The 69073-nt window shown below is 45.5% G+C and overlaps 8 protein-coding genes and 1 long non-coding RNA gene across 14 annotated transcripts; 4 read left to right on the forward strand and 5 right to left on the reverse strand.

The window, feature by feature from the left end:
• The first annotated feature begins 201 nt into the window (after positions 1-201).
• Positions 202-5283, forward strand: LOC120666902. Of its 5 annotated transcripts, XR_005671934.1 has the most exons (5): positions 202-1466; positions 2237-3281; positions 3362-4047; positions 4204-4289; positions 4964-5283. XR_005671934.1 is itself a non-coding variant. In XM_039946890.1 (4 exons), the coding sequence occupies exons 2-3, from the start codon at positions 2859-2861 to the stop codon at positions 4034-4036; spliced, it is 1098 nt and encodes a 365-aa protein (XP_039802824.1). In that variant the 5' UTR covers positions 202-1466; positions 2237-2858; the 3' UTR covers positions 4037-4047; positions 4204-5283. The 5 variants fall into 5 exon arrangements, 3 of the variants coding, with proteins under 3 accessions (XP_039802824.1, XP_039802823.1, XP_039802822.1); XM_039946890.1 differs by having other exon boundaries at positions 4204-5283; XM_039946889.1 differs by lacking the exon at positions 4204-4289.
• On the forward strand, positions 5260-8210 carry LOC120668044 (protein RRNAD1-like; the record flags this gene model as incomplete). The annotated part of the gene is made up of 8 exons (XM_039948001.1): positions 5260-5655; positions 5761-5856; positions 5939-6022; positions 6363-6437; positions 6569-6683; positions 7177-7304; positions 7391-7624; positions 7766-8210. Coding segments are annotated over 5 exons (729 nt in total), but the record flags the coding sequence as incomplete, so codon positions are not given.
• A 429-nt stretch (positions 8211-8639) lies between these two features.
• On the reverse strand, positions 8640-11205 carry LOC120666903. The gene is made up of 3 exons (XR_005671935.1): positions 10985-11205; positions 10428-10541; positions 8640-8820 (listed from the first exon to the last, which is right to left on the reverse strand). It is a non-coding gene; the product is annotated as an uncharacterized LOC120666903 (long non-coding RNA).
• Positions 11206-11367: 162 nt separating this feature from the next.
• Positions 11368-14397, forward strand: LOC120666901 (septin and tuftelin-interacting protein 1 homolog 1-like). Its single transcript, XM_039946887.1, has one exon. The coding sequence runs from the start codon at positions 11537-11539 to the stop codon at positions 14069-14071; it is 2535 nt and encodes an 844-aa protein (XP_039802821.1). The 5' UTR covers positions 11368-11536; the 3' UTR covers positions 14072-14397.
• A 1679-nt stretch (positions 14398-16076) lies between these two features.
• LOC120666904 (cold-responsive protein kinase 1-like) lies at positions 16077-19319 on the reverse strand. The gene is made up of 7 exons (XM_039946891.1): positions 19054-19319; positions 18530-18667; positions 18338-18453; positions 17835-18045; positions 17509-17746; positions 17260-17410; positions 16077-16629 (listed from the first exon to the last, which is right to left on the reverse strand). The coding sequence occupies exons 2-7, from the start codon at positions 18594-18596 to the stop codon at positions 16279-16281; spliced, it is 1134 nt and encodes a 377-aa protein (XP_039802825.1). The 5' UTR covers positions 18597-18667; positions 19054-19319; the 3' UTR covers positions 16077-16278.
• A 3278-nt stretch (positions 19320-22597) lies between these two features.
• On the reverse strand, positions 22598-24169 carry LOC120666906. Its single transcript, XM_039946894.1, has 2 exons — positions 23921-24169; positions 22598-23806 (listed from the first exon to the last, which is right to left on the reverse strand). Exons 1-2 carry the CDS (start codon positions 24156-24158, stop codon positions 22971-22973), a joined length of 1074 nt encoding a protein of 357 aa, XP_039802828.1. The 5' UTR covers positions 24159-24169; the 3' UTR covers positions 22598-22970.
• Positions 24170-29545: 5376 nt separating this feature from the next.
• LOC120666905 (DEAD-box ATP-dependent RNA helicase 9-like) lies at positions 29546-33939 on the reverse strand. Of its 2 annotated transcripts, XM_039946893.1 has the most exons (8): positions 33535-33939; positions 32904-33031; positions 32397-32805; positions 31403-31501; positions 30853-31077; positions 30612-30773; positions 30210-30522; positions 29546-30173 (listed from the first exon to the last, which is right to left on the reverse strand). In XM_039946893.1, the coding sequence occupies exons 1-8, from the start codon at positions 33907-33909 to the stop codon at positions 30016-30018; spliced, it is 1869 nt and encodes a 622-aa protein (XP_039802827.1). In that variant the 5' UTR covers positions 33910-33939; the 3' UTR covers positions 29546-30015. The 2 variants fall into 2 exon arrangements, with proteins under 2 accessions (XP_039802827.1, XP_039802826.1); XM_039946892.1 differs by having other exon boundaries at positions 29546-30522; positions 33535-33937.
• An 11313-nt stretch (positions 33940-45252) lies between these two features.
• Positions 45253-47436, reverse strand: LOC120666907 (patatin-like protein 3). The gene is made up of 3 exons (XM_039946895.1): positions 46262-47436; positions 46064-46126; positions 45253-45912 (listed from the first exon to the last, which is right to left on the reverse strand). The coding sequence occupies exons 1-3, from the start codon at positions 47237-47239 to the stop codon at positions 45562-45564; spliced, it is 1392 nt and encodes a 463-aa protein (XP_039802829.1). The 5' UTR covers positions 47240-47436; the 3' UTR covers positions 45253-45561.
• A 15194-nt stretch (positions 47437-62630) lies between these two features.
• On the forward strand, positions 62631-65368 carry LOC120666908. Its single transcript, XM_039946896.1, has 5 exons — positions 62631-63065; positions 63728-63851; positions 63961-64050; positions 64181-64477; positions 64657-65368. Exons 2-5 carry the CDS (start codon positions 63741-63743, stop codon positions 65137-65139), a joined length of 981 nt encoding a protein of 326 aa, XP_039802830.1. The 5' UTR covers positions 62631-63065; positions 63728-63740; the 3' UTR covers positions 65140-65368.
• Positions 65369-69073: the final 3705 nt, after the last annotated feature.

The raw sequence follows: 69073 nt of genomic DNA on the forward strand, positions 1-69073 counted from the left end.
TTGCTACTACTTATAACGTGGCTTTTGTCAGATAGTATAACAAAAATCTAACGTGCTCATTGTATGTACACACTATTATTGTGGGATGAATAGAAAAAAGAAAATGTCTGAAAGGCTTAGGCTTCAAAGATTCCGCTTGGAACGGCCCGGCCCATCTCAACCCAGACCAATATAGAAGAGTGTGCGCTAACGAGATCGGCCCAGCTCCATGTATACACACACACGCAGTTCAGAGTTCCACTTCGCTCACCACTCGATGGCTTCGGCGGCGCGCCAGATCGCCGCCCCTCCGGCGGCGCAGCCGCCCCTCCCCGACGAGCTCCTCGAGGACATCTTCCTCCGCCTCGACGCCGCGGCCGACGTCGCCCGCGCCTCCGCCGCCTGCGCGACTTTCCGCAGCGTCATCTCCGCGCACCGGTTCCGCCGCCGCTTCCGGTCCCTCCACCCGCCGCCCGTCCTAGGTTTCCTCGAGTCCGGCCGACCCGGGGCATTCCACCCCGCCGACCCGCCCCACCGCTCCGCCCCGGCCGCGCGCGCCCTCGCGCAAGCAGCCGACCTCAGCTTCTCCTTCCTCCCTGACGCCACGCCCATCTGCTGGAACGTCTGCGACGTCCGCGACGGCCGGGTCCTGCTCTACCGGCGCGCCAGCGACACGGACGCCTTCGCGGACCTCGTGGTCTGCGACCCTTTGCACCGCCGGTACACCCTACTCCCTCCCATCCCCGACGACCTAGCGGCCGCTACGGGGGGTCTGGGCTTTGAGAAATCCGATCCCTTCCTCGATCCAGCCACTGACAGGGAGGAGGAGCAGGATTTGTCGTTCCGGGTGATTTGCGCTGTGCAGTGCCGGGACAAGCTCGTGACCTTCCACTTCTCTTCAGTCACGGGGAAATGGCGTGGCATCACGTTTAATCGATCGACGCCTTTGAACCCTTCCATGGTTAGATATCGTGTATTGTTCGAGCGCAACTATGCGCACAGATGCTTCTACTGGACGTTCTGCGGTACGAGAAGTTTGTTCATGCTTGACACGCCTGAGATGAAATTCTCCGTCGATGACCAAGCGCATGGCAGATATGGTCCTCAGAAACAGGCCATTGTGGAGGTAGGGGAAGGCAGGCTTGGTATTGTCATTGTTGGTGATGGTATCTTAGACCTCTATTCTAAGATGTTGGGAAACAAAAACAATGGTGTTGGCACGGAGTGGCAGCATGACAGGATAATCCCCTTGCCTCAGATGGACTGTCGCTGGAGCATCCTGGGCGCAGCTGAGGGCCACTTACTCCTACAAGCGTCTCCACAGATATCTTCCCGCATCCAGTCTGCCACTCTAGAATCACATTATTTTACTCTGGATCTTAAGACATTGCTGGTTGAGAGGTTGTGCAGGTCTAATCAGTACATTGGGGGTGCTCACCTGTATGCAAGTTTCCCACCATCGTTGTCACTTCCAAGTATATGAATTGGTAAGAGCCTTTCTTGTCAGGCCAGGTGCATTTTAGTTATATCAGGCCAGGGTTGTCAACATGCTTATCTACTGATTAGCTATTTATTAGATGCATGGCTTCATCTCGTGCTGTTGTGCGCTGTTTGCAATACTGGTGAAAAATAGGGAGCAGAATAAAGGCTATTTGCATAATGTTTAACACTGTTAAGGCTTTCTAGTACATTTTTCACTGCTAATTTCATGTCTTAACTTTGAACAACATTAAGCTTTTTTTATGATTGCCATATCATCTATATATGTGGATTGTGTACTCCCTCAGTCTTCCTCTTAAATCTAACTAGAGTAAATGAGAGTATTTTAGTTTGTGACATTATCCTCACGTATCTGTAAGTAAACCTGGGGAGAGCTTAATATTAGTTTAATAAGATTTGTCACTTTTCTTTTGTTCTAGTTCCTACACAAGCTTTCCGGTGAACTCGACATAGGATATTTGGTAAACATGTCTAGCCATTACAGCTATCGTTTGTATCATGTTTTTTGTGTACTCTGTAGACTTGTAGTTGCATCTGGGAAGCTTTAGACTGGCACGCACGTTATTTCTGTCTCTGCTCGAAGGGCGGATCTACTCATCCGCTGGCCCTCTAAACTATGTCTATCTCTGTACATAAAGTTCAAATTTCCGTCTCCAATCAGGATAAAATAGTTTACTTGATATGCAGGTGCTATATCAAATTTATGTTAGTTTGCAGGAATTCTCTTGATGATTGTAACACTCTATTCTTTTGGTAGGTGCGTGCTTGGCTTGCTCGGCCGCTCGTCATTTTGGTCAAAACCTGCCAAGGTAATATTGCAATTTCAGTCGGCAACATCTGTACGCTGATGGCCCAAAGAACATGGTGCATGGCATCGGCTGCTAACTTCAGTGATGGCATCTAGCTGTAGTCTGATCGGCTGTTTAGTTTCTGCAGTCCTTTTCACCCCTTGTGCTTGTGCCCTTCTGTTGTAATCTGGAGCTATTTGGTAAGCTTTTGTGGTAGTCGGGACTCACAGGAGGCTTCTAACTGAGTTTGTGTGCTCTTAAATTTGCTGTCATGAATCGTGCTTCTTTTGTAATCTGGAGCTATTTGGTATGCATTTGTGGTAGTCGGGACTCAGCAGGCTTCTCACTGAATATGTGTGGTTGCCAACAATGGGGTTTCTGAGCGCGAAAGCTTCAGGCGGCTCAGCCCATGTTGCGTGGAATCCCTCTCTCATATTCTAGACCGTTGATAGCTGTGGCCCGGCCCGTTCAATGTCCAGCAGCCCATCCAGCCCAGCAGAATTCGCGAGAGAGTGTGGGGAGTGGTGTTTCTTCCGCTCCGCTCGCCTTCGCCGTCGGTGACTCGAACCCTAGCCTCCCCGTCGCCGCGTGATGCCCTCGCCGGCGGCGCCTCCGGACGCCGGCGTATCGGCGTCGCAGCCGGTCTTTCCCGACGAGATCCTGGGGGAGATATTCCTCCGCCTCGGCTCCGCGGCCGACCTGGCCCGCGCCTCCGCCGCCTGCACCGCCTTCCTCCGCGTCGCCCGCTTCCTCCGCCGCAACCGGCTCCTCTACCGCTCGCCCGTCGTTGGATTCCTCCCGTATGAAGGTCCCATCTCCATGCACCCTCGGTCGCTCCACCACGCCGAGCCGCCGCCTCGGCCGCCATCTCCCTCGCGCAGCTCGTCGACCTCACCTTCTCCTTCCTCCCCGACCCCAACTCCTGGCAGATCCGCGATGCTAGCGACGGGCGCCTTCTCCTGGCCTCGCGCAGCACCGCACCACCGCACCACCGCTGGCGTCGCGGACCTCATGGTCTGCGATCCCTTGCACCGCCGGTACGTCCGGATTCCCCCCATTCCCGATGACCTGACCCCCGGTTCTTTCTGGATCAGCACATTCGCCTTCCTCGCTCCAGCCGGCAAGGAGGAATCGTTATTTCGAGTGGCCTGGTGGTGAAGCAGGAGGCCAAGGTGGCCGCCGTTGTTTTCTCCTCAGCCACTGGGAAATGGTATCGAGTCACATTCGAAGGTTGGGGTGGATATGGTTCTGACATGCTCACATCCTGCCGCTACTACACGCACAGAAGCCTCTACCAGACATCTGGGTTGTTCAGCGACGTGCTCATGCTCGACACACGCCGGATGGAATTCTCTGTGGTACGCATCCCCTCTGTCAAAGTTTGCCGACAGCATGCCATTGTGGAGGCAGGGGAAGGGACGCTTCGTCTGTTAACTCTTGGTGATGGCGTGTTAGACCTCTACTGTAAGGCTTGGCAAGATGGCCATGCTGGTGCAGAAGAGTGGCGGCACGAAAAGAGAATCCCCTTGCCTGGTGGTGACGGGCTCAGGTATACCTTCAGTGGTGCAGGCAGCGGATACTTACTCCTGCAAGCTATTCCGCAAGACCTGTCCGAGCTTGCCAGCTCTTCTCAGGAGATGCCAAAAGTACAATATTTCACACTGGAGGTCAAAACATTGCTGATGGAGAGGTTGTGTCTGTCCAATAAACGCATTAATTTTGCTCACCTGTATGCAAACTTCCCGTTGCTGTCACTGCCAATTGTATGAAATGCAGAATGGTAAGAACCTTAATTGTTTTCTTCACTCATTGGGGGTTAGTTTATGCTGTTGGTGTGCTTTGCCTTTCCACTTGTTTCCATAGCACTTAGTATTTGTGTACCCAAATTATCTTGACTCCACCAGTATCACCAATTCACCATTTAACTCTTCTGCAGATTAACGATTCATTAGAGATATGGCTACATTTTATATTGTTATGTGCTGCGTGCTGTCTGGAAAGCTAGCAAAATAAAGGAGCGAGGTTACAATTATTGTTATATTGCGCTAAATTTAGTTTCCCTTATTCTAAAGAACAAATTTTCACTAGTAATTTCAGGGTTTAACAATGTAAGCATATCTCGATTGTTATCTGTGGAACAATTTTGTGTCCTCTCAGTTTCACTTTTGAACCAAATTAGAGTGGATGAGACATTACATTAGAGCATCTGACATACCTCTCATATCATATGTTATTCTGTTTACACAGACCCATGGAGAGTTTATTTGCATATAGAGTCATATTGCTTTGGTGTCTATATGTATATGTTCTTTTCTTGCTCTGGTGCCAGCACAACCTTATCGGTCAATTTGACGTCTGTTGCATACTTCTGAACCACTGGAAATATTTCCTGAACTATCATGTTTGATACATGCATGAGTCCTTTGCAACTACAACTCTTTGTTTGTATCACGTTTTTAGTGTATGCGTGTAGGATGTAGCTACGATTTGTGGAGTACAAAGAGTCTAGAGGGGACAAATTTGTCTCGTGTTTGTTGGAATGAATGCATTGAGTTAGTAGCAATCGGCAAGCCACATGACACAGGATGCGACTCCATCTGGGAACAATTTAATGCGATACTTTGATAAGAGTTTGCCTATTGATGATTCTAACTATGTGATCTTTTGTATGTCTTCTCTCTGGACACATTGACCAGAACTCTGAAGGGAACAGAGCACAACGGTTGGCTTTCTCTTGGATGGGCTTATCAGGCCGGAAATTGCTGCTACTGGCAATGATGCCACCTAATCCGTATTTTTATCAGCTCTTATGTGTATGTTTGGTTCCGCAGTTGTGTTCCCCTTCCTTCCTCCCCTTTGCCCACATGCTGTGATCCAGAGCTATCTGTTCCGGACTCTGGATCTGGGGCCATCAGATCCTCACCAATGTATGCTCTCTGTTTGTAGTTTGTACTGAGGCTAGCCCAACGGAATCCTGGAACACTAGCATTGAAAAGGATGTGAGGTTTTGCCTGTCAGATCCAAGAACCCAGTCTATAATCGTCTCTTGTCATTCAACTTTGTATTCGAAATCATCAGTTCACCACAATTCATTTTTCGAACGAAAGAGCGTGTAAATGTAAGAGATCTGTTTCGATTTCGACGAACGGGCGGGCTCTTGAAACGTACTACTCCTTTTCAGGTCATCCCTAAGCCCAATACGGCCCAACAAAGTTCGGGCTCAGTTCCTGCCTCCTCCCCGCCGCAATGGCGGCGACTCCGGCGAGACGGCGGCGGCGCGTACTCGTGCGAGACGGCGGCGCGGACCCGCGAGTGGATGGAGGCCCTCGCCGCCTTCCTCGGCCGCCACCGCCCGCTGCTCGAGGCCCACGTCGTCAACTTCTGCAAGGTCCTCCCCGTTTTCCCCCGTGGATTTCCCGAGGCCCGCCGACGGATTGGAGGGCTCTGTTCGCTGCGCTGAGTGTTTCCGTCCTCCGTGGTTGGGTTCGCGCAGGACAGGATGTGGGAGCTGCTGGACGCCGAGTGGATGGAGTGCCTCCGGCCGGAGCCCGTCGAGAGCTTGCTCAAGCTGCCATCCGGATGCGTCCAGGTATGCACTACTCTGCGAGCACGTCAGCGTTGCTTCTTCACGCCCCTCTCGAGTTGATGGACCCGTATCTGCTGCTTTGCAGGAGCACTGGCCCGCTACGCTGCGAGAGTTCGTGCTTACTGCTAGGTCGCTTGTTATTCCACGGGAGAGGAAGGCTCCGCAGTCGGTGGGTTTCCTTTCCTGAATTTATCCGATTAACTGGGTGCAGTTTGTTGGTAGTACCATGAATTTCTTTTTCTGAGGGATCAGGGAAGCACACATGTTTCGGCTGCATTTTAGTGCATACTTTATATCCAAGTTTTCTGCACACGCTCCACATGCAGTCGTGTTGCTTGGTTTCAATGAACAAACTAATTTACTGTGCATGAGATTACTTTTCTCTCAATAGCTGTTTCCATTACAATACTCAATTCACCTTGCTGTCATTTCTAGTCATTTAGTTAAGAGATTGTCTATTTTTTGTGATCTACTTTAATCTTGATATTTTTTTCCTTGGATATGTGCAGCTTGTACCTGATATTCATGTAGCTTCAATTGGCACCGTTCTCGCTCAAGGCATGAACTCAAAGAAGAAGCATGAAGTAGGTAATCTGGCTTTGTGCCGATTCTTGAAATTGCTATGCGTGCTTATTTATTTACATGTATGGAGTATAGTGTTATTTTCACTTGTTAGTATTTGCAATCTCATGTCTGGAGAAACTGCTTTATGCAGATTGAAAATCTAGCTGCGGTGGTACATGCGATTGCTAAGAGTTGTGGAGCCAAGAAAGTGATTGATGTAGGTTCTTGAAATTTCTGCATGCAAGCAGCTGCGCAATTGTAGCCAGGTTTCAAGTGGACACAACTATCTTTCTAATTCTTGGACAGTTGGCATCTTTCTTCATTGCTCTCAGTTGTGATTATGCCATCTTAAGTATTGGATTTACGTATTCATTGCTAAATATACTGCTCTCCAAGGGAAGGCCACATGCCGTGCTCACAGCCTTTTGGAAGTCAGATGCAATTGCTCACAGTCTTACATGAACAGCTTAAATTTCTATATTTGTTTCTTTTCCCAGTAGTCAAAACTGAAAGAACCAGTCCTACATGAACATCTTAAATTTAAGCTGTTCTTTAATTTGTTAGACTTATTTGCAAATTGGAAGTTAGTCGTTTTTTAGCACCTGAAATCAGATGGTTTTCTGTAGACTTCACATGGCCTTGGTTTTGTTACTATTTTCTGGGAGAGAGAAATGCTTGACTTTAAATTAATCCAACAGCAGCATGTTATATTGTTATGTCATGTATTTATTTTTTGTTCATCTTATTTTATAATTTCAGGGCTATCTTGCACAAGCTTTATCTTTTGAGTACCAACTCCCTGTTGTAGCAATAGATGCTTCGTCACATCATGCATCAGTTACAGTTGCTCGTGCAGAGAGAATAAAGAAGCATTATGCTGCTAAATGGTGCAACCTTCACCAAGATCACTTTCAGTTCTACTACCTTTGGGTTGGTACCTGCTGCTATAAATTGCTGCCTATTATTTTTGCAGTGTGGAGAAGCAATTTCTCAAAGTACCTAGGACTGTCACCTGTTATGTTCTTTCTAGTGACACATTGGCAGCTATCACATTGGATGCATGTAAGGATGGCAATGGTGAAAATTTAAGAGAAACTAAGGCCTGTACTCAGAAAAGCCCTCAAATCCAGTAACTAACTCAGAGTAGCCCACCATTAATCCTTGCTGGTCTTCATGCTTGTGGTGATCTTTCTGTTAACATGCTAAGGTTGGTGTTAACAAAGTATGAGAACTCCGTCATTGTGTGGTCCTTTCTCCAAACTTGCTAATGCTGCATGCCTGCATCTTGAATTAAAGTTTTCCCACCTTGATGGAAGTCTTTTAAAGTATGTCTATCTTTGTTGGACAGAGTTTTTGTGTCCTGCGAACAAGTAAAAGCATTGGTAAGCGTTGGCTGCTGTTACAACTTGCTTTCTGAGGATTCTTATGAGGACACAAACACCTGTCCTGGTTTTCCTATGAGCAAAGCTGCCAAACTATCTGAATTGGTGCTTGGGAAAAGCATTCGTGATCTTGCTTGTCAGGTATGATGTAATTCATGATCTTACTGTTGCCTGCTATTTTTTTGAAACATTTCTTGTTGCAAATTGCATTCGAAGGCACTCAGTGTAGACAATATATACTGACAAGAGTTATTTGGTCAGTGGACTAAGAAATTAAGATCAAATGCTCACAAGCTTATTGAAGCTTTGTATTTCCTCTGTGCACACTTGTGTGGTCTGCAATTTGGTCTAAAGCATTATTTGCCAAATTAAAAGGACACTTATCGTTGCCTCTGCAAGTTTTTAAGTTCATCTGTTCTATGTTAGTGGAATGTATTTACTGTTGCATTGTAGAGTTAACGGTTACTATAACGGTATTGGTTGTTTTTATTGACATTGTTGGAGTATATTGAGCCCGTGTGTTTAGAGGCCTATCTAGAGGCCCATGTGCATGGGCACAACCCACGTCCCCACCCCAATCAGAGGGATGAGAAAGAGCCTAACTAAGAAACATGGAGAGTACAATGCACTGATCTGCATTAGTGCTATAGTTGCTGACAGGTAGCAAGGAATTGTGATCCAATCTACTGACAGATCAGCCTATGTGATGTTCGAAACATAAGAAACTGGTCCTAATTTAACTACAGGGGAAGATAAGTTACTAACACGCTGTATCATCAATTAGGCTGTTAGAGAATTTAATGTAAAAACAAATCTTTCTTCGTTTATAGAACATGCATCCTACTATTAAATTTTAGCATTTAAAAGCTTAAGGATCTGCAAGATAATCCTACACATACATCAGTACCTGGTCTGACAAGATTAACTGTGTCACAACATGAGCATCTTACAGTTGTTGCATTGCGAGTATACATCAATAATGTTTGGCAGCCACCACAAATAAGTCGAGCCATCTCCATTCCTGCACAAGAAATTTGTTCATTATTTAATATAGCATGTCAATTTGATTGATGAAGCAATACAAACCAAATATAAAGCTCATGATGGTAAACAGCTTCAATGCTATAGATGATTAGAAGATAGCCAACAGTCTCATTAAAACTACTGAGCAATCCCATGCAATCAATGTCAATGAAAGGAAGAAGAAACACTAACATACACACAAGATGGTAAAAAATAATAGTGCAAAGCAGTCCATAACTCCATACTAATGAGAATTGCCAGACATGGCATAAGAGAATGTCATGCCGGTCCATATCAACTTGATCACATGGTGCTTCTTCTCAAGTTTTTGACTGCAGCACTTGCAGCTTCAAATATTTTATACAGGAATGTTTGCATCACTGCGATTCAAATCTGTGGACACTAGTGTATGTGCAGCTATAACTGACATTATCTATACTTTTCTAAGAAGCAAATGTTTCAATTGTATTTACTCCCTCAACAAGGATATGGAATGCCAATGAATAAGGGAACATAATTCAGCACTAGAGCATGGAAAGTGTGCCCTCAAAACAGACAAATGCACACAAGCAGAAAAGCTCAGTACTCTATATTGTTGAAGATTTCAAATAAACATGACAGTAGCCTGTGATGCAGAACTTGTTCACTGGGGAAAGGAACATTCCTCTTCATTACCTTTATGAAACATAAGGCAATTTGGCGATATATATCTGAAATAATAGCAAGATCGCTTAAACACGGCATCTAAAACACGAGGATTCTATCAGTACAATAAGACTACCATATTGTACTGTTACACTTAATGATGGACATGAACTTTTTATGATGCATCAACACTCGGTATGATTGAACATCAGATATTTTGTAAATGGGACCACAAGTAAGAAAGTTACAAACTGAAAGATATCAAATCCCTCTACAACTGGTTATCCTACTAAACTACTCCCTCCATTCTCTATTGATAGTCCTATTTCACCTTGACACAATGACCAAGGAAAAGCAACCTTACTTATCATCTAATTAATATAACACAAGGCTTTTGGCTAGTCCCCCAATGTCTTTGCTAGAAACTCCTCGTGACTGGTGCTATTTATTGTCATGGTCCTTATCAATAGCAAATAGGACTATCATTTCTGAAGATTTGAGTTTTGGAAATAGGACTATCAAAAGAGAATGGAGTATAAAGGATACTACTACCGATACACACCCTTGACAGTCAACGAAGAATATATATAGCTGATATAAAATGGATTTACTAAATGATCGACCACCTCCAGTCATCAAAACCATATGGATTTATCATACATCTCTAAGTTTAGCATTTCCCTTGGTAGTGAAACAATATAATACAATATCTATCCAATGCAAGAGAAGACTTCAATATTGATAACCTCTCCAACATGGCAACGCTCCAGACCCATTACACCCCTTCAATTGTCAGCTACATGTATTTGCATCACTTGTGTTCTGACGGCCCATGTATTTCACTTGCTGTTATGAAATCAAGGCTCAATGTGCCTTTCTGTTCATGCATAGGGTGTGCCAATGCATGTGCCTTTGATGTTCGATTATGAAACAAGAGAAACCAAAGCTCAGATGCACTACCTGGAGGTGGCACGGTGGTGACTGCGTGGCATACCGCGCAGCACACGCTGGGAGCACCTCTCGGGTAGAGTAAAAGGCTCCTGCACCCGTGGCAGACGATCTGGCTCCGCATGCCTGCAAAGTTTTCGGCCAAAGCCGCACAGGGTGAGCACATATAGATACTGAGATACAGACACAGATACACATCAAATCAATCCTATTCACAATCCTGCCCCAAGCCCACTCACTACACAATATTCTGCTATTCTTGTTCCATCGAATCAAATGAACCTGCACACGTCATCCAATTCCACATCAACAGACAGCAACGATTATCCATATGAGCTTAGATCGTCTAAGATTAGCTCTAGCGTCAACAGAAAGCTTGGAACCACCAAAAAAAGCTCCGATTTTTCTTTTCCAATCCCAAATCCCGCACGCGCCATCCAATCCCCACAGCGATTGCTCAAGTCTAGCCACGCGATTAGATCTCACTACCAAACGCCGCCGATGCCTCCAAACTTGCCACCCAGCCAACAAAACAGCAAGAAAATCGTGCCACCAGATTCGCGGCGTACCTCAGGAACCGCGTGGGGAGGAGACGGCGAGAAACCTCCGAGAACCGACGGGAGGAAAAAATAAGAAAAAAAAATCTGCGGCGTGGTGGGGGAGAGGCACCAGCAGCGGCGGCGAGAGGCAGGCGCCACCGATCAAGGACGTGCCCCCCGAGGACGCTTCTTGCGGTGCGGCAAGAAAATGGTAAGCGTGGGTGGTTAATAGGTCAGGTCAACACGGCCGGAAGCGACGAGAGGTTGGGGACGACCCGCAGGAAGCGGACCCCTACTGGACTGCGTGTCCCCGCGGAGAAAGCGTAAACCCAGCTGCCCGCTTCTGGCGGGTCGATCCAGCGGCCGAGGAGGCCTGGAGGGGGATTCGACGGCTCTGATCTTGACACGTCAGCCAGCGGCGTTCATCTCCCCACCGACCTGGGGCGAGAGCGAGACAAGACGAGAGGAGGAGGGCGGAGTCTTCTTCTTCCTCCCCAAATTTTCAAATCAAAAGAAATAAAATATCGGGGGGCGAAACCCTAACCCTAGCGGAGAGGAGAGAAGTGGAGAGGAGCCGCCGCGATGGCGGAGGAGGCGGAGGGGATGGACCGGTTCGACATGGAAGGGGACTTCGAGGGCGGGCGGTTCGGCCGCGACGGGGAGTTCTACTACCGGAGCCGGAGGGAGCGGGCGCCGCAGACCCGCGATGACGCGATATACGGGGTGTTCGCGGAGGGCGACTCCGACTACGACTCGGAGGACGACGAGGGGTCCCGCCGCCGCGGCCGCCGGAAGCGCCGCAGGGACGGCGGCGGGGAGCCGGACCTCACCAAGCCCGTCCAGTTCGTCTCCACCGGCAAGTTCATGCCCACCCAGGAGCCGGAGCCCGAGCCCGACCAGAGGCCGGGGCTCGGGCGCGCCCCCGCGGCTGCTGCTGCCAAGGAGGAGGAGGCGGAGGAGGAGCAGGATGACGAGGGGGACACCGAGATGCTGCCGACGATGTTCGGCAGGATCAGGGATGGCGCCCGCGCGAGGCGGGAGGAGAAGGAGCGGGAGCGCGAGAAGGCAGCGCGCCGCCGCCAGGCAGCCGGGGTGGGGGCGGTGGAGCCGGCAGCGGCCCTTGGGAGCCTGGAGGCTAATTCCAAGGTGGCCAAGATGATGGCCATGATGGGGTACAAGAAAGGAATGGGCCTTGGAAAGAATGAGCAGGGGAGGACAGCGCCGGTGGAGACCACTTTGCGACCCAAGAACGCTGGCCTGGGGAGTGTGGAGGGTTTCAAGGAACCCAAGCCCATGACTGCTAAGGAGAACTTGCCGGCCCCGGCTCCTCCGCCAACATCAGGGAAGAAGGAGAAGCGTTGGTCCAAGAAGGCTAGCACAAAGAAAGCTCCAGTCTTGACGAAGAATGAGCTCCTGGCCATGCATGCCGAGCAGCAACAGGAGGAGGAGCCTGCAGTTGTCCAGAAGGTGATTGACATGCGAGGGCCCCAGGCACGGGTGCTGACGGACTTGAAGGGTCTCAATGAAGAACAAGAGATGGAGGCGAATGATGTGCCAATGCCGGAGCTGCAGTATAATGTGCGCCTGCTTGTTGATGAGGCTAGGGCTGATGTTCTGAGGTTGGATGGGCAGCTGCAAAGGGAGCGGGAGAAGGTAGCTAGCTTGGTGCGGGAGAAGGAAAAGGTGGCCAAGCAGGAGGCATTGCAGAAACGCCAGCTGCAGGTGATGGAGAGAATTGCAGAGACACTGGAGCAGGTCCGGGTGGATGATACAGCTGGCATGCTCACTCTGGATGGGTTGCTTCAGACATTCCATGGCTTGAAGGTGCAGTTTGAGGAGGAGTTTAAGATGTGCAGCATTGCATGGATTGCTTGCAGATATGCTCATCCGCTGCTAATCCGGATCTTCCAGGGATGGCAGCCCCTGCAGGATCCGAAGTTTGGGTTAGATGTCATGAAAAAGTGGAAGGACCTGCTGCAGGGGGACCAACCATATGACTTATCAGATGGTTCTGCATCAATGACACCATATGTGCAGCTTGTTAGTGAAGTCATCCTGCCGGCTGTGAGGATATCAGGAACCAATTCATGGGAGGCTAGGGAACCGGAACCAATGCTCAACTTTCTTGAGTTATGGGATAATAAGAAGTTGCTTCCTCCTGTTTTGCTTCAATCAATACTAGAGCATGTGATAATGCCAAAGCTCTCAACTGCTGTGGATTCATGGGACCCTCGCAGGGAGAGTGTACCGATCCATGTCTGGGTACACCCATGGTTGCCAATGCTAAGGGAAAGGATAGAGACCTTGTGCCATTCTATTCGATACAAGCTGAGCACTGTCCTCCACGTGTGGCAAGCACATGATGCTTCGGCGTATGCTGTGTTGTCCCCGTGGAAGGATGTGTTTGATTCGGCAAGCTGGGAAGACCTGATTGTGCGGTATATCATTCCTAAACTGAGATTGGCACTGCAAGAGTTTCAGATCAACCCAGCAAACCAGAAACTTGATCAGTTCAACTGGGTGATGTTGTGGGCATCTGCAATCCCAGTACACATCATGGTCCATATGTTGGAGGTTGATTTCTTCAGTAAGTGGCAGCAGGTCCTATACCATTGGTTGTGCTCGCCAAATCCTGATTTCAATGAGATAATGAACTGGTATAAGGGCTGGAAGAGCCTTTTCCCACCAGAGTTACTTGCCAATGAGCGCATACGGATGCTTCTAACCGCTGGTCTTGACATGATGAACCAAGCTGCTGAAGGACTAGAGGTGGTGCAACCTGGGGCTAGGGAGAATGTGGGCTACTTGAGAGCAACTGAGAAGCGACAATTTGATGCAGCACAGCAGGCTTACCATGCTGCACCAGGGGCAGCCATGGCGGATTTGAGCTTTAAGGAATCTATCCAGGCCTATGCAATGGAGCAAGGGCTGCTGTTTATGCCTAGAGTTGGCAAGTTCTACAATGGCATGCCGGTGTATGAGTTTGGCACCGTTAGCATTTGCATAGACTCTGTGAAGCGACTATTGTATGCGCAACTTCAAGAGGGAATTGAGAGATGGAGTGCTGTAACTCTTACACAATTGATGGAAATGAACCGAATGGGAAGATCACGCTAATAGATCACCTAGGCTTGGAGTTCCAGTTCAATTTTTGTTACCTGTTGTATAAAACTCATAAATGATGTCAATGCATTAGCTTTTTTGAGCTTTCACTCTGTTAAAGAAGAAAGGGTTGATGGGCATGATAATTGCTGTATTCTCGGTGTGTTGCTGCTATTTATGCTGCTGCCATCAACATGAGTTCAGGTGCTTGTTACGACTTCTACGTGGTTGCTCTGTTGTAATTGTTGAAGAACCTATGAAGTCGCTGCTACATGTAATTACTTTGAACACTTTGTGTCGAGCACTGAAATGTATGTTATGATATTTTTATGACTCCTAAACTGTTTATTCTGTGTATTTTGTTCTCATTACCAAATTTCCTCCCACCAGGAATGCCAGGCTTTGTGGCACCAAGTGCTTAAATCCGATAAATGGCATGTTATAGATATTCGAGAAAATAAATTGTTGCTATAGTTCTGATTCTTGATGAATTTATTTATGTATACTCTTGTCAACTGTTGCTTTGACATACCTGAACTACCTTACTCCAGGAGAATTGCTGTTGGGTAGCTTTTAGCCTTTTACTGATTATGTTTAAAACTTAAATACTTATAAGGTATAAAAACTGGTAATAGCTTTTATTCAGGAGATCTATCGTTTTCGTGCAAAGGAAAAACAGTAAGACAGTTTTTGTTTAACTCATGCCCACCTGGAATCGTGGACATTCACATTATAACTGCTGGTCATTCAGTTAAGGTAACCAGGTGATCAAATATGTTACCAATTTGTTGTTAATGAAAACAGTCATGTTAATATGTCCTGTAGTCCTGGATATTCATTTTATTGGCTCTTGTTATTTCCAAGCTGTTCCTCATTAACCTGAGTTCCTGGTAGGGCTGCTCTACAGAGGGATATTGAATTATGGATGCAGTAGTTCGATGCCAATGTAAGTGAGCTATCTTCTGCTATTAACTGATTTTTGTTTTCTTTCTTTGGTTTGTAGACTGGTGCCATGTTTTCAAATCGTCTAGTCGGACCTAGTTGCCATGGGACCGATAAGGCGACTAGTCGCGATTAGTCGTCGATCAGGCCGATTAGTCAGGCCAATTAGTCGAGCCTAGTCGGTCCTAGTCGTCTGTTGTGTACCAGGACCGATATGATATATATGCTATATATTACTTAATATAAAGCAAGCATGAAGACCACAATGATGGTCAATTTTTCACTTACAATGATGGTCGTTGATCCACATCTGCACATACACATAACACTAAGCAGAGGAGAGAAAGAAGCTAGAACAATAGCAAAGGAAAGCAAAAGTAGAGCAAGACGGGAAGCAGAGAGAAAGAAGCTAGAACAATAGCTGCTCTGTCACAGGCTCTATACACCTAAAACCTAATGGGCCACCTCGCCAACCTACCACCGGCCGAAGGCCATAACTCAAACAACCCAGAAAACAATCCTGAGTCTGATCGTTTTCCTGCCTGATCGGTCCGACTAATCGCGATAAGGCGACGACTAGTCGGACGACTAGAAAACTAGTCGCTCAGACCTACTCAGTGTCCCTTATCGAGGTCACTGGACCGATAAGCTCGACTAATCGCGACTAATCACGATTAGTTGGACGACTAGATAACAGGGGACTGGTGGAACTAGTACATCATTTGAACTAGTAATTGATATGAACCTGCTGCTTATAATGTGTTGGACAAAATTTCAACTCACATTATTTTGATGCTTTGCCAAAAAAAGTGTCAAGACATCTTCAATCTTTTAAAACCCGTGAACTTTGTAGTAGAAAAGCAATAAATGGATCTAGCTCTGGGAATACAAAGTTCTGGAGTGACCTGTAATTTCTGGATTGGCTTGTTCACCAAGATGTGTAAAATTTGATTTCATGTTAGTATTTTTACAGTATGGCCAGCTGTTCACAGGTTGTTTTATACGCTTTATGCCTTAACATCATTATGATGCATATCTGAAGATTAGAAAATGGAGATTTGGCTCCTGTAGCCTGTGATGCCGTTATGAACTTCTTGAGCTTTGGCATTTGAATCAATATGTGATTTTAAGTGGCACTTGTATAATCAAACTAGGATGATATATATACAAATTGACACTCCTACAATGTGCTAAATCACCAGCAAAAATAAGCAATGCTCCTTCCAATTTACAGCCCATTTTTTCTCAGGCATCTGGTCCTTCAACTTGCTGATTTTTCATCAGGGGCTCTCTACAACAGTGCTACCAGCTACTGCAAGTGTGGACAACTGTGAGTTGCTCAATGCAGGAGACATTGATGGAGACAAACTAAACTGGACCGGCTCTACTGTCCTGACTTTCAGGTCCATGACGTCTGTGATCAGGCCGGGCCTCATGATCTTGTCACCAACGGCACACTCACCCTTTAACATTTTGGCGACCATTGACATGGAGGGCCTGATCTTGGGGCTGTCCTGGGTGCACAGAAGCCCAATTTTCAGTAACTGATGCGCTTCCTCGGTGCCAAAATCACGCTTCAGGGTCCTGTCAATGATGCTCTCAAGATCACCGGATTCGTAGAGCATCCAGACCTGACAGGATAGCAGAAATTTCTGATTTCAGATGCTTTAAATCGAAATCTAAGATATGATAGCACTAGCACCTCAGGTATTTTGAAGCTAGCAAGTTTCATTTTTTGAGACCACACTAGCAAGTTTCTTGAAGTATGTCCCTTTGCTATACTTCTATAAACTAAGTTAATTTCCCACAGATCACCAATTTTAAGAATTAGACCAATATCTAAAAACTTGGAACACAGCCAATGACTCAATGGCTGCTTTAAATAATTGTTAGCAGCACAGAAAGGGCACCTTCCTTGTACTTTCCTTAGAATTCTACCAACTCTAACAAGTAGATTGTGTGTGTCCTTGTCTAATATGTGATTATGTAAAGGCAAAATTGGCTATGGGACACTGAATCAATCATGCAAACAGTACAGGATATGCCTGGCCTGATTCCTCATGGTCTAATTGGATAATCAAAATAATAGCATGTCTGTACTATGGTGCTTTGACATAAAAGATGGTTCTTCGTGTTGTTGTTGTCTAAACTTGCTAGAGAATCAGACAGTAGTGATAGATAACCATATTCAAATAAATTTGCAAACCATATCAACCCCAAATAGCTAAACCTTTATTGACTATTGAGATGAATCTCTTAACCTTTTCTAGGAGGAACTGATCGTCAAGAGGTAAGCTGGGATCAGTGTGGCATCTGCCACTGACAATCTCCAGCAGCAGTACACCAAAGCTGTAGACATCAGCCTTTTTGGTTAGCTGCCCTCGGATTGCATACTCCGGCGCGAGATATCCTCTGACAAAAGAATACGTCAACTCTGTTTACCTGATCAAATGGTATATCTGCAAGATCAAAGGGGCATGGACATCAACAGGAAGTGGGGCACTACTTACAGAGTCCCTGCAACCCTTGTGCTGATATGTGTCATGTTGCCTGGGAAGAACTTTGCCAGCCCAAAGTCTGCTATCTTGGGGCTGAGGTTTCTGTCAAGGAGAATGTTGCTCGCTTTGATGTCACGGTGGACAATCGGTGGATGGATTTCTTCATGAAGGTATGTGAGTCCGTCGGCTACACCAATGCAGATCTTCACCCTTGTCCTCCAGTCAAAGATGATGCCACTGCGAGAACTACCTGAAGAACACCATGATGCATCAGAGATCCATTGACTGACCAAACGCATCATAGCTAGCACCACGGAATATCTAGGTTCAGGCATTACCAAAAAGGGTCTGTGCAAGGCTGTTATTCTCCACATAATTGTAGACCAGCATCTTCTGGCCTCCATCGACGCAGCAGCCATGCAGTTTGACAAGGTTGTGATGGGTTATGTTGGATATGACACTCAGCTCATTCAGGAACTCCTTTGTTCCTTGCCTTGACTCTGAGGAGAGCACCTTGATGGCAACTTTCTCGCCGTTATTCAGCTTTCCCTGCACAGTTTACGTTAGAACATGAGCTGATAACAAAGGCTGATCAAAATATTGCAGTGATGGAAGTTGTTCTAGTTTGAAGAACACTGTCATGTTCTAATAATTCAGTAACTGAGGTCCCATTTGGAACAAGAGAGTTTTCCCGATTCCTAAAACTTCTGCAAGTTCCTATGTGCCTGTATTCCAAACAGGAAGATAATTGGGCATTTGGGCTTACAACACCTATACAAGATCCAGAGTCCTTGTTGAAAGTATGCTACGTCAGAGATATTGGAGCAACTAGTATCTCTACCAGATAGACACGGCCGAAGGAACCCTGTCCAAGCTTGTTTCCTGGGCAGAAATTTCTTGTGGCTTTTCTTAGCTTCTTGAACGAGTAGATTTTCACGTTGCCAGTGATAAGGATGTCTGCAAACAGAATCGAATGGACTACAGTAAGGTTCTGAGATGCTTCAGAAGAACAGCAGTTGGTATAAAAGTTTACCTTGGTCATGCTGCACAATCTGGCTTCTGGAATTCTTCTTCCTCCGGAACACACAGAAGCAACCCATTGCTATTCTTTACAACCTCTCGTACTTGGAATTGAGATCTTCAGACATACAAAAGAGATGTTGGTAGCTACCTGAGAAAGAAATTAGTCAGTAGGTTTCAAGAGACCAAGCAGGTATTGCATGGTGATACTCAGAAGTCAGCAACATCACTGTTTCTATGAGAGCTACAAAAAAAAAGACTAGTAATTTGCAGCCAAGTTTGCAGATTCATACAAAGCCCAGACATCAGAATGACTGAAGAGTGTATGGTAAAAAGAAAACTGATTGAAGAATTTTCATGTTTGAACAACAAAATTTGATGGAACAAGAATGCCCGTTTTCATCCTGTGAAATACAGAGTAAACAAATTTGCCAGGATAGCCTATAAACTCCAAGAAATCGAGAAACCTACATATCTAGTCAGAGAATTGAGCCGATTCGGTAAACTAGAGAACAGAAGCTGATAAGCGAATTTCACCTGCAGATTAACTGATCAGTGGAAGACTTCAGTTTGATCGGCAGAAGTCTGCATAAAGAGCCCAGAACACCGAACACTCGGCAAGGAAATTTTTGGAAGGTAGTACGAGAAGAATAGAAGAGGATATGCTTCTGCAAGAATTGCAATGGCAGGAGAAGACTAGCATGGCTGTGCCATAAATACGTGACAGTCTGGGCAAGGACCCACTGGGACTGACCAGGTTTGTTCTCTTCTGACCTTTGAGAGTTGTCTTCTTGCAACTTGACACCAGGAACTATAAAATAAGCAAGAATTGGAAGATGCCAAAATGATTAGACAAGTTCGAGCTACTTTAGTAAGCTGGTAGGTGCGAATGCTCTGGAGCTGTTTGGCTGTGCTTTTGAAGCGTCAGTGTTTCTGTTCACATCTTAATGTAAATACTCAATAGTCAAATCCTGGTTTAGTTATGCTAATGATGGATCGATCATTGAACAAACGTGTTACTGGAGTACAGTTGTACAGTGTTCAGGTATTTAGGTGCCACGTGTGTTCAAAGACCGTATAAATTTGTTATTATAAAATTACCATAAGTAGAAAATGACTCAGCCTTGAAAAGGCATACTATAGTTTCTGTATTATCAATTCCACTGTACAATCATTGACTTTGCCCACACGCTTGCATTGTACGTTCGTACCTAAATATTTATAAAATTCAGTCATGGAGGTTGAAAGGCTACTGGGCATGGACAAAATTTCTTAATTCAAATTTATGACAACCACTGGTTTATCCTCGAAGGCTGAATTCGAGCCCTATCTTCATACGTCATCATTTGTTCTCATCCTTCCAGGATGCTTAAGTTTAACCCTGCAGTTTGACATGTGCATCTTTGCTGACCACTGTTCATTTATCAACGATTAAGAAAAGAGTAGACTAAGTAGCTGAAAAAGGTATACTTTGGATTGTACTTGAAAACAATTTATATTCAACACCGAATTGGGGAGTACTTGTGTACAACCAGTGGCGGAACCAAGATTTTAATTTTGGGTAGTCCTAACAACTACATGTGTATCATTTCCTATGCTTTATACAAAAGTTTGTTAAATTATTAATAAGTACTAAAGGGAAACACAAAATTTAGGGTAGTCCTAGGACTACCGTGCTACCCTGCTGGGTCCGCCACTGTGTACAACATATATTTCTCGAAATAACATGTCACTCAGTAGCTAGCAGATGGGAATCGGTGGTTAAATCCATTACGGACTTCTAATATTAAATGCCGAGTTTTGTACGAGGTATGAATCTCCCAGCATGAACTTGTTGCTGAAATCAAAATGTTTTGACTTGTAATATGGAAATTTTTTGAGTTGAAACTAAATGATAGATTGATTCTACATTCTGGAGCACCCTTGCCCTTTGATTGCTAGCGAAGGGCAATTTATCATTGTTCCAAAGAAACCTTCAAGCATTTTACATTTCCTAGGTTGCGCTCACTGGAAAGAGAGATCCATTGACTACATGTACCCATTTATAGCATTTGGACTCTTGGTGAATGAAACAAATAGGAACCAAAGAACCCAGTGACTTTGACCATTATAAGGTGTACACTTTTATATCATCAACAAAATCTTTGAAATTATTTTATAAATTATTAATGTGTTAAAATTTAATTAGTATCTCACCTTTCAAAATGGCAAAAAAAATAGTATTTTAGATTGTGAATCCCAAGCAAGACAGTAAGATCATTACTATTTATGTGCACAGTTAAAAAGGGAGATGTTAAATTTGAGGGCATAGCTAGCAGAAAAACTTCAATAAAGCCCAAATTGCTGACGCAAATGCATAGTAAAATGCAATTTTTCATGTTCACCATCACAACACAATTGAACAGTCAGGGTCTCAGGGAGTATTTAAGAGGGAAGAGATGCACGCATCAGTCACTCTCGGCACCAGCTGTATCACCCAGAAAGCTTGTGTACAAGTCAAAGAGCACATCTCTCTATCAGATTATATTTCGCCTCATGAAGTCATGTCACAACTTACAATGGCTCCAAGTTTCATCACCATGCATGGATGTTACAAATGAATTTCGTTGATTTCGTCAAAAGCCGAAAGCAAAACATGAGGAATTATTTCGGCAATTCGGTTTGACCGATTGATCAATCATCATTGGAGGCTTTAGATATGTGCCGCTTTGCAGAAGATTAATGAAGCAATCCAGTCTCAACTGATGATTTAGTCGAGCATTAGAAAAACAAATACTCAGATCTTTCGCGTTCAAAAAATTCAGATCTTTCGCGTTCAAAAAATAAATACTCAGATCTTCAACAAAAATGGCCAAATATTTCGAAACAAAATGTGCGGAACCAAAAAAACCATAGATTATATCCCAAAATTTACAAATCTTGCACGACAAAGTTTCATACATATTAATTGTTCCCTTTTCGGCATTAAGATTATGAGATAGAGCTTGACTTGTTCTGTTCATACACTGACTAGTATATGCTAACGCAGATCACGAAAAGGTCAACCATATATAGTTCGTCATTGCTCTTGACCCAAAGCATATAGTTCTACATTTAAAAAATGAAAAAAAAAGAGAGAAAAGGTCCAAGTCCGTCATACTCGTTGAATTTTAGAGACACTAGGAGAGCAAGTTTGCAAAGGGCAAGATTGTCCAACTCCTGTCCGAAAGACTTGACTAACTGGTGATGACTTGCCCACAGCCACACAAGTGTTTATAAACTGATGGCTCGTGAGCATGGTGTCACACTGAGAAAAAGAGTGGTCAAACTGATGTTGCACGTGTGGGCCAGCTGCCAGCCTGCCACTGGCACTGTCATTGGAGCCCGTCCCATGGTTGAAATTGGATTTACCCTGACAGGTGATGCATTCCATTCCAAACTCAGGAGCATGCCAATTGCCAATAACCATTGCTAAAATGTTTCTTATAGATTTTTTAACAAAAAACTTACGTAAAGGGACTTCTTTTATATAAAAAAGTAGGAACTAAAGGTTCTGCTTATGATCGACATGTATGCTACGTACCTGTTCTGTCAGTGGCTTAACCGTGTGGCTGCGCAAGGTCGCCGGCAAGTCGTCAACGGCGCGTCCGAGTAGGTGACGGCGTGACGCCCATGCCAGCCACTCGAAGTTCAAAGGAAATTCAGTTCCGTCGGCTAGCAATTATATTATGTGGTAATTATTACTCCCTCCGTTTGTCGTCGGGAATTTTTTTTAAAAAAATAGTGGTAAATTTTGACGGCCATTTTTTTAAAAAATACTATATCATCAATTGCCACAAATTTAGGGTCACAGTAGAAGACCTTTGATTATAAACACCGTCATTCGGTTCTGAACGGTAGCACCAAAATCATGATACGGTACAGAACCAATACAAAAACCATATAAGAATATCATTAGCAGAAGAGCCTCTGCATATTTTACAGGTTTGTTCTAGAGCTAAGAGCTTGCATGATAAAAAAAAAGGTAAAAGAAAAGGAACAAGAATAAATAGAGCTCATGATTATTTCTAGCTGCGTTCTCAGCAATCCCTCCCAGGACAAGGATATGCAATCATTTTCAACGGCACTTAATACAGCCTTGTGACTGACTATTCAGAGGGTCCAAACAACTGGTCAGGCATAGCCATTCTCTATTATGATCCTTGAAACCATATCCATACTAATTCCTTCAGGCAACTTTTGATCATCCTCACCAACCTACAAAGGGGGGAAAAACACACCACTCTAGCAGCCAAGTCATCTATGTGAACCAGATAAATTGCAAAGAGGGTAAACCTTTAATCAGGTTCCAAAATAAGAACCATACACATTTTGGATAAGACAACTTCTACTCATGAACAAATAAGAAGATTACATGAATATTCTCTGGATATCAAACTTGCACTGTGGATTCGAAGGTCACATGCATGAACCGGCTAGTACAGATTTGACCAGGTCACTTTGACTTCTATAGTTGAGGAATCATCGAGTTCATGGCAACGGTAGGTGCATCCATGCGCTACAGCATTGGCGGCAAACTTGCAGATGGGATCTGCTCCAAGAGCTGGAACCTTAAAATGCAGAAACAAGACAGAGTTCAACCTCACAGCAACCACAAATCTCTTCACGTCACATAGGTCCCCGATGGTGCCACGGAAGATCTTGATCTCCTGGGGTATTCGACCAACAAAACCGGTTATAGACAGGTCTAGGCCACTACTGGCATTCCCTCCTGAATCTGTCACCCAAACCTGCACCGTGGCCTCCACAGCTTCATGGAGGAGTGCTTGGGCAATGTCCACCCGGGCGCCGCAGTCTCCCTTGATCCGGTTGGTGATGGCGCCATGGATGAAGGTCAGCTCGCAGAATGTGGCAGCTCCATCAATGAGGGGCAGATCATCGTCTCCCGTGTCTTCACCTCTCTTTATCTTCATGTCGTACTCGACCAGCACCCGGCACTGCAGGTAGATGCCTCTCTTGGGGCCGGAGAGGTTGATGAAGGGGTCCGAGCGGAGGTCCTGGATGACGAACGGATCCTCCCTGGTGCGGTTGAAGACGTAGTTGCGGAGAGGGTTCAGTAGATCGCGGACGGCCATGAACCCGTACAGCTGGATGGGGCCGCCATGGCCGGCGGCTGCTGCTCCTCTTGGTAGCTTGCTGAGCTTGAGCGAGAAGATCTGCATCATGGCGCAACCCTTGTGTTGCCTGCAAGCGGTCCAGCGCGGGAGGCAGATGTCGATCGGTTCCGACAGCCTCATTGGTCCCAAGCGAGCTGGTGGATCGAGCAGCATTGGTAAAATAAATAACAAGAAAATTGAGAGTGAAGTGTGTATATGTTACGATTGGAAGGAGATTGGGGATGAAATTGAGCGTAGAAATCGCTTACTCTCCCTGGTGTCGTGGAGGTGGTAGAGGCTGTGCAGGGGATGCTCGTCGGGCCTGAAGATAGATCCATTGCCATGCTTGCTTCCCTCGACCAGCTCCGCCGGGATCACGCCCTCCTCGTGCTCGTACACCTCCTCCTCCTCGTGGTCGTACACCGCCTCCTCCTCCTCCGCCGCCGCCTTCTTCCGTTTTCTAGGATGCTCGGTGGCGCCGCCGTCGCAGCCGCTGCCAATCTCCATCGACCCGCGCGGGCTGGTGTTGGCCTAGCGTTCGCGCGCTTTTTTGGATGGGAATCTCACTCTCCGCCCCTGTCTCTCCGCCGTTCTGTTTGTATGTGCAGGCGGCAGGGATGTAAACGAATTAGATACGGACGAATATTATTGATATTATATTTGTTTTTATATTTTTATTCGAATACGGAATCGAATAAGGATAGTACTATTTTTTGCCAGATAAGATTGCAATGAATATCAACATCATAAAAATGTAACTTTTGAGTATTCGAATATGGATCGGTTACGAATATTGAATACTCAAAAACGGGTATGGACGAATAAAACCACTTCCAAATCAAATCGAATTCGAATACATTCGAAAAATATCCGTATCATTTACCTTCCTAGCAGGCGGAAGAAGGCCGTCGAGCCGAATTTGGTTAGGCCCTGTTTTTTTTAAAGAAGAAGGATTAGGCCCCGTATGCAACTTGCAGCGATGAATCGGGCCGTTCGACTCCGCTCGGGTGCGCGGTTTTTTTATTTTTATATTTTTTATTTTCGTTTTTTACAAAAATATATTTTCGATTTGGAAATTTACAGAAATATACCCCGGCCGCCCCGCTGCCGGGACCTGGCCGCCCGGCTGCCGGGCGGCAGGGGCTTATCTGTAAAAAAAAGAGGAAAAAAACTACGAACAGGTTCTTGGGAACCGGCCGCCCGGCTGGGGGGCGGCCGCCCCCCCCCCTATATAAGGGTGTTGGCTGCCCCTCCCCCCTCATTTGCCTTGCTAAAATCCAGAAAAAAGAAAAGAGAGGGAGGGAGAGGAGGGGTGAGGGAGAGGCAAAACAGCGAAGCCCTGTCGGATTTTCAACCCGGCGACTTTAGATAACTAAAATTTTTACACATTTTATAAATAGATTATGTTGTAATTATTTATTTGAAACAGTAGATTACCAATCAGTTCAATTATTGTTAGGAGTGATTAGTTGTACATTTAGGTGCATTTACTTATAGTGATTAGCGTCGATATAGTACATTAAGTGTTAGATTTAGTATTAGAAAATACTAGAAAATTGTTAGAGAAGTATTAGAAAATGCAAGATAATATTAGAAAATTATAAAAAATGTTAGAAAATTATAGAAAATGTTAGAAAATTGTAGAAAATGTTAGAAAATTGTAGAAAATTATAGAAAATTATAGAGAATGTTAGAAAATTATAAAAAATTATAGAAACTATTTTTTTAAACAGTAGATTAGCAATCATTTTAATTATTATTAGGACTGATTAGTGGTACATTTAGGTGTAGTTAATTGTAGTGATTAGCATTGATATAGTACATTAGCAATCTAATTAATTAATCTTAAAAATTGCAAGATAATATTAGAAAACTTCTAAAATGTTACAAAATATTAGAAATTATTATTAATGGTTAGAAAATCTTATAAATTATTTAGGAAATATAAGGAAATATTAGAAATATTTAGATGTGTGTGATTGTATTGTATTGTTTTGATCTTACCTGGTAGGTATGGCCGGGGTTACTCCTGCGTTGCTGGACCCAACAATAGACTCGGGTCACCGGTCCTTCCTTGCGAAGGTTCAGCACCAAGAACTAAACGTGCTGCGTCCACATCCACCTGCAGAGTTGGTTGCTGTAGACCCACGATGGGTGCCCAGGTGATATGTCGTATATTTTCTGTTTTTATCCGTTATACATTTCGTTATATAATGTAGGCCCTTCCAAGTCATGGCTCCTACAGTTTCAGGTACAATTTTGTACAAAACGATGTGTTGATGTATTTTATGGCTTTGAAATAACTCATGTGTTTCTTATTCTCAATATTCGTACTTCATTGCAGCCGGATCTGTTGGCAGCCCATGCTGATGACTACAGCGTGACAAGATCACTCGATATTTTAATATTTGTATACTAAGTTTTTTTTGTTGCAGTTCGAGACATGCAGGCTGCTTGAATTAGATTGCTCACTGAATGTAATGAGGATTCATGGCGGGTCTACGATGAACGTGCCGGCACAACTCGAGGCCTGGACCACTCAACGTGATAGAGCCCGAGGTATGCTTCAGGCCTTTGGTACACGGACGGAGTACGAGGATTCCTACGGATCGTCGCAAGCGTCGACATCGGTTCCTTGTGGTCCCGCATGGCAACAGCCTCCCTTATACCACCGACAGGCATAAGGTATGGTGTGATATTTACCGATTCATATGTTTATATGCATTATTTAAATATGACTCCACACAGGGTACTGGTACCCCGGTTCTCAGCCCTATGGAGGGCCAAGTGCCTCGCAAGGGGCTCCATTTCATAGAACCCCGTTTACCTCTATGCCACATGCTGGAGGGACTTTAAGTAAATATGTGGTGCATAATTTTATTTGATTATGTTTTATGGTCGAAGGCTCATATGTTATTATTTATACTCAGGATCACAACAGTTCACCGGAGCGGGGCCGTCTTCGTATCACCCTATGCCGTCACCAGGAGGATATGAAAGAGATTCTTCTTATCCACCACCACCACCTCCTCCAACACAGGGTACGTACAATAATTTGTACGGAATTGCATTCACCTTTTGAATGTTACTTAAATTTTTTTTGTGATCTATAGGGTGGTCTGAAGACAACGCCGCGGCCTCCTTGGACGAGTTTACACGGTTGTTTGCTACGCCTGCCCAGGACGATGATCCCAGCTTGCATACACCTCTAGCTCAGTTACGCCGTCCTACTAGAAATGTGGGGCCACCGGAACGTCATAGCTACCCTACAAATCACGTACACGCACAACGTAAGAGAGGTCGGAATGGTAGGGGTCGTTAGTTGTTTGCACTTGTTTCTCCGGCGGCATTATGGACTGTTTCGACTGTTCGGATTATGATTGTTTATGATTGTGGTAGTTTACTTGTCATTTGTTTCTATAGATATTATTGATGTGAACTTGTTATGTTTGTGGGTTCCATAATGCTCGTGAAATAAGGGAATCTCTTGCGAATTTTTTCCATGATTTAATGAAGGACAAGTTAGTTGCGGGAGGAGTTAGCGGCCGAGATCCCGCCGACGATGATGACGACTACCGCATACAGAGTAAACTTCGTGACACGCTCGTATAGCTCAAAATAGGGACCATAGTGTATCTATCTGCGAGTACGAGATCACAGGTTGCCACTGCTCAGCACGGCGATCACGGATTTCGCATATGTCGCATTGTTTGCCCAGACAAACGTGACAAAAGACGACAACCCAATAGTAGTGTCCTTTCACCATTTCAAAAAGATGTGACAACACGGCAACCACAACTAGCTCACATTCAAAGCAGTCTCTCGGGCGAGGACGACGGAATTGTCATTCTACAGCGAAGGTCTGTGGCGTGTAGTGGGGAAGGCGGCATCTAAGCACGATCGACCGAGCGGCAGCGATGCAGTGCTGTGAGTCTGCATGCACTTAGATGCTCTGCATGCACAGAGATGCATCGAGTAGTCAGTTCGATAATTGAATCTAGCCTTTTCAGTGTTCGGTCAACTAGCCTCTTCACTGTGTTGTCATGTAGGCTTTTCAGGTCTATTTACACTCCACACTCCGGGTATCAGACCTTTGTGCGCCTATAAATACTCCGAAGTTTGTGAACTTCCAGCAGCACTCAAACAACAAAGCTCATTGTATACCCAATGTCTGGAGGTGGGTCTAGCGGGAAGAATTACTACGGTTTTGGGAAAGGAAAAGGGGGAAGAAAGGGAGACCCCATAATATGGGAGGGGCCTCTTGGACCTGATTCCTTTCCGGAACCAGTGTTTGAGTTTCCGCCACAGCACAAGAGTGATTTTAACAATGAAACTCCTCTATGACAATACGATAACCGTAGAGAACCGTGTCCAAAATGCAAACATGGTGAGGACTGCTTAGTGCAGATGTGCACCGACGGGATGGATGGCGGTCGGCGTTTCTTCAAATGCCCACACGCATGGGTAATACTCGGTTGTTTTATTTCTTTATCTTCGTTGAGATACCTTACATGAAATTTATTTTTGCAGTCTTCAGATGCTTCAGAAAACTGTGGTTTTACCAGATGGGTCGATCCTGCACCAATTGATTCAGTTCAGGAGTTCATCGAGTACCTCCAGATAAAGATCTTTGATCTGGAATGCAAGGTAAACCATTACGAGGAATTGAACGAGAGTAACAAAGACGACGAAGATGATGATACCAGCAATGCTGCCGCTTCACATGATGAACCATGTACTATTCCTTACTGCAACTGTCATTGTCACAAGAAGAAGGGCCCTGCCCCTCCGGCACCACCGCCTGCACCACCTGCAATGGGTGGATACTGCGGAGAAGGCTCAACGCAGTTTGCTACGTGGGGGTACGGCTACGAGGACTACCTATTGCTAGTCACATGCTGCATCATTGTGTTTGTTGTGTTTTTCTAAATTACCTAAGGCATGTTAGCTTAGTTCAGAATCTGTTTACCGTAGTTGCAATGGGTTCTGCCATGCCACTGCATGTCTGATGTGTGTTTCATTAACGTTGTATTATGATATAATTCCTATGGTTTATATTGTGTAATGCAGTTTTTAAATCTTAATTCTTACTGTTATATTTGATGTGTAGTTCACAGTATTCTAGTCTCTTGAAAATGTCCGAAAATATTAAAGGCAAGTTCGAAGATTCACTAGATTGCTTGTGCGTGCGTGACACCTCGGTGCCGTGATCTGTGGCCCCAAGACGTGTTATCTCGGCGCCACATATTACAGCGCCCACCCCCAGGGTCTATTTCTACAAAAAGTTAAAAAAACATATATGTGAAATTATTTCGCAAAAATGCTAAATTGCAAAAAAAAAATGCCGGCCGCCCCGCTGCCGGGCGGCCGGTTTCCAGGGATCAGTTTGCAATTTGTTTTCGACTTTTTTTTTGCAGGTAAGCCCCTGCCGCCCGGCAGCCGGGCGGCCAGGTCCCGGCCGCCCGGCAGCGGGGCGGCCGGGGTATATTTCTGTAAATTTCCAAATCGAAAATATATTTTTGTAAAAAACAGAAATAAAAAATAAAAAAACCGCCTCGGGTGCTCGGGCCTCTTTCCGATACCAATTAGGCCCCATTTGCATTGATGAATGGGCCGAGAGTTCGGATGACTTGTTTGCGTACGGTCTGCCATACCTTCTTTTTCAGCCACGCATGGTTGTGATGACTTTTAATATCTGGTCAATAATTGTTGAAACATTTGATTTCGTCAACTGTATAACATTAAACAGGTTTCGAGTATTTTAAAACAGTCTCCTATAATTTGAATTTCGTGATTACCAATATCATAATATATTGAAAGCTCCGAAGCCGGGTCCTAACATTTTGCATCACTCAAGAGCATAAAATATTTGATTCCAGCAGGAACACCACAACTGTAAATAATATGATATGATTATAGAGACCCGTGATTTTAGGTCAGAACGGCCAACAAGGTTGCACCAAAATCGTCATACAGTACAGAGCCACTACCAAAAACGAGATAAGAACATCCGCAGAAGACACTCTGCATATTTTACAGGTATGATCTAGCGCTACAACTTGCGGGATCAAAGGCAAAATAAAAACAGAACAGTAATGAAAATAACACTTCGTAATTATTTTCCTGCTGCACTCCGATCAATCCCTCCCGAGACACAAGGATACGCGCATGAATTCCACGGCATGGTGACACTAGCCTCTGTAACTATTCAGAGGGACCCAACAACAGATCAGGAGTGGCCATTCTCTACTATGATCCTTGAAACCATATCCATACTAACCATTCAGCTGAATCTGAGGCAGGATATCCATATTTCCATATTAAGAGTAGCTGTTATTATGTTTTGCTCAAGTTCATCCTGAGACTAAGATGAGTTGCCAAATCCACCAGAGTTCCTGTCACCAAAGCCCCCAAAACCACTTGAGCCGGAACTACCAAAACCGCCGCCGAACCGACCTGAGCCAGAATCCCCAAATCCACCGGAACGACCAGAACCGGAACCACTACCACCGCTTGAGCGACCAAACCCGGAGTCACCAAATCCACCACTTGAGCGACCAAATCCGGAGTCACCTGAGCGACCAAATCCGGAGTCGCCGAAACCTCCGCTGCCACCTGAACGGCCAAATCCCGAGCCACCGAATCCACCGCCTGATCGGCCAAATCCAGAATCTCCAAATCCACCACCACCTCCTCCTCCTGATCGGCCAAACCCACCACCCCTTCCTGGTGAGCTGCCAAAACCACCACCACGTCCACCGAATCCCCGTGAGGGACCAAAGTTTGATCTGCCGTACCCTCCACCACCACCCCCAAAGGAATCAAAGTCACCACCAAGCAGGTCAGAGCCCTCGACATTAATTTTTGGAAGCTGCAAGCCAAAGGAAAACCAAATGAGCATAACGGAGTAAAAAAAAGCATACAGAACAGCATAGCACAATGTGAAACAAAAGTACTCACCTCTTTAAACTTAGATCCAACATCACGTTCAATGCCCTGGACTTCCCTACTTTGTCGATAGTTGTACATCACAATTGCAGTACCCTTTTTTCCAGCACGGCCAGTTCGGCCAGATCTGTGGACAAATATCTCTGACGAGTTGGGGAGTTCAAAATGTATCACCTGAACGAGAACCAGTCAATGTACGTTAAACATTAGTCAGTAGAGAAGGAAAGAACTCAAGAAGGGGTTAAGCACGAACCAAATCAACATTTGGTATATCCAAACCACGGGCAGCAACATCAGTGGCAATCAAAATATTAAACCGTCCATCACGAAAGCCTCCAAGTGTTCTCTCTCTTTGGGCTTGTGAGATGTCCCCATGAAGAGCTTCACACTGGAAACTTCGACTCATGCTGTATGACAATCTATCAGCATCTCTTTTTGTTTGCGTGAACACAATGCACTTACCACCTTTAGCATGTTCCTGCATGGATAAATAATTTACCAATGAATTTGAGCAATTGGATTTAGAAGTAACTTAGAAAACGTTTGGCAAAAGAGCTTCTTCCTGGTGAAGCTGGGTGAAGCCACGTTTTTGTGGCTTCACCCCGCTAGTGGAAGCACATGGATAGCTTCATGGAGGGCTTCAAGCTTGAAGCTAGTCCAAAAAAAAACCTATTTGGCATAGCTTCATGTCAAGCTGTCCATGAAGCCTCCCAAGAAGCTATTCCCAAGGGGCCCTTAATACCACTGGGAAAGGATTTAAGTTGCAGTGGAACAAAGAAAATACAAATCCAATCGATTTTCACCTTAATAAGTTCTCCAAGTACAGCAGGTTTTTCACGGTTCTCCGAAGCAATAGAAAACAGACTAATTCCTTCAGCCAGCTTTTGATCATTCTCACCAACCTACAAAGAGAAAAAAGTGAAAAATAATTCCATTATTAGCAAATGATTTCAATATTTCATAACAAGAGACATATGGCCCCTCAAAAACTTGTGATATGGAGCCCGCTAGAACAATCTGCTTAGAATGGAACAGCTCACACATAGGAAAACATATGTAGCAATCAACCCTATAATTTTTCTTTGGATGTTTCGTCCATAACAGTAGCTAGCCAGATTGCCAACAGATATCAAATTATAAGACAAGTACAATGAATTGCAGGAAATATCATTCTGAGAACAATGCATTGTGATACTTCCAAAACATTGGTTGTTTTCAGGTAAACAAGGAACATTATTTTACTACTATACAAATTAAGTAATAGGCTTGTAGGTGTTTGCTATAGTAGCTACAGACATAAGTAGGCCAATCTTCCAGACCTGTTCCCCTTGCCTCTGATCCATCTGGCTTAATTTTAAGGACATTCAACCAGTTCCCTACTTCCCTGTTTAGATATTTGACCCATCATGATTCTTAGCAAATGTTATAAGCTAACAGTAAAATTAAAATGGCCTCAATCAGGTCATCTATTGATTGATTTAATAATTTTACAACAAAACCCAATAATTACTGTACAATAGTAAATAGTAATGGACAAAATTTTAAAAAGCTAAAATTTATGCATTATTGAACGACTAACTTTACAACAGATGAATTGCACCACTTGAGAACAAAGGAATCCATCAGTCAGAACATAGTCATTCTGGCTGATTTAGTTCCCATTTCAAAGAACCAGAACACGCAGAAGAAATATGAACGCCAGATACGGTTACATTGTTTACTAAGTGAATTGAAGTCACGAAGTCTATAGCAAAAAAATGCACGTAAAATAAAAGTACCGCTAGAAGTTGAACTCACTAGGTCAACTGTAACAGGATTGTTGAGGTACTTTTGTGTGAGCTTCCGTATCCAGGTTGGCATTGTTGCTGAGAACATCAATGTTTGACGCTGCTGAGGCACCTGCTGCAAAATTGTCTCAACATCTTGATCAAAACCCACCGACAACATCTGGTCTGCTTCATCAAGAACAACAAACCGAATCTCTGCCAAACTGAGAGTGCCTCTTTTTAGAAGATCAATCACCCGTCCAGGTGTCCCGATGACCACATCAACACCATAATTAAGCTGCTTTATTTGCTGACCAATTGGAGTTCCTCCATAAACACAGAGAGTTTCCAGGGGGGAGGAATCGAGGAACTCCCTCTCAACCTGTTTTGCAAGTTCTCTTGTTGGTGCCAAAACAATAGCCAAGGGAAACTTTCCAGGCCTGCACTCAACCCAAAGAATAAATACAGGATTAGTGAGGACCATAAAGACGAAATGAAAAAAACTAACAGTATATGTTGTTAGAGGAACCAAGCTTACTTGTATTTGTCATTGTGGCGGATAATTGCATCCATTATGGGGATTCCAAACGCCAAAGTTTTACCAGTCCCAGTTTTGGCACGACCAACCATGTCCTTTCCTTGCATTGCTGGCTCAAGAACAGCTCTCTAAACAGGTTGCAAAATAGAAGAAAAGGTTCAATATCAATTCAGTACTCATTTAAAACAAACAGCTTTGCCTCATGTATGAAACCCTCATCGCGAGCAATTAATTTATCTTTGGTAATTTATCAACTGACCACTAGCGAACACTAGTAATTCAAATGTTTTCATTCGATCACCATGCCAAGCTAAATTTGCCGCATTTCAAAAGCAGTGGAATTTGGATCAATGTAAACAAAATATATACTAGCAATTAAAGCAAATGGAAGAATTTGTTATAATTGAAACAGATTTACCATTGGTGGTCATTAATTAAATATCGATGTCATCTGTAAGGATTGTGTCTGCAGAGAACAGGGCAAGCAGGTTGGTACACGGCTGCTACTATCCAATCAAACCACTAGCGTAAAAGAAAAAAAAATCTACTTTTCGCAGCAAACAGATGATTCGACTGGCATACGATTCCTCTTCGACCAGAAGATTGGTGAAGATCCACCGCGCCACGTTACCTGGATGGGGAACAGCTTAGTGATGCCCTTCTTGGCGAGCCTATCGACGATCTTGGACGAGATCCCGAGCTTGGCAATCTCCAGCCCCTCGTCCGCCGCGGCACCGGCGCCGGCAGCCCTCTTCTCCTCCTCGTAGAACGAACCCTCCTCGGCCGCCGCGAACTCCGGCCGCGCCGCGGCGCCCGCGGGCCCCGTCTCCCGGAACCCCAGCCACGCCGGGGACGAGTGGAACCACGCCTCCGTGGCCGCGGCGGGCGCCGGCCGCCGCGGGGCCACCGCCCCCATCGCCGCCGGCTGCTGCTGGAGCAGCGCGGCGGCGAGCGCGGACACGGCGCGGCGCCGGAGAGGCGCCGCGCGGCGGAGGGCGGCGTACATGGCTGCTGCGCTTGCTTCTGCTGCCGCGGCGGCGGCGGCGGCGGCTAGGGTTTTGGGTTTTGGGAGGGGGACGGTGAGGGGAGGAGCGGACGAAGCGAGAAGACGAGAAGGGGGAATGGGTTAAAAGGCACAGGGCACAGAGATATTTCCGCGATCACGTGCAGCGCAGGTGCGGGGAACAAGGCCCGTTGCTGGAGCCACTTACTAGTGGGGCCCCGTGCCAACCTGGATAGGGTGGCCCGCACGCCAGTGTGGAAATGATGCTAGCTAAAGTCACCGTGCGTGTGAATTGTAGCGAGCGGAGTGCTTAGTGTTGTTGGGGAGGGATGGGTGGGCCATGCTAAGAGTGGAGGGTGACATGTGGGGACGGATTTGGTGGGTCCACAGTGTCAGTTGATTGAGGGTAGCATGGATGCGCAGACATGTTATTGCTTGGAGGAAAAGTTAGAATGGCGGTTGGGGATGTGAAGATGGGCTTCGATGCTTGTTTGGGCCGGTTGGGAGGGTGTCCGAAATGGGCCTCTACTAAGTTTTCCCGACCTAGAGCTGCGTGTGTGGCTGTGTGTGGAAATGGGCCTTCGGAGATAGAAACACGTGATTCTGTGGCCCGGCTCATGGCAGCTGCACGGGAATTCACATTCTTCGTGTAATCATCATGCTGCATTCCTTCAAAATAAGTAGTCCTCAACTAAATCTCAGGTTTCTGTAGAAAAATAAAATCTGGAAAATCTCATCACAACGACAAGCTTGCACTGTAACTAAGCCATTCTTCCTATGGTGCATTTTTGAACATTGATCCCTCAATTTCAAATTGCAGTTCCTGTAGCTTTGTCCTTAAACAAATTACTCTAACATAATATATTCACCTATGGTACAAAACAATTGCACTATGAGAACATGGTTAATGGTAAATTTAATGAAAAAAATGAATGCTGCAACTGTTGGAGCTTGCTCTAATAAATATGGTCGAGGCTCGATAAGTTTGACTTGGTATAAAACTAGAATAGAATCAACTATAACTTGAAAATGGATGGAGTGCAAGACTTTGCAAATTGCATCTATGCGTCAGAGTGAGGGCACATGCTAGCCACAACTTCACCGCATGCCTCTAATCCATCGGTTTACCATCTTTGGCCTCTAATCCGTCGGTTTACCATCGAAAATAACCTTAGCATGTGAACTGAATTCTGACAGACAGGCATGTCGGAGTTTTTTTTTTTTTGAAGTTAAAGGAGTAAAATTTTCAAGTGAAGGAACTCGTGCTGCATAAAGGTTGGACTTTTTACCATTTTCGCAACTTCTATCTTCTCATCTCCATTCTCGAGATGACAGAGTAGTGGAGAAAAAGGCCAAGCTCTGCTTTGGACTTTACCCCCACATTTCCCCCTATGAAATGTCCAATCCAGCCAATCATTGGCGCCAACAGCAGGCCCCCTTCCTGCCTGCATGAACGAGCTTTAATTCAAATGACAAGGAGCAAAAGCCAGGTAGGCTCCAATCCAGACGCCTCGCTGATGGTTCCAAAGGCGGCCAAGGAAGGATCTTGCTGGACCGCCGCGCTGGCTCGCCTTTCCTTGCCGCCTTGTCCTTGACCACCACCTACTGCTGTTTCTGCTGCTGCTGCTTGGAGCGATCAGCAGCGATCCGAATTCAGACATGGAGTAGTCTGAACTGAACTAAACTGAACTGCTCCATTTCCATGTCAGGAATTGGAGTGTCTCCGGTTTCGAATTCTTGCCGTCTCGAGCGGCGACTTTTGACCTGAAAAGCAGGGCCTAGTAGACAGGAATAGGAAGGGACAATGTGCTTTTTGAAAAGATCGAGCAGTCATGGATTTCAGTTGCAACTTCTTCAAACTGCACTGAAATTCGTCCGCCCAGGTCGACTGAACTGAATGATCTTGTAATAAAGTTGTAATGCGTGATTGCATGGTCAGCCACGTCGGATGGCGCCAGCTCGCCGTTGGTTGTTTTAAACCCCGGCGGGCGCCCCCTTTTGCTGGCCGGACGAGGGACGATTGTCGTCGACGCGTGTGTGATCACAAAGGCGCCAATCATTCATTCGTTCAGAGTTCAGACAATCAGGCTTCACTCATGACACTGCTTGTACCAGTACTACTGCCACTGATCACCATCATCCCCATCTCCAGTGATGCAATCAGTCCATGTCCATTCAAGAATGCAGCTGGAGCTGGAGGTCGTTCCTGCCGTACGAATCGAGATTCAAGGGTGATCTAGCGTCCAGATTTGCTGATCGGCCTGCAACTTTTCGAGCCACCGATTTATTCAAACAGAGCATACGTACATGCATGGTGCCTGGCCCAATGGATAGCTCACTGAATTTCAGGAAAAGTTTGTCGCGTCGCATAACCAAAAGCTCGTTGTGATGGACCACTGAATTCGAAAATCGCCAGAAGTTCAGAACCGTTCGTGTCAAGAGAAAAACTCCCTAGAGAAGAACCACATGCATGGATGGGAGGAGATGAACCAAAAGGGGTAGGCAGGTAGGTAAAAAGAACCATATGCATGGCTTCATCAGCAAATTGTAAGGATAGTTTAGTTTTCCAGTTAGCAGCAGATGCTCCCAGCCGCTTTTGGTCACTTTGCAGAGCAGCTATATTATACAGTAGTATAATATACTCATAATCAAAGGCAGTACACTAATCAACAATCATCAAAGGCAACAAGGTCGCGTCAAGGACTGAATCGGAGGGCATCATTAGCTGCCACCATTACTCAACACCTTTTGTTAATTTTTCCTTTTGATGCATGCATGATGGTACGGTCCTCGTCAACCATCATCATCATCAGCTCGAGAAGCTTTCTTTACACTTTCTCCCTTTCATGGGGACAAGTGTAACTAACTGCCGGCCCCTTACCGTCGTCGTGGCTTCACTTTGTCGTCCAGCTCGGCATGCAGTGCAGGCCGGGCTAGAGAGCCAGGAATTTCGAGTGTTTTGAATCGCCCATGGCTCCATTGCTAGCTTCCGCCCGGGTAGTAGGAGCTCGCTCGTGCGATCTCATTGGTCTGTTCTGAAACTTCTGGTATTTCCAGGGGCCAGGCCGCCAGGGCGTACTACTACCAACAAGTGTCCAAGTGACCACTAGTAGTAGTACACTCCGTTCACGATCAGACGGCGGCCGGTCGGCGTCGACCCTGCTGTTGTGGCTGTACGTACGTAGCTGCTGCTGGTGCTGGACCGGCCGGGACCCGGACAAAGCAGCGGCACTGCTGTGTACAGTGTACACCTGCGTCCTGCTCTGGCTGCTACTACTACTAGCTCCTTGGATTGCAGCGACGCGTGCCACGTGGCACGCCACTGCAGAGTGATCGATCGCCATGACCGAACTCGGGTAGTCGACTCGACTAGTCGGGTTCCCTGTGTGTTTTCTTTGCATTTTGTCCTTTCTCTCCACTCAGTTCAGTTTCCCCTTTTGTTTTCTTCTTCCCTTTTTCCCTCACTCAGCTTGCAACTTTACTTTTCTCTTTTTGTCCCTTTTACCGTGGAACAAAACAAGTGCGGCTAACCTTTTCTTCCTTTCCTCGATCTTTGTTGAGTGGTGAATTAAAATTGTTAGATTTAAACTGCAGTAGAAGCTTTTATGCATGCTTGTGCTCTTGGCATGGCGGGATTTCACTCAAACGTGAAGGTAGGAGCCTAAAGTAGCATGGTACTCACGCTAAAAAAAAGTAGCTTGGTACTCCCATCTCCTGTTATATATAAAAAAATGCTACTTTTATCTGGTCAAGCTTCAGTATTACAGCGACGATATACCCTCTAATCTCTGTTTCTTTAGATAGGGAGCACAGGATTCTTACGATGCGTGTAGCTAGCTAGATTTTCCATGAAACCAAAAAGTTACTTCTATAGTCTCCCAGATATAATTGTTTTCCAAATGCATTCTTTTTTTCTTCTTAGGACCTTAAAGCTAAACTTGTTTCTTGGATGAACTCCAAAGGTCTAGAACACAATGCAAGATGGCACCACTCAAAACCATGACGGTAAAATAAAAACCAATACATGCATTGTGGGCACAGGGCTATCATGCGAGACAAAATAATATCATCAACTTTGTGCTTGTTCTTCATGTACAGGCTATATTGTGATCATGCGAGACATTGAATGTGCGGGATCCGATTGGGATTAATTCCGATTGATTTATCTGGGGTCCGATTATGTTTTTGATTGATTTGTTCAGGTTCCAAATTAGGATTCTAATTGACGAAATTCTAGTCCGATTTGCATATAAGATGGACTAAGACCCACATGTCAATGACACAAGAAGGACTAAACAAAAAATTTAGATGGAAACTTTACTCGTTTTAGTAATAAATATAGATATAGATTAGCTGGATTCGCCACTGATCATACTCTGATCAAGGACGACAAGCTGGTCGAGAAGGACGACACAGAGGTACGGCAGGTACGCTTGTGCTATGCATGGTGCGCAACAACAACAGATCAATGGATCGATCACAAAGTAATACGTACTTCTATCGTACATGTGCATGGACTCTAGTCATGGTACGGTGTACTATTCCCTCCGTTCTTCCAAAAATTAGTTTAAACAACCTACATTATGGAATGGATGGAGTAGTATACTAGTATAGATCAGTAGTGGTAGCTAGCTAGCAGTACGGGTACGAAGAATCCGTACGTATTAAAATTGGCTACCTACCAATTAGCTGGTGGATTCAAACAGATCGTATCTATTTATTTTTTTCCTAATATATGGATGCAGGTTCCGTCGTGGAGCCCACGGGTACGAAGCAAATGCATCACGCATACACACGTGGCAAAGTCACGTGATTAAATGTAGTAGCAAATAGTAGGAGTATGAAGTGGGGATCTGCACTGCATGCATGGCGATGGGAGGTGGTATACGTGCACGGACGTTACCACGAGGCATGGCAACAAAGCTCGGTACTTATCGCAAAAAAAAAAAACTTGGTACTTGGTAGGAGTATGTAGATTCATTGATGGCACGCGGCGCGGCCTGCAGTGCCTCAGACTCTCACTCACGCATGCATCGGTCACGTGCCGCGTCGCAGGTCTCCATGAGCAGCGGCCGTTCTTCCGATCCCCTTGGTTCCTCCGATCGATCCCTAATTGCACGGCCAGCCAGATCTGGCGCAGGCGTTTATGGAATCCGACGACGTGCGTGCTCGCCGTGAATTAATGGTCCGTCGAAAAGAGGAGATAAAAGAAAATACTAATTAAACCTAACAGGACGCAGCAGCATGACAGCAGGTGAATTAGCAAGCTGCTTCGGAATGGTAATTAGATCAGTCTCAATGGAGGGTTTCAAGACATTAAAATATCATCAATTTTATTGATACAATAAGAAAAAAGAGAGTAAAGTTTGATGAAATATGAGGAAAATTTCATCACTATAAAATCTATTTAACACAATTACTTAGTTCTCAGTCTAGATAATTGTGTCTATAAAATTTTTACTAAATGGTAATTCCCGAATTCCCACGCCGAGCAGATGAGAGGCAATTATTAAGACACCCCGGCCCGTCCCCGGTAAAAGTAAAATACGCCTCTCGATCGACAGCTGCGTGCTCGGGGACGGTGAAAAAAAGAAACGCAGGTCAAGTACAACGCGATTAGTTACGATCGAACCAGGGGACACGTGCACGATTATTCGCGGGCGTCGGTAAATCCAAGTACTAGACGCCGTAGCATCTCCGGCGGCCGTATTTTACTCCGCTCCAAGTTTAATTTACTGATTTCAATTAACCTCCCTCCTTCGATTCTCTGACCAAGTCGCCGCGGCCGTTGACTTGGCCAGCCTCTGCTGCGTGTGCTTTGTAATTGTTGACCATCAAAATTGGCATCAACCGGTCTGACCGGTCTGACCGAGCAGTCTGACCGGTCGAGCCACTGTGGCCTGTCCGGCAGGGACCGACCGGTCTGACCGGTCCAGGTAGAGTCCGAGTACAACTAGAATTTTTCATATATTTAGATCTGTAAACATGATTTGTTGCGGGATAAGTCCACCCCACCCTATAAATATAAAGTGTCACGGCCGATTAGGGAATCCAATCGAACAAAATCAATACAAACTCTACTTTTTATCCTCTTCTCCAAACCCTAGTTTTTCCAACCACATCTGCTGTTCTTCCTTCGTCTCCACGACGTTTGAAGGCGTTCTAAGTGGCCTGCCGATCTTAGAACAACCCTACGTGTGTCTACCCTGACGGGGTCCCTCCCGGGTTCGCGTTCGTCGGCCGTCGCCGATTCTCACCGCTCCACGCAGGGAGAGCTGCATCGAGCTCTTTCTCGCGCCGCACGATCTAGTGCGTTCATGTGTTGACCGAGATTTCCGTCAACATACTTTTTGGCGACTCCGCTGGGGAAGAAAGATCTTGGTTAGCAAAACCGATCTAATCTACCCTAAAGAAGATGGGCTCCAACGCAGAAATCGACAAGGAGAACATCATCCCTTAGACATACGAGCATCTTCCGGAAGACGTCCGTCTGCTACTGGAGGAGCGCAAGAAGAAGCGCGATAAAAAAGATCTACAAGCGGCGCTTGCGAGCATCAAGGTCGATCGACGCGGCAATGTCACTAAGATCAAAGAGATCGACTTCGCTTCCATCTCCACGGATGCATCTACTGAGGTAACACCTGCTGCAACTGCTCCACCTTCTGGTGCTACAATGGAACAAATTCAGAAATTGCTAGCTGAGCGTGATGTTTCTTGGGTTAATTGGCTTAGCTCTAAGGAAAGGGAATCGGCTAGTAAGAAACCAGAAACAGCCGATGAACCTCCATCTGTTTGTACTTCTGAATTTTATGTTCCTCAACCATCGGCAGCATCTCCTGTGAGTCAACCTCAATATGGCATGCCGATGAATTATTTCAGTGGTCAAATTGTGGCACCTACATACACTGACCCCATTATGAGTATTCCTGGTTCGGCCAACATTAGCCGAACAAACGAGATTGTTCAGTACACACCACCAGAAATCTTCTGGAATTCAGTGCCACACACCGGTCCTATCTCCGACGAGATGTTCGATCGATATGTGCAGCGTTGGCAAAACCGGCAGAGACCGGTCAGACCGGTCTATCAGTCCGGTCAGACCGGTTTCCCCCAACCGGTCCGACCAGTTTTACCGACCGGTCCATCCGGTCAGTTTGTTCCAAACCAGCATGAGGTATCTACATCCACACAGCCAAATTCTTCGAGTAATTTCGATAAAATGCTTACTGATTATAAGAATGATTTGGCTAATCTGCTTAGAGAAAGTTTTGGAGTGGATGTTAGAAGTAAAACCCGCACATACCAAAAGCCGTATCCTACTTCGTTTGATTCGGTTGCATACCCTGCTGGTTTTAGGTTGCCTGAGTTTGTTAAATTCAGTGGGAAAGATACTAGGAGTACTTTTGAGCACATTAGTCAGTATCTTGCCCAATTAGGAGAAGCTGGTTCAATAAACGAGTTGAAAGTGCGTTTATTTTCTTTATCTCTAACTGGAACCGTTTTCTCATGGTTTTCATCTTTGGCACCTAATTCTATTGACTCATGGGAACAATTAGAACAGAAGTTCCATGAGCACTTTTTCTGTGGGCATGATGAGCTTAAATTGTCTCACTTGACATCGGTTAGACAATCGCGTGATGAATCTGTCAATGATTATATAAGACGATTCTGCGATAAAAAAACCGATGCTTTAGTGTGAATATTGTAGAAAAAGATTTAGCTGATTTGGCTTTTAATGACTTGCGCTCTCATATTAAAGAAAGATTAGAGATTTATGATTTCTTTACTGTTACTCAGGTGCATCAAAGAGCTTTGGCTGTAGAAAGCCGAAGCAAAGAGTCTCAAGAATCTCATAGGCATCATCGTTATAGTGTGCATGCTTTAGAATGCAATTCAAATTGTTCGGACGATGAGTCTAATGATGTGTATGCTGCTGAGTTTGCTTGGCCATCTCAAGCTAAACCATTTACTTGTTCTGTTCTTAAGCCGATTCAGAAAAATCGGTAAGATGAACGATTTACTTTTGATGTATTCAAGTGCGAGAGAATATTTGATGAGTTATATAGGATTAGATATGTCAAGATGTCACATACTCTACCGCCGCTTGACGAGTTGAAGCGGCGAGCATATTGCAAATTTCATAATATTTTTTCACATGCTACTAATGATTGCAATGTGTTACGTAGACAAATTCAATATGCCATTAATGAAGGACGATTGGTTATTTCTAATATGCAGATTGATCAGAATCCTTTCCCGGTGAATTTAATAATCCTAAAGTGCTAGTTCGGCCGAGTCACGCCGAATCAACCAAGGGGAAGAATGTAGTTATTGGTGATGAAAGACCTGAAAAGAAGCTGACACAGAAGATCCCTCAAGGCGCAAAAACACTCGGGGGGGCAAGACAAGAAGAAGAAGACCGACAACAAGTCGACCGGTCTGACCGGTGCGCCCAGTAAATCTGGGGACTCCTCCAAAATCAAGACAAGGCCGAGTTTTAAGGAACTCTTGGCCAAATATGAGAAGAAAGAGAGTGCTCAGAGACAGAAGGGGCCACCAAGCGAAGTCAAGTATACGGGATCATCGTCAAGACATCAAGAACAATCGAGTCAAAGTAATTATACTTCATCTAGTGGACTTCCATGATATTGCTGGTATCCTTATTTTTATTCACCTATAGATTATAGTATGATGCATATGTAATCATATTATATTCAATATCCTCTTATGTATCCAAATCATGCATTACTACAAAGATCGATTGTTGCTAACAATAATCCGATCAAGTAAGATGTTGATTCCAGCAAGGAGAATGAGAAGAGCAAGGAGCAAGATTCAAAGTATTTACAGCCGATGTGGTGTCCCTCAGGCTTGTCTCATACTCAGAAGCAAAGGCTGCAACGTATGCGCAAGAAGGAGACAATGGAACAACAAGTGGAGGCCGTGCCAAAGACGTCAGCGACAATGAAGAAGGTGTGGCGGCCCAAACAAGTTGTTTCAACATCGACTTGAGCAAAACATGGCCGATAATTGTTTATCGCCTTTAGTAAAAAAATGGCCGATGTAGTGTTAATCATCGTCCTTAGACAATTTTGGCTCAGACGAATGTTTTTTTCAAGCAAACTTTACCAAAAAAATAGGGGGGCATATGTTGACAGCCAAAATTGGCACTAACCGGTCTGACCGGTCGAGGCACTGTGGCCTGTTCGGCAGGGACCGACCGGTCTGACCGGTTCAGGTAGAGTCCGAGTACAATTAGGATTTTTTATAGATTTAGATCTGTAAATAGGAGTTTTTGCGGGATAAATCCACCCCACCCTATAAATATAAAGGGTCACGACCGATTAGGGAATCCAATCGAATAAAATCAATACAAACTCTACTTTTTATCCTCTTCTTCAAACCCTAGTTTTTCCAACCCCATTTGCTGTTCTTTCTTCGTCTCCGCGACGTTTGAAGGCGTTCTAGGTGGCCTGCCGATCCTAAAACAACCCTACGTGCGCCTACCCTGACGGGTCCCTCCCGGATTCGCGTTTGTCGGCCGTCGCCGATTCTCATCGGCGACCGGTCTGACCGGTTACTTAGACCGGTCTGACCGCTCCACGTAGGGAGAGCTGCATCGAGCTCTTTCTCGCACCGCACGATCTGGTGCGTTTGTGTGTTGACCGAGATTTGCGTCAACAGTACTTCGCAGGCGCAGAGCGAGCGAGAGATTCACCTTCACCCAGCTGTGGCCGTGCCGCTGTGGCCTGTGGCTGTGCTGTGGCTGCACCAGGGGCCCCACCGGGGTAAAAACCAAATGCGTGCGTGCTTGTGGATCGGAGTAGCTACCTACTACTAGCTGCGAGTGCAGGAGATTGCATGCATCGGCAACGGCAACGGAGCGCCGTGAGATCCATGGAGCCTCTCAAACCAGCAGATTAATTAGTTAGTCTACTACGAGTGTTAGTTCTTAGATCCAAGAGTAGTGAAAAGTGCCACCGTACAAACCCCCTCTGTTCCCTCTGCAATTTTCTACAAATACTGAGAACAATAATGCAAGTCTTTTACGAAATAATGCAAGATTTTCACGACAAACTTTAATTTGTCCCACAAGTTTTTCATGACAAGTTCGGCAAATATGGTATTCATTCAGCACAAGTTCTTCTTTGCAAATTATTTTTCTATAAGAAGTCATGGGGGACGAGAGTCCCCACCCGAATAATTTTCCACTGATATCAGCCCAACTTCTTTGCAAAATTCGGTACAACTTTTTTAAACAAGCTAAGTATTCCGAAACAAACAAACACACAACATACTTTAAGAAGCATTATTGTGTACCATCTGCACGGGTGACTGCAGCCAGGGGACTACTGCAGGCGCAACGGGACTGCAGCTGGGAGAAGCACGGACTTGCTTGCTTGTCGTCCTAGCTCCTGAATCCTGACAAGACAGTTTGGTGGGTTCGGCTCAACAACATCCATGGAGGCTCATCTGCTTGCCTCTGCCGTTCAAAGCTCAGCCGGGGAGTGATCAACAGCGTCCATCAGCTGAGCTTGTGCTTGCGCGCGCTTTTGGTTTGCACCCCAAGTTAATCGGCAATGTTCCATCCGTTCTGGCCAAAATTTGACTTCAAAGTCTCTGCCAAAGCACCAGCTCCAACAACCTTTTGAAGCTGGTCATGCTAACTCCAGAAACTTTTTAACCAAGAGTCATCAGATGGCATTTAGTTGACCCACCCGTTTTGTTCTTGCAGAGGCTTAAACCACGTACATACAAACTCCAGATTCTGTACAGATCTTGGAGCTAGAGAGAGCTCTATTGCCCACCAAACAGGTCCTAATTAAGCTAACCATCCATGACCAAATGAAGCAGATATTTCACCACCATGAGCAGCTACCTTGCACTTGCAGGCTTGCATCCTCGTCCTCGTCCCCTGCACTGCACACACACAACTACACAAGGAAGCTACCTCCACCATGCTCGTACCCGAAGCTACTCGCAGCAGCTTTATGCAGCCTTCAAGTCTCCTACTTCTCTCCTTCTTTTCCCCCTCACTTGAAAGCAAGCCACAGGCAAAATAAAGAGCCTCCATGAATCCATCGGTCCAGTACGCGAGGGTGCTGTTGGGAGGAAGGAGAAGAGAGAGACAGTAGTACCTACGGCCAGGTCCAGTAAATGAAAGCTTGCACATACCAATCGGTCTCTGCAAGTACTCCATTAACACCCCCATCTAATGCACCATTAAACCTAAGATGATGATGATGATGATGAGCGACGTCGGTTTCAATCTACTTGGAGGGAGATTAAGGTGGAAAAAACGTAACTTTGTAAAGCATTCAAATCTACTTTTCTTTTTTGTGCTAGTTTCAGTGAACACCATTGATCATTGGTAAGTTAGACTTTTATCACCGTCGTCTGAACTTTGGAAAAACTCGATGAGATTCTGCTCTGATCCTTCGTCGATTGGCATATAAGTTACTTTTACTTGCCCATATCGCATAACTTAGTTCAAGCTCGTTGCCGGCCTGGCCCACGTGTCGGCGACCCGAGGGCGTGGAAGAAATGAAAGATCGGGAAAAGAAAGGAAGGAAAAAAAACGAAGGAAGAAGAGCCCCCTTTCCTCTGTCCACGGCATGTACAAAACTTAGAACGGACGGCGGCGCGCGGCGGCGGCTAGTGGCCGTACGAGCCCTGCGACGCCGGGGACGGCATGGTGGAGGCGGTGCGGGCGGTGGCGGTGGCCGAGGAGGCGGTGGTGGCCGACGACGGCCGCGGTGTCGCCGCCGCCTGCTTGATCACCACGTTGGGCAGGCCCGGGCTGCGCGCCCGCCGCTCCTGCTCCTTCACCAGCTCCGCCGCGAACGCGTCCAGCTTCTCCCGGTTCGACTTCTCCGACAGGCGCCGCCCGCGGAACAGCTCCGCCTCCACGTTCCGCTGCGTCAGCATGCCGTCGGCGGCCGCCACCGCCTTCCTCGCGTCCAGCGAGCTCAGCGCCTTCTTCCCGGAGCACGCCGGCGACGCCGCCTGGAGTGAAATTGACACGGTCGACGACAAAATGTTCGTTACGTTTTGCGAAGATGAATTCTCCAGGCTAGGATGGATGAATGTCGGTAAAAAGGTAAAAAAAGAAAACAAACAATGGAGAAGTAATTTGGTAACTCTCGCGCTGACCCACCTGGATACGAACGTAGTTGCGCCCGCACGTGTGCCCGAACGCCATGGCCACTGCTTGGTCGACCTGCAGAGAGGGCGCGGTAAATTGAAGTCCTTTTTTACCACGCTCAGGGACACCGTCTGATGCAGGATGGAGGGATGGGATTTCTAACAAGTGGAGTAACAAATCAGGGAGGCGCTTGTTTGGTTGTGATCTTACCATGTCGGCGACGCCCTCGGCGGTGAGGCGGACCATCTCGGCGGGCGACGGCGAGCGCGGCGGGATGGGCGTCCGCCAGCCGGCGGAAGGGGTGGCGCTTGCGGCTACGGCGGCGGCGGCGGAGGACCCGGAGCCGATGGACACGACGAGGAGGTCGTCGACGCCGACGGCGAGCGGGAACTCCTGCTTGTTGTGGAGCACGTGCGTGATGGCGGCCGCGGCGGGGTTGCCCATGGCCGCGACACCCCCCGACGCCGCGGCGATGGCCGTGCGCCCGTCCACCGACCGGACGGCGGCTGCGGCGGCCCCGCCGCCGCAGGTGGCCGCGCAGACGTCGCGGAGGCGGAAGTCGAAGCTGTCGCTCTCGACGGCGTCGGCGCGGGAGAAGAGGAACGGCGCCGCCGTGGCGAGGTCGTAGCAGGGCACGAGCAGCGGCGCGACGGTGTCCCTGAGCGTGGCGTCCCCGAACACCCGGCGCAGCGGGGACCGCTCCCCGCGGCGGAACAGCAGGGCCGCCCACCGGCTCCGCCGCGCGCCGTCGCCGCCCCACCAGCCCCCCTGCCGCCTCCCGAGGCTCGCCGCCACGAACGCCAGCGCGTCCGCCGCCGTGTACCGCGCGCGCCCGTCCTCCCCCCTGAGGAACAGCATCGCCGCCAGCACGCCCCCGGCGCCGGCCCCCGCCGCGGCGTCGAAGAAGTCGGCGACGCGCGCGTCGGGGTCCCCGGCGCGCTCCCGCAGCGCGGCCTCCAGCCTCGCGAGCGCGACCGCCGCCAGCAGCGCGTCGCCGGGGCCCGGCCCGCACCCGTCGATCGCGAGCACCCGCACCCGGCCCCTGTCCTCCCCGGCGGCCGCCCGCGCCGGCGTGCCCGGCACGGAGCCGACGCCGGCCGCGCCGCCGAACAGGAACTTGCTTTCGAGCAGGGAGAAGATCTCGTAGCTGAGCTTGCCCAGGTCCACGTCGGCCGGAGGCGACGCCATATCTGCAGCCGCTGGGCTCGCTCGTGATGGACTAGACGGGTGGGGGTGAGTAGGAGAGTGGCGAGCTGTCGGTAGGGGTGGTGATGTCTCGACTGCCCAGCGCGCTCACGGCCCCGCCGTGCGGCCTTATAGCTGGGCGGTGGGCGGTGGGCGGTGGGCGCAGGGCAGCCACACCAGTGTTGGAATTGGAAGGCGCCTCAGCTGCGAGAGGAGAAGGTGGAGGCGGGTTTTGCGAAAGGCGTGTCCTGAGGAGGGTAGCGTAGTGACACGTGGAGCGTCGGGCAGGTGAGACCGCGCGCCGACGGGCCGCGCAGCGGCGTGTCGTGCTCGGGGTCAGCTGATAGCCTGGCACGTGGGGCGGAGGCCTGGTTCTCTGACTGACATGTGGGTAGTATGAAGCGGGCTCCATGTGTCAGCTAGCGTAGGGGTTGGAGCGCACGTGCGGGCGGCGTGGGGGCAAGCGTGACCGACGGGATCGGGGCTGTCGGGATCGGTGGACCGAGCAGCACCTGTACGTGGGCCCTATGCGTCAGCGTCTTAATGGGTCGGTGACGGCGCGAGGGTCTCGTTGCTGGGCAGCACAGTGGCCAGCTACTCAGCTGCTCAGCATGCCTTCGTACTGTCACGGTGCAGTACTCCGTTTTCGCAGCACCGACAATAGCAAATCTGGCAAAAATTTGAACCGTTGCTGTAAACAATAGTGAGAATTACCCGTGGTTAGTTTTTTTTATAAAAGCAGGAGCTCTGCCGCTTAATTAAAATGAAAGAAATTATGTACAAATACTTAGTGGTTAGAGAGGTAGAAAAATGAGAATTCGTTGCACACGTTAGTCTCGGTTTCCTTTTAATCCGGTACTAAAGTTGCCACGATAGTATTGGGTCCAAATTTGAAAGTTCACGGAGCCATTTCAGTATCGGACCAAGAGCCTGACCGGTACTAATGCTAGTTTGTCTAGCTATGTTACTATTATAGAAAAGGATACGCCGTCACACTTATGGGGGAATAATTACCAACTTAGTAATTGGTATGCTTGCCTTCTACTACCTACAATGATCAAGGGATGTCAATTTGCATTTTTTGTACTCCAAGTTGGGATATTGGCACCATTATTTTAGCTTTTGGTACTTGTCCTTGAACAACAAAACAGTTGAGCAAGCATATTGTTCGCCACTCAATATACTAATATGGACATTCAGAAAGAAGGACGAACATAATAGTAGATTACAATCCAAAAGTCATAAATTTCATGAAAACTTGACAACATTGCACAACAAACAAATTCCTTTTTCAAAAAGAGTTTTGGGGGGTAAAAGGTACGATCACCCCATATCCATCACTTGGAAAATCACAGCTGATGAAATTGCATTGTCTATCTCTTTCAATTTTTTTTTTTGCGGGGATTATATCTCTCGAACTTTCCTCAGTCGTTGAATGTACTAAACAAACAGTGAGTTTACCTACTAAGCATTTACTGTCATAAAATTGATAATTTTGCGCCATTTATCGAGCATATGAGGTGCCATGTCACGCATCCCCCAACTAACAAAATAAGGACCACAGGTGGAGATATATAGCTGATAACATCAATTCATGCCTTATTACAAATTCATTCATTGATATTTCCCGTAAAGACTTTCTTCGCATAAATATTGTTGTGGGGGCGTGTGGATCCGGTGAATGACTACAATAAGAAAGTGAGAGCACCCGGTTTCAATATATATTACGGTTCGATGGGAGATCTCGACCTAGGACTCAGAAATACTTTCTTCGCGCTTATGTTGCTTACATAACGAAGGATTTATTTTTCAAGTTGGGATGTTGGCACAACACTAGGAAAATGGTACCTGTATATTAGGAAATGTATAAAACCTGACATATATAGCTTATTGTATGTCAGGTTCTATACATTTCCTAATAAGCTTATTGTAGTTGCTATGTATAGCTGATTGATTTGTACCAGGATAGTTTCTTGTAACACAAACCACATTGTATATGAAAGCTCACCCCCCTGATTGGGTGTGGTGTTTTTCCCATTCTACCTTTCTACACTGTACTCCAACACCAAAACAGTTGGACATGCACATTGCATGCCACTGCGCAATGGTTGGACTTTCACTAGGAGGTGGTACTATGCTAATCCAAAATTATTATGTTTCACTTAAATTCGCAGTAAATGATACTGTGGAATGAAATTCGCAGTACCAATATCACCGTATCCTTTACCGCGCCAATTTCATGAAATGGAGGGAGTATGGGTGTTGGGAGGACTGGAGCTTTGCTTAATTAGCTATAGCGAGCTTTAATTTCCATGTACGCGAGTGACTTTTATGAGAGCTTTAAAATCAGCACGGGATTAATTAAGCCATTTAAGCTGCTCTCTGAATTCAGTTTATGGAACAGTTTACCCTGCCGTGCAGCAGGTTGGGCCGTTCGTGGGTTGGTGCCTGGAATGCAAGCACCATCTTTCCGCCGCCGTCTGATGATCCGACTACTACTGCAGCCTGCAGGGCGATCGATCGAAGCGGGAATTGAAAGCGAGCGCCTGCTGATCACTGGCACTGACGACCGTCGCCACTGGCCCTGATGGCTGCTTCTGATCCTGCCGTGCCAGTGTTGGAAGAAGCACAGGATGGGAGCAGCAGTAAGCCAGTAATTACTGGCAACTGGACCCCCTCGTGCTGATCTTCTCCTCCCTCCGATCATAATTACATGAGATTTTTTTATTGTAATCCCCCTGTTAAAATTTATTTGAATTGGTTACAGTCAATAACTTGCAAAGTTTTCGTAAAGAAAGTAACTTTGCAAAGTTTGTTTCGCCAACACAGAATTCCATCTATAAATTTAATTAACATTTTGCAAGTATCAACCAATAAGTACCTTTGAGTATAGGGTAATACAAGGAAGAAGTCCAAATTACACTCTCGAACTATGGCAGAAGTCTGATTTTTAATCTTCAACTACAAAATCGGATAACATAAACCATCCAACTGTTGAAACCGGGCAAATTTGACCTTTATAGTGGTTTCCAAGGTGGTTTTATATTTTCTAAAAAAATAAAAAATTTAATTAGCTTAAAAAATCAAAACTAATTTATTTTGAATCAAAAAAATATGAAACTAGTACCAAATTTCTAAAAATAGAACCTATTTATTATTGCTCTATTTAAATCTCAGTTATTTAAAAAACAATAGACATAATTATAAGCAAATAAATATTATAAAAATAAAAAATGGATCGGAATAACTCAAAAGTATTGAAGTAATAGATAGGTTACATTTTTAGAAGAAAAAAATTATACCCATTTTGTACCTTTTCATTTAAAATGAATTACTATGAATTTTTTTAGTTTAAATTTGAATATTTTAATTCTCACAAAATTGAAACCCACTTTCAAAACCACCTAAAGTGCCAAATTTCCCCGGTTTCAACAGTTGGATGGTCTTTGTTATCTAATTTTGTAGTTAATGGTTGAAAATGGTGACCATGTTATGCATAGTCCATACGATTAATTGCTAGCTCATATCCCTGTTATGTTTCTGCTTGACCTTGATCTTTCCGGTGGTTAGGATGTCATGATGTGATAAAAAAAAGATGTCATGCATGCATGCATGCATGCCAAAGCAAGCTCCTGCCTGGGAAATGAGGGGACAGGGACACTGGAGCAGACGGTGAGGATACATATGTGTATCCACCTGGTTTGACTGGCACCGCCATGGGGGCATGCTAAACTGCATTTGCATATGCTGGTTGCTGTTGTTCACAGGGTTTCAACTATTTGATTTCACAATCAAGCTTGGCTCAATTTCGTCCCTCAACTATCAAAAGAGTTAATTTAGTCCCTGACCTATAAAAATGAGTCTGTTTTCATCCTTATGCTGAGATGTGTTCATATTTCACTACGAGATGCAACCTAAAGTTGACTCGTCGCTGATGAGGCAGTCTACCATGGTGTGCCAACTCAGCATAAGGATGAAAACGAACCTATTTGTATAGTTCAGGGACTAAATTGAATTTTTTAATAGTTGAGGGACGAAATTGAGCTGAGGTCAATAGTTTAGAGACGATTTTGACTATTTTTTAAAAGCAAGATTCTTTTAGTTGACTAATTCTTGCTCCTTCATGCCTGCACTGACCTCATCTTGCTTGCGATCTGTGTTCATATTAGTTTCTGGCCAGGATCTGATCTCTTGCAGTACCCACTTGGATAACTGATTATCAACTCTCCTCTCACTTTTCCAGACTAAGTGAAAACTGCAATGAAGTAATATGCGATGGCCTAAGTGAAAACTGTAGAAGCATTCTATCTTGTTTAATAGTTTCTACTAAGTTTTTATTTCCTCTAGGATTTTTGTGTTTTCTACTCAAAGCAGCATCCAACACCACTTCACTATCCCTAACGTGTTATCTCTGTAGACTATAGTATAAGATCTTGAGTTGAGAATGAACAGTTCTGCTTGGAAAATTGAAGAGACAATTGGTTGTGATCAATGAATATACTATTTTTTTATTTTGAGGGGATAAGTAAAGATAATAGGCACCTATGTCTCTTCAATATCAACGGTCCACGCTTAACTCCTTTTTCTTGGGAAACTGGGCCACTCTCTTAACATATGAATCGGTGAAGGCCCAACAAAGCATAGCAAAGAAAGAAAAAAGTTCTTTTTTTCTCCCCTCAACTTTGGGCCGAATCTGCTTTTACTCCCTGAAACCGTCCGTCCAGCCTCCTCAGACTCATGAAACCGTTCACATAACCTCCCTCAGCGGTTTGAGGCTGAGATGGCAACGGTTTTTCTCCTTTTCTTTTATTTTTATTTTGACTAGATCTTTGAAAAATCACAATAAATCACAAAACAATCATAAAATGGAATATCAAATTTTGTTGAACTTCACATAAGTAGATCTATGCAGTGAACATATTATATGGTATACTTTTGTACAAATATTTTGATGTAGCTTTAGATATATACTTTTCTGTAATTAATTTATAGCTACAGTCTCCATCGTCCAATTATGGTGGAATTTTTATGGTTGAATAATAATTATATGATTGAGATGTATTAAAAATGAATGATTATTGGATCATGTATGGCTGAGTTATTGATTTATCTAGGTTTATCTATAGATTCGTCTAGATTTATCTATAGATTTATTTAGGTTTATATAGATAAATTTATAGCTCAGTCAAACATGATTCAGAAATTAAGAAATTTTTATTATGCCTCAATTATATAATGATTATCCCACCATAAATATGTCACCATAATTGGACAACAGAAACTGTAGCTATAAATTAATTACATAAAAGCATATATCTAAAACTACAACAAAGAATGTATACTAAAGTATATCATATAATATATTCACTGAGTAGATATACTCATGTGGAGTCCAACAAAATTGGATTTTGTATTTTATAATTTTTTTGTGATTTATTATGATTTTAAATAATTTAGTCAAAATAAACATAAAAGAAAAGAAGAAAAACCACTGCCACCTCAGCCTCAAACCGCTCAAGGAGGTTATATGAATAGTTTCATGAGTCTGAGGAGGTTGGACGGATGGTTTCGTTGTCTAAGGAGGAAAAACAGATTCAGCCTAGAGTTGAGGGAGGTAAAAAGGACTTCTCCTAGCCAGGCCCCGTTAGCCATTTTTGGCCTGTTTGCTTACCTATATAGGAGCTGTGGCCTGGCCCGAGTAATGCAGCGACAGCCCCTTAGCCTGGCCAGGCGGGAACACGGGGAGGCCGCATACTAGCGGAGCTAGGCTCCTTCCGCTAGGCCATACAAGCGCTGGGTGGCTCCACGGATGCAAGCAGCCCAATCCTTAGCTAGCCGTATATAAGCAGGCACTGACCCTAGAGTTACCTCCAGCTCTCTCTACTGTTCACTCCCTGGCCACCAGCGCCTCGCTCTTCTTTCTGTGGTGTGCTTGAGCTCTGCGCCTCCCCTCACTGGCACGCTGGCCGTGCTGGTAATACTGGAGTGTAGTCCGGCTTTGGACACATCCCCATCCCTAGCCCTGGGCGTTCGGGTAATGGAAAATTCGGGTATCTAAAAATGCTACCCGAAATTAACCCGAAAAAAGCAATACCCGAAATTTCGGGTCGGGTTCGGGTTTTCCCGAAATACCCGATCAATTGCCAAATCATCGTCTCTCCCATTAGGCAACAAGTAAAAAAGTGGGATGAAATACAAAAGTAAGATCAACATATCTCTATTATTGCACAAATCAAACAAACAAGCAATCAATAAATATAACAATTAAATTTCTTATCGCGTTGTTGGGGTCAAGTGAGTGGATTAGACCATAATCTATTAGGTTTTAAAGGAGTTCGGGTAATTTGGGTACCGGGAGTCAAAACCCGAATTAAATTCGGGTTTCTCAAGTTCCTACACGAAAATAGTGATCGGGTAATTCGGGTTCGGGTTCGAGTAATTCGGGTTCGGAGTTCGGGTTCGGGAAATTGTGCCCACCCCTAGGCCATCCCCCTCTCCTTGCTATTTGTCAGTGACTCCATGTTTGCTTTTTGATCTGCAATTTTTCTTCCCTCGTACTGCTTAGATGTGGTGTGTAATGATAGATTTGCTTGTTTGCAAGTATTTACAGTCGTTCAAGGCTTTGGATTTATGTGTATTAATGTTCTGTTGCATATTGTTGTTTGCTTGGTTATATCAATTCTATACTTACCGTCACTTTGTCTAAGCTTTTTGTAATGGCCTGTGATGTGGAAATGCACAAGGAAGCGCATGAACTGATGTCGCAGCTGTGCTACACTTTTTTGTACAGATTACTTATTCAGTACTGTTAGCACCACTAATGTGGTTCCTACACTTCATGTTCTAGAGATGGATCCTGCTGATAGGCGTCACCAGATGATCCGTAGGGGTTATGCCCTTGTGGTGGTCTTATGTGTTTGGGCCATGGTTAGGTTTAGGCGTCTCTACAACTCTGGCCCTGCCATTACATATGGTCCTCTCTCTGCTAGAGACGAGCAACAACAGAAGAACCTTAGCTTCATTTACAACTCCACTGACACACATTGTGTCGAACTACTTAGAACAAGGAGGACCCTTTCTTTCAGCTTTGTGACCTATTCTGCAGTGGGGGCTTAATTAAGGACACCATCCATTGCAACATTGAGGAACAGGTCTCCATGTTCTTACATGTAGTAGGCCATAACCAAAGATTTACTTGTATGAAGCTAACCTCACATATAGAAGGTCCAGTGAAACCACTAGCAGGCAGTGGCTGTGGCAGCCCGCCCAAATTAATCCGGCTTAAGTGCGCTAATCATCACCAAAACGGCAACCAGAGTTAACACGCACTTAAAACAGAGTAATCCAGCAGTGCTGTCGGGTAAAATCCCGATTAAACCACTTGAAACAGGATCGACAAAGCAGTTCAGAGAATACAACATTCCGCAAATTTTACTATATAAAGTATGAAACTGAATTATTATTACAAACCAAGTTTGAATTTATAAAAAGACAACAGAGTTTAAGTGCGGCGGAGAAATGAACGATATTCTACCGACGAAACAAGACGTCATGATGAAGCCCGTACATGACGTCAACCACATCCTCAGATGTACCACCTGAAAAACAAAGCCACAAGCAAGGCTGAGTATACTAATACTCAGTAAGGCTTACCCGACTAAGGGTATACTTAGCCCTTTATCTAGACATGCAAGGCTTTTGGCTTGAGGGGTTTGGTTTGCCGAAAAACAGTAAGAGTAGATCCTTAATTGCAGGTCTTAGCTTGCAGGTTCTAGTTTGATTAACCATTCTAGGTGAGCATCTATCCAATAGCATACATGGTGATAACAATTATCTTTTATCATCCAATCAACCATATTCATCATCATCATCTTTCACTTCTTACTCTATGTAGCAGAAGGGTTAAGCAGTCCCAAACCGTGAGAAGCGGACGATTCGAATCGAATTTGTTAATCTGGCCAGGCAGACCTAACACACACGTATGGGAACCAAGTCACCCACACGACTTTTCCCCTTTCTTTCCGGGTTGTGGATCAGGGTCACCCACCTCGACTACAAGAATCCACGCCACAGTACGTCGGGTCGTGAGCCTTCTTGCACCCGCATGTGGCCGCATGAGAACAACGTTCAAAGAGGGTGAAAGTAAAGTCCACTCGCCGGGCCGATCAGGTACTTAATCTTACCGATTACCATATTTCTCGGCATGTGGTTAGTAAGTTCAAAAGCTTAACCACCACTACCACACACTGCGGACTTATCCATTTTCACTAAATAGACGGGGCATCACCAGTACCACAGCCCCGCCCGTGAGCCTTATAGTTGCAGTATGTAGTAGACATTCAACTCCTATAATTCTCGCGAGTGACAGAAAATCACTCGACTTCTACCGAACCATTAGCCTAGCCATCTAGCGACCTACACATACTAGTGTTCAAGCATAGGTACCTAGGAATTATGCAGCTAAGGTTCCAAGCAACTCCTATAAACTTAAATGCGCAAGTAGATAAGAATAACAATAAGTTGCATAAATTTAAAATAGATAGGACATGCTCCGGGGCTTGCCTGGGAATAACACTAGGTCAGTGTTAGTTAGAGAATAACTGCTCGGCGAGCATCTTCCTTCGGTCATGCACATCGGGATCCATCCATCCATCTTCTAGTTGTGTCCACCATTCACCGTCTTCTGGCTCGGCTCCAATGTCACATCCTTCACGTGGCTCATCTATCGTACCTAAATGAAATGCAGCAATGCATATGTATGAATGCACAGTTTCGAGTTGCTCAACAATGTAGATGTTATTATTTTTCCTTCACGATAAAGTTGTAGTCCAACACAAAGTGAGTTTGGACGTGAAACTTCCTAATTAACATTTCCTAGGTAGTCATTTATAGAGTAGTAATTTAATACAATTTAGTTCGCAAGAGGAATGGGTGGTTTTCAAAATCTTGCTAAGTCATGCAACACTAGTATTCTAGCAATTATTGTTCAACCAAGGATACAACATAAACATAATTACATACATCCTCTGATAATGAAATGCTTACACAAGGTAGAAAACTTAATGAACGATCTACTGTAAGAATTGCAATTATTTTCATATTTAAAGAAATAGTACACGAGGTATGAGAAATAGAACATGTTATAGCTGCATTAATATAATTTAAATTCTACAGACATTTATAGCAAGTTCCAGAGTCTCATATTTTACCAGCATGGTCAGATGCTCAAAGTTAACCCATGTAAAATTTATTAGATTTTTATATGTGCAGAAACTATTTTTTTTGACTTAGCACATTTACTAATGGCATAAATTACTTGAGTAGGTTCTACTGAGATAAAACATCTCAAAATTTTTATAAAGCATGCAGGGATCAAGTAAGAAGCACCGTAGAAGTAGCAACTCTTGAATCATAGTGGAACAACTAGGAAAAATTAAATTTATGTACTCACAGCATAAAACAATATCTAATAAAACCTATAGCTAGAGGTGTCCACTGACCATGAAACTTGTACATAAGTCTAACCTTCTATCATGAAACCCACTGACCAAAAATGGCCCTTAGATCATGCATGGAACTTGAGGTACAATTAAAGGTCCATTTAACTTGTAGTTTGAATAGAACAAAAACTAGTGAGCAAAAGAAAAAGTGAATTTAAGGAAAGTTATAGATCTAGTCACAAGGAACTCAGAACAACTGGATTTGCATTTTTATGATTTTTCTATGAATTGTTATCTATTTTCAAAGTTCACAGCATGAGTTCATGTATAATTTGCAAACTAGCCCCTAGAATCTTTTACTTCCTTGCATCCAAGCCCTTGGCCGGACTTCACTGAACAGAGGAGCGGCGGCGGCCATGTTTCTGGGGAGGAGGCTCGCCGGTGGCGAGGGGATTGTGGGGGAAAAGGTTGAGGAGACCGAGGTGGACCTCTGGGTGCTTGCGGTTGGGGCTGGGGTGGACGGAGGCGGGCTATCCACGAGCGCCGATGGCCGGCGGCGGCGCTGCGCGGCGGTGGCGGCGGTGCTCCGGCGGTGCTGGGCGGCGGTGGTCAAGCCGGTGAGCACAAGTGGGAGTATGGGAAGCTCGCTGGGGGGTCGAGTTGGGCGGAGGGAGGCCGGAGAGGGGACCTCCACGGCGAGGTCGATCTTCGGCGGCGGCAATGGTGGGCGGTGACGCTCCTGGGGCTCGCTCGCGGGGATGGCTCTGGGAGGCGGGGTTTGGAGGCTTCGGTGGGAGGTGAGGAAAGGGTCTGTGGCCTCGATTTGGGCTGAGGAGGGGTGGAGATGGTGGTTCCACGGCGAGGTAGGGGCGGCGGCGGCGGCCATGGCGTGCGGCGGCGCTCGGGGTGCAGGGGCGAGCTCAATTCAGCTCGGAGATGTGAAGGGAGTGGAGAGGGAGGTCGGGAACGCGTGCTGCGCGAGCCAAAGGGGAAGGAGAGGAGCGAGGGCGCAGGTGAGATGGAGAAGGGGCGCACGGCACGACGCGTTGTCGCCGTTGCGCTTCGAGCGGCCGTTCTCGGCGTGCGCGCAGGGAAACGGCGCCGCGTGGCGAGGTCGAGAAGCGTCGGGGAGGAACCGGGGATGGGGAGCTGGGTTTGGCCAGGGAGCTCAGCGCGTGGCCGGCGGCCAGAGACGGGCGCCGTTCCCGACGTTCGCCGGCGTGCGAATGCCGTGAGGAAGAGAGAGTGATAGAGTTGAGGGCAGTTTTGTAATTAAAACGAAGTTCCAAAACTTCATTTTGTAAACTCAATTTTTCTCCACTATCATGGCCGCAAATGAAAAACTTTTGAATACCAAACTTGCTTAAAATTTTGAGATCTACAACTTTTGTTTTAGTCACTTTTTCATTTGAAGCCTACTTTAAAAGTTAATTTTAAACTCTTGCAAATTCGAAATATAGCCCTTTTCAAAATTCAAAATTTTCTCAAGTTTTTGCGGGGCAACTTGAAAAATCATGAACATGAAAGTTGTTCATCTTTCGAAAAATACAACATTGGTTTTGGACAAAAAATTTTGTTTGAGCTATAATTAAGAAATTATTTTCAAAGTAGATGGGTTTGAAATTTGAAAGATAGTTTAAATCTTTAAAAACCATGATTCAAAAGACTTGTCATTTCATGTGTAAAATTTCATTTTCTCACTTTAACTTCAACTAGACTTTGGTTTACCATGACATTAGTGACATGCCAATTCAATTTCATATGTATACCTTTATTAGTTTGTGAGTTATTGATTGCCAAAGTGCATATACAATGGCACATACATACACATACACATGCATACACACATAAATGTATTCGATTCCATTTTTCTTGGTTGATTATGCATGAAACCATATTTAATATTTCTTGCTTAGTATTTTAAAACTGTGGGATGTCACAACGGCGAAGGCAGCGGTGGGTAATGGAGGGGGGGGGGGGGCAAACCCCCCTACTGCCACCGGAGCCATGGAGTCCCCCCGGAGCCCCTCCATGGATTTTGGATGCTAGAACAAGGTGTAGGGGAGGCTGGAGGTGGAAGATGACCCTGTTTAGGCTGCTCCTCACAAGTTGGGCTGGTAAATTGGTAATAGAGTATGGCGGCCCACTAAAAGAAACTTCCAGCCACTCAAGCCCAAGACCCAACCCATCAACCGCACAATAGCAGAGCAAACCCTATCCTGCTCTGCTATTGCATTGAAAGAAGCTTTGGTCCGTATGCTTTCAGCATGTTGAGAGCTGCACAACTATTGCATTGAAAGAAGCTTTGATCCTTATGCTTTCAAGTCATAATTTGTCAATCTCTATGCTTCGTGGGCAAGGGTATGATGGAACTTCTAATATGAGAGGTGAATTTAATGGGGTGCAGAAATTGATTCGTGATGAGAATCCTTATGCTTTCTATGTCCATTGTTTTGCCCAGCAATTGCAACTAGTGGTTGTTACTGTTTCAACATCTAGTGCAGATATTGCAGATTTCGTTAACTATGTTCCTTTAATAGTCAACAGTGTGGGTGCATCTTGTATGAGAAAGGATGCTCTGCTTGCAAAGCATCATGATGTGTTGCTACAAAAGATTGAGAATGGTGAGATTATGACCGGAAGAGGATTAAACCAAGAAAGTAGCCTAGCTAGACCTGGAGATACTAGATGGGGTTCACATCTTAAAACTTTGCTTCTGTGAGAAGAATGAGATCGAAGTGCCAGATATGGATAAGGAAATAAATGTTAGAGTGACATCCAGACATAGAAAGCAAAAGGTAACAAACATGCATTACTATCATGTTGAGATTTTTCTTGTCGCCATTGATGCCATTTTGACTGAGCTGAATCATCGGTTTAGTGAAACTAGTTCAGAGTTATTAGTATATATGGCTTGTTTTAACCCAAGGAAGTCCTTACCAAATTTCGATGTGGATAAACTTGTGAGACTTGCTGAAATCTATACTGAGGATTTTGATATTGGTGACCTTGCTGTTTTGCCAACTAAACTTAAATCCTTCATCAACCGTGCTAGAAGAACTCCAGATTTTATTGGATGTACTGAACTTGAAAAAATTGCTGAAATTATGGTCAAGACTAATATGAACACATCTTATCGATTGGTTTATCATCTCATTGAGCTAACCTTGATACTACCGGTGGCAACAGCTTCAGTTGAGAGGATATTTTCAGCCATGTCCATTATAAAGACATTTGCGTAGTAAAATGGGTGATGAATGGCTCAGTGACTTGATGATTTGCTATAATGAGAAGGAGATATTTAGAAAGATTGGTGATGAAAAGATCAAAAAGAGGTTTGAAGAGATGAAAAATCGTCGTATGTTGTTGACTAAAAAATTAATGGTAAGCTCTATTCTATTCTAAGTCGCAATTTCAAGGTTCATATATGTTTTACTAATCAATTATGTTTATTTATGTTGATTGCTTCTTCGGGTGAATAATGGGTATCACCGTCACGCGCGGCGTCTATTAGTTTCGTAATTTGGCTTTTCGGTATGGATAAACCGCATCCTTTATTTTTCATGATGTATTTTGTGATTTTTATTGTCCATCAATGTTTTAATATAAGACTACTTCAAACTATTATATTTGTCTTTTCTGAGGTGTCGTAGTGGTATTATGTCTTTGTAGCATTTTTTTTCCAGCCCCTCCTAAATTTTTTCCTGGCTCCACCACTGCCAGCATGCACTTCCTGGAGGTGCTATATGCAGTGGGAGAGCTTAGAAATGAGATGATTTTGCCTCCTTCATTAGCTGTCCCAATCAAAATACAGAACAGCCGCTGATGGCATCCTTACTTCAAGGTGAGAGTAGAAACTAGGAAATTGGAGACTTTAAAAGGTATTATGTGCTTCTCCAATTCCAAATCTTCCTTCTATATTTGGAGAGACTCCTTTTCTTCCAAGGTCTAATTCTTTAAAGCCCTTTCTGCCATCATGTCTACTTGGTTGGGATCTGCCTTTTCCATGAATTGATCAACCATATCCCAGAGAGTCAGGATGACCTGCTGGGCTCTTGGAGGTAATTCTTCCTCCATTCAGTGCAAAAAATGATGCCTCTTCGACTTGTACTGCATATATTGCACGCTGTAACAAAGTACATCATGGAAAATATTGACCTACACGTACATTTCTTGTTACATGACCACATTCCTAATTAACATATTCAACCAAAGCCTCACCTCCAAGAGACAACACAAGAAGCGCTGGCCATTATGCTTGCCTTCCCAGACGAACATGCGCCTTGGGTGTTTGCCATGGCGTCACCTGACCAAGGACTAATGGTTCACTCCACCCCAAGTGTCATCCTCCTTCCCGTCAGGAACAACATTAACAGAGGATGTCTACCAAAGGCGAAGATCAAAAGGACCAAATTTATCATCAGAAAAACTATTGCAACATCATGTGATGTCACCCTCAACAACAAATGCATAAACCATGGTAACACTATTGGGAGATGAGCACTAACTAGAATGAAATCATAAAATAAGCTACATATTTATTACCTGCACCTCCTCTTCATTTTTATCCTATCTTTCTCTTTCCTCGTACTCACTGCATCCAAGATCCAGGACCCTCGCCACTATTTTTATGGTTTGCCAGCGATCATTGGATACGATGGTGAGCCCCTCCTCTCCTCGATGCATCCTTTGATTTCTCCTTTGCTATTTTTTATCATAGACTCTTTGCAGAGGAGGTTATCTATGTCATTCAATTCGTTAGATTTTTCTTACTACACGTAGCGGTTGTACCCTATCCTCGTGAAGCATTGCGGCGGCGATGGCGGCGGCATGCCGGCCGAACCACTTGTGCCCTTTCCCCTCAAGCACTGCATTATTGCCTCTACTAATACTGTGCATGCAACCCCTCTTTTGGGGGCACATCCTCATGCAACATTGACAGCCATGGGGATCCCGTTGCCAAATCCAAGTTGGGACGTTTCGTTGGCGATGAGATGCGTTTTAAGGTATATTTTTTGTTTCATGGTTCTTTGATTAGATTGTTTCATTTTTGAATGAGTTCTTCGATTCGTTCCCCTTCAGATATGTTCCTGTGTGCTCTCAATTCCAAATCACACATTAACTAGGCCATGTTTCCACTCTGATTTATTCACTTTTAGACAATTAACCAATATTGTTAATAGCTTTCTTGTGGCATTTCAAGGGCACAAGCGAGGCCGACATAAAGATGAAAAAAAAACATTTTTCCTAATGGCCATGTCAATTGGGGCAATATGTAGAATGGTTTTACTACAAGCAATAATATAGTAGTAATTCTCAGTCTTTTGGAGCATAAATTTATTATTGCACATCCACATCACAAAGCAGATGAATCTGCAATAGTATTTTTCATAATTCACAGTAGTATTTTTTCATATTCAAGTAGTATTTTGTAACATCCCATATTTTTACAAAATGTTAAATACTCCAAAAATATGAAATTTTCAAAAACTTTTGTGTGGCAGTGAGTTAGCTAGGGTAATTCAAGGATAAATTCTACCCTTTCCCAAATTCCTAGCAAATAAAATTCAATTTAACATATGGATATATTGTTAGTGTGGAATATTTGGATTTTATTTGGATGTATGACTCTACCTTGTTTAATTTTATTTGTATAATTAATTTTTGGTTTGAAATGAGTGGTGTTTAATTTGGAATGGCCATTCAAATTAAATACAAAAACCTACAACTAACTTGGGCTCAAAGCCCCTAACCTAACCCAACCCAAACTCCCTATCTGGCCCGCTAACCCCGCCGACCGGCCCAATCCCCCACGCGCGCTCGGCCCAGACTGGCCCAAGCCGCCGCACCCCTCAGCCCACAGCCGCAGCCCTCTCTTCTCTCTCGCTGAGACGGTCGCTTCTTCCTCCCTACCACTCCGCCGCTCGCCGCTTGCGTCAGCGCCTGCGTCACGGCGCTTGCCCGGCGCGCCCAACGGCCTCGCTCCGCGCCCAGGGCGACGTCATCTTCCACTACCGCCTCACCACGACCCCGAGCTCCAGTCGGAAATGCCTCGGACCCGCACCGCGTCCGTCCCATCACCGCCGCTCCCTCGGCGTCCGGGCCCCCCCTGGAACCCTAGCTTCGCACCTCCTTAAGCCCCGGCCTCCGCCCCTAACGAAACCCTAATCAATTCGGGGGTTTTCCCCTTCCACCGCCGCCAATTTCAAGGAGAGGGGGAGAAGCAGAGGGGAGGGAAGGACGCCGCGAGGAGGACGACCGCGGCCGGGATCTTCGTCACGCCTGCGCCCCGTACGGCTACGTCGACCGTAGCTGCGCGGCACTGCACAGCCTCGACCCCCCGGCCTCACCTTGCCACCGCACCCAGCTCGGCGTCCACAGGCCCACCGGTGAGCGCCACTGCCGCCCTTCTTCCTCCGCTTCCCTGTGCCGGCGTCGCCTCTGGCCGTCGTGTTCTAGCCCTAGCCAGCCCTAGGTCACCCTTGCCCTTTGTGTGTCCGCCTGCAGGAGCCCGACGCCGCTCCGCCGCCGTAGACCACAACCTGCCGTCGCCCTACCCTCGCGCCGCCATGCCGAACTTGCTCGGCACGGCCACGCCGCGGCCCTGGGAACCAGGTGCCCGCACGTGCGCGCGCGACCCCGAGCTGAGCAAGCATCGGGCGCCGCCTTTTGGCGTGCCCCGGCGAGGTCCGCCACCACCACCATCCTTTTCGTCGCCGCCACGGCCTCGCCATGACATCACCCTGCGCCCGCGGTGCGCGCGCGAGCGCTCGGTTTCCCGAGGCTGGGCCTTTGCCTTGCCTTGGCGCTGAGCCACATCGCCGTCGCCGCGCCCACGCCATGACGTCGTGTTCGCGGCATGGCGAGGCCGTAGGGGGACATTCTGTCGAGCACTTTGCGCGCGTCCGGCCGTTACACCCACGCCCAAGCCACACACACGCACACACGAGCCGAGCTGTACCAGATCTAAATGTTTTCTTATTATTTTGCTCTTACAGTTGTCTGATTTTTCATGTAGTTACTCATGTCATTGACTGTAATTCTCCTGCAGTAATATAGCAGCGATGGAAATGTGTTACGATGAGGGCAATCTCCCCATTATGGAAATGTTGGAAATGTGTTCCGATGAGCGCAATCTCCTCATTATGGAAATGTGTTACGATGAACTTGAAATGGTATGCTGTTACTAGTATAGATGTAAATATCGCACTGTCAGTCAATTTGTCTGTCTATATCTGTATATTTGAAACTGACTGTTGTTTTGAATAAATTGGATCACTGTAGATGGACTTTGAACACTTCTCGGTGTACGACAGACTGACAATGGAGAAGTGGACGCGTATTGAAATAATGGCAGGAAAGCTGTGGGAAAAGGTGTGATTTACAATTATCGGCAAATTCCGTTATTTAAGAAATTGAGCATCAGACAAGGCTAGATTCCTTATCTGCCTTTATGTTGTGTTTTCAAAACTAATCATTGTTTTAAAATTCTTTCATGTAACAGTGGCAAAACGGAGCTGCATCATGGGCTATGCAGAGTGCTGGATCATCGACGTCATCACTACCTCCTCTCCCAGCAGCAGGCCCGCCCCCTATTTTGGAAGAGCTGCTGGGACCAGGATTACAGGCAGTTGATGTTCTCACAGTCACAGAAATCTTGGTCTCCATGACGGAGATACTAGCTGTCGGAGGATTTCTCGGCGCTCTGGGTTTTGCCGTTAATGTCCTTGGCCCAAGAGTCGCTCTTGCTCAACTTCTTGGTCTAACTGCGACGGCACCAGCTCTTGGTACACCTAACCAGGTAACACCCATCTGAACCGATGCTGTGAGGGAGTTTGGGTGGGGAGATAACAGGAACAGGAAGTGGGGAGGGCCGGAGCCCCGGAGGGGGAGGGTTTGGGAACTGAGAGTGACGCTTCGATGAGAATTTTTTGTTTCTGAAATGACTGATTCTCTCTTTCAATCTGGGTTAACCTGCAGGATCAGTCTCGGCGGACGAGGAGGAGGAGCCGGTGGGGGCCTCCTCAGTGTTACTTGTGCAGCCGCCGTGAGGTGTCACATTTCTTTAGCTGCTGTCAGGATCTGGTTTGTTACGACTGCGCGTCCGGGCGGGGTCCCGCCATGTGTAGGTGCACCTCCAGGCGCCGTCCAGTGCCGCACCGCCCACAGTACTCGCCGCTTCCAAGTCGGACAGTGCGCCTCCTCCAGCACCCAATCTGGCAGATCTACAACATCTCAGATGAGCCTAACTTCATCGTAATTCGCTACTTCCGGCCAGAGGACGCCGCTTATTCGCAAGAGACCACCGGAATCCGTTATACCTTTCACTTCTTCATGGAGGGCGCGCAGTGGACGAGACGCATTTCAGCCTGGTACACTGCTACTCCTCACGCCCAGGTGGCGCGGATTTTTCTCATAGAGGACAGCAACCCTGAAGGCAACAACGAGGCCGAGTCTCTGTAGTCGTCTCCTCACGTCCATTTTACTTGAGAAGTATAAACTTCAAACTTGTGTTTCTCTCTTCTACTAGGTTTGTGCCAGTCTGTTGCTACGGGTTCATAAAAAATCCTACCATGCAGTATATTACGGTGATGAATTTTGGCACCATAGCCACACATGAGGCAATATTTTGATAGACATTTGTTCAGTGTTGATCCTCTCCCGTATTGGTTGCAACAGTTTTTTGTTTGCATATGTCCAACTTCTGTGGATAGAATATGCGTGAGCTGGAAATATTCCTCTTAATAGCTTTTGGTTCCAGTAATCTTGCAATTGGAATTCAACTTTCTTATCCTATCTGAAATATACGTATAGAGAGTTTCCGTAGTACTTCACTTGGGACAAGGCTAAAATGTTATGGAAGCCTACAGAACATTGAACTTAGATTGGGAAGATGATGTATAAATGTACATTGTATTTTCAACTATGTTACTGATTATCTCCATGAAACAAATGTTCTGTCCAATTCTCCTTAGTTTTGTACACTGTCAAGCTGATGTTATATATGCTTTATTTTATTTTCTAATAGATTAATAGATGAACACTCAAGAGACCATTATAGAGAGCTTACCAAGGAACAAAATCTTGGATTTGATGAAGTGCATTTGAAAATTATAGACCAGCGAATTAAAAGAGTACAAAGTTGGTGGTCTTATAGATCCAAGTAATAAAATTTGTTACCCGTATCAACGCACGGGTACCGTCCTAGTGTACAATAAGTGAGACAATTCCCTACAAGCCATTAAAAAAGTTTCCAATTCCCTCCATACCACTATAAAACTTCTCGTTCCCAATCAGCTAGGCCCGGCTCAGGGGCATGGGCAGCAGGGGCGACCGCCTAGGGGGGTGGGGGGGGGGGGACAGTCTTAATGATGTACATGTCATGTGTTGGATGCAATGCCCGCAAGTAAATATAGGAAATCAGTGAATGGCAATGATGCTCATGTCCCAAGCAACTTGCCAGATAATTTGATGTTAGTGATCGGGGATCCATTACTTGGCATGCCATAGCCCTTATTTTCTTATCGTAACTCGTCACATTATTAATCAAGAATTATGAACAAGTTGCAAGCTTATTTTTCTCATAAAGAAGTCACAAGTTAAATATAACTACCTCTGGTCCTCCATCTTAGAATAACATTTAAATTTTTTGGACAGATCAAATAAATTCATAAAATTTATACTGTACCCTTTATTTAACATATTCCTGCATGCACATACCATCTGTTTATAACAGTTATATATGCCTGTCTTACACGTCTCCACGAAATAATCTAAGTAATTGTGCATGCTACTATTTATTAACCACAAGAGCCGCAAGAAAATTATCTTTTGAGAGTAATTTTCATCCATTCACCCATTCAAATAGGCTTCACAACTCAAACGTGACTATATTTTGTACAAGTTTTAAATGCTAAATGTAACTATACGAAGAGAGTATCACTATTTGTTTTAATTATGAGTACTAATAGTTACCTTTATCGTATTAAAAAATATTTAACATTAAGGGCCTATAGTACCAAGTTTGCCAAGAGCCCTCAAAATTATAGAGCCGGCGCTGCAATCAGCCATCGATCAAACTTTTTTGGACTTCTATGCCACTGCCGTCACCTTTTTGGTGGAACGTCAGTTACCTGCAGATTAAAATTTCCATTTTACCCCTGTCATGTGTGGGCCCCACCCTTCAATCTTCCTCCGCAGCTCTGGAAAAAAATTCGGTGGAGGCGGGCTGCAAACGCAGCTCCCTGCAGCCCCGCCTGGATGAGAGCCGTGTAACACCTCATATGTTAATTACTTTTCATTAAGGCTAATTATAGTCATTAGCGTTATAAATCACTAGAGAATAATTTTTCAGCAATTTCTGGATCAGTTCAGCTCGGACCGGTCTGACGGTCGAACCTGAGTTGGTTGTTTTGGAACCCACAGTATTTAAACCACTCTCACTCTCTCCCACCGGCACTGTCCCTCTCTCTCTCACGCTCACCAGCTCTCCCTCTCTCCCCAAGCTCCCCTCCCTCACCCAAACCCTAGGATCCAAAAATCCTCCATTTCCAATTAATCCAAGGCCAAGGATGACTCCCAATCGGTGGTGGGACGTCTCTCCTACTTGATTTCCCCGGGGGTGCTGTGGATTCCAAGTTTTTCGTAGGGGAAAAGCCCATTCAAGGTAATCTAGTGGTTTGGCTCGATCTCTTGTTCTAAATGGTTTTAGGCGATTTCCTCTGGTCAAACACATCCGCTTGCATCTCTGAACTAGAGCCTAGAAGGGTTGTGGAATTGGTGGGCGATTTTCGCCGCGCGCACGCCGCCGTTCCCCTCAGGTTCAGATTATCCGGCCTAGTACCGGATCATCCGACCCAACCCTCTTTTTGTGCACAAAAATCACTCCAAAAATGCCTAGGTCCGGATCATCCGGCATAGGGTCGGATCATCCGGCACCGTCCAGTGGCAAAAAGTACTGTTTGGTCGGATCATCCAACCTATGGGCGGATCATCCGACCATGGGGACTTAACGGCAATCCTAAGCCAAAACTTTCTGGTGGTGGTCGGATCATCCGGCGTTGGGCCGGATCATCCGATCAGCACAGACCTTCAGTGCTTGTAAAATACGTAGAAAATTACAGAAAAATTAGAAAAATGCAAAACCAATTGTGTTAGCTTCGTATCTTCATGCTCTACATGGTAGAACCATTAAATGCATGGTTTGAAAACGTCTTCTATGCAATTTTGTTTATGCTAAATAAAGGCCTTTATAGCTTGTTATATGCATAAATAGAGAGTTAGATTTATGCATGCATTTCTCATACCATATGCATACGTGTAGCAGCCGCAGCGGAGGAGGTTGTCTACGAGGTGGTTGCGGAGACATAGGAGCCGCTAGGGCAAGCCCAGCAGGAGGAGAGGCGTGAGAACCCGGCCCAAGGCCCAGTTCACCCCAGTGCAGAGTAGCAACCCGAAGGCAAGCCCTGGTGCATAACTCAATATTTTTAAATTATGAAATATTATATATATATATATCTATCTAGTACTTGTGCATTACGTTTCAGGAATTGTTGAAAACTTAGATGCATAATCCTTAGATTCCTTGAGTCCTATACTAGCAGATGTAGGACGATAGTCATGGCATGCTTAATAGGACTCGGTAGAAGCCGAGTGATTTCTTGTCACTCGCGAGATAAAGGATATTATAGAAGTCGAGTAATTGCCGGTTACTCGCGAGATATATAATTATCTTTGTACTTCAGTAATTGAGATATGGAATGCAATGTGGAAATGATGGAAATTTGAGACCGGACGGGGAAATGTTATTGAGGTGTAGGCATGGCAGCAGGACAGGGTTCCTGGGTGTCTTAGCCCCGTCTGTGTCGATTGAGGACCGTACCGTTGTTGGCCCTGCTGATCATATTTGAATTGTACTAACCGCACGCCGGGAGTAGGATGTAATCGAAACCGGTAAACCTAGTACTGCTTCGCTTCGAAAGTACAGGACCCCATCTCACCTCTTGGGGTAGTCGAGTATTCGCGGAGAAATGGGGATGCATGTATTTACTTTTGGTGGTCTCACGTTGAGCTCGGCTGACCATATGATGGTGGGGCGGTCCTGTAGTTTGAGGCGGGGAGGGGAATGGTTGGTGCGTGTGGTCCGACGGGGCTTATGCGTGCCGTGTTGGTTAGGTCTATCTTGCAAGGTTAAATTGAATCGATTTGCCGTCAGTCGCTCTCGGACATGGGCACCTTGATCACTGCGTCACATCGTAGTAATGAGATGGAATACAAATGATATACGATTATGATTACTTGAAATGTCCTTACATATTTCACCATGTTTGCTCTAGATAGGTCAATATTAGTTGAGGTATAAGATATATAAAATCATGAGCTAAAAGATGGAAAAATA

The sequence above is a fragment of the Panicum virgatum genome, chromosome 3N (genome assembly GCF_016808335.1).
Source record: "Panicum virgatum strain AP13 chromosome 3N, P.virgatum_v5, whole genome shotgun sequence".
Lineage (NCBI taxonomy): Eukaryota > Viridiplantae > Streptophyta > Magnoliopsida > Poales > Poaceae > Panicum > Panicum virgatum.

What these genes read in the sequence shown, in the direction of transcription:
- LOC120666902 (XM_039946888.1), top strand. Translation starts at nt 209, where the DNA reads ATGTATACACACACACGCAGTTCAGAGTTCCACTTCGCTCACCACTCG.
- LOC120666901 (XM_039946887.1), top strand. Translation starts at nt 11,537, where the DNA reads ATGGCGGAGGAGGCGGAGGGGATGGACCGGTTCGACATGGAAGGGGAC.
- LOC120666904 (XM_039946891.1), bottom strand. Translation starts at nt 18,596, where the DNA reads ATGGGTTGCTTCTGTGTGTTCCGGAGGAAGAAGAATTCCAGAAGCCAG. An exon ending in GATTGTGCAGCATGACCAAG is followed by an intron (nt 18,454 to 18,529) that starts GTAAACTTTTAT and finishes TTCTGTTTGCAG; the next exon opens with ACATCCTTATCACTGGCAAC. An exon ending in ACAAGGGTTGCAGGGACTCT is followed by an intron (nt 17,411 to 17,508) that starts GTAAGTAGTGCC and finishes TTCTTTTGTCAG; the next exon opens with AGGATATCTCGCGCCGGAGT.
- LOC120666906 (XM_039946894.1), bottom strand. Translation starts at nt 24,158, where the DNA reads ATGGAGATTGGCAGCGGCTGCGACGGCGGCGCCACCGAGCATCCTAGA. An exon ending in CCTCCACGACACCAGGGAGA is followed by an intron (nt 23,807 to 23,920) that starts GTAAGCGATTTC and finishes TCGATCCACCAG; the next exon opens with CTCGCTTGGGACCAATGAGG.
- LOC120666905 (XM_039946892.1), bottom strand. Translation starts at nt 33,909, where the DNA reads ATGTACGCCGCCCTCCGCCGCGCGGCGCCTCTCCGGCGCCGCGCCGTG. An exon ending in TACTTGGAGAACTTATTAAG is followed by an intron (nt 31,078 to 31,402) that starts GTGAAAATCGAT and finishes TTATCCATGCAG; the next exon opens with GAACATGCTAAAGGTGGTAA. An exon ending in ATATACCAAATGTTGATTTG is followed by an intron (nt 30,774 to 30,852) that starts GTTCGTGCTTAA and finishes GTTCTCGTTCAG; the next exon opens with GTGATACATTTTGAACTCCC.
- LOC120666907 (XM_039946895.1), bottom strand. Translation starts at nt 47,239, where the DNA reads ATGGCGTCGCCTCCGGCCGACGTGGACCTGGGCAAGCTCAGCTACGAG. An exon ending in CCGAGGGCGTCGCCGACATG is followed by an intron (nt 46,127 to 46,261) that starts GTAAGATCACAA and finishes CCCTCTCTGCAG; the next exon opens with GTCGACCAAGCAGTGGCCAT. An exon ending in GCAACTACGTTCGTATCCAG is followed by an intron (nt 45,913 to 46,063) that starts GTGGGTCAGCGC and finishes ATTTCACTCCAG; the next exon opens with GCGGCGTCGCCGGCGTGCTC.
- LOC120666908 (XM_039946896.1), top strand. Translation starts at nt 63,741, where the DNA reads ATGGAAATGTGTTACGATGAGGGCAATCTCCCCATTATGGAAATGTTG. An exon ending in CAGGAAAGCTGTGGGAAAAG is followed by an intron (nt 64,051 to 64,180) that starts GTGTGATTTACA and finishes TTCATGTAACAG; the next exon opens with TGGCAAAACGGAGCTGCATC. An exon ending in CTCTTGGTACACCTAACCAG is followed by an intron (nt 64,478 to 64,656) that starts GTAACACCCATC and finishes GTTAACCTGCAG; the next exon opens with GATCAGTCTCGGCGGACGAG.